This window comes from Nomascus leucogenys, chromosome 2, assembly GCF_006542625.1.
Source record: "Nomascus leucogenys isolate Asia chromosome 2, Asia_NLE_v1, whole genome shotgun sequence".
Lineage (NCBI taxonomy): Eukaryota > Metazoa > Chordata > Mammalia > Primates > Hylobatidae > Nomascus > Nomascus leucogenys.
The window spans coordinates 37,591,835-37,663,923 of NC_044382.1; the positions used below are offsets into that span (position 1 = coordinate 37,591,835).

At 38.9% G+C, this 72,089-nt stretch overlaps 3 protein-coding genes across 3 annotated transcripts; all 3 read right to left on the reverse strand.

The window, feature by feature from the left end:
• Positions 1-573: 573 nt before the first annotated feature.
• Positions 574-7,245, reverse strand: PCDHB4 (protocadherin beta 4). Its single transcript, XM_003266505.4, has one exon. The coding sequence runs from the start codon at positions 4,198-4,200 to the stop codon at positions 1,813-1,815; it is 2,388 nt and encodes a 795-aa protein (XP_003266553.1). The 5' UTR covers positions 4,201-7,245; the 3' UTR covers positions 574-1,812.
• Positions 7,246-21,468: 14,223 nt separating this feature from the next.
• Positions 21,469-25,039, reverse strand: PCDHB3 (protocadherin beta 3). Its single transcript, XM_003266504.4, has one exon. The coding sequence runs from the start codon at positions 24,636-24,638 to the stop codon at positions 22,248-22,250; it is 2,391 nt and encodes a 796-aa protein (XP_003266552.2). The 5' UTR covers positions 24,639-25,039; the 3' UTR covers positions 21,469-22,247.
• A 1,530-nt stretch (positions 25,040-26,569) lies between these two features.
• Positions 26,570-30,807, reverse strand: LOC100584496 (protocadherin beta-2). Its single transcript, XM_003266502.3, has one exon. The coding sequence runs from the start codon at positions 30,465-30,467 to the stop codon at positions 28,074-28,076; it is 2,394 nt and encodes a 797-aa protein (XP_003266550.2). The 5' UTR covers positions 30,468-30,807; the 3' UTR covers positions 26,570-28,073.
• Between the last annotated feature and the right edge of the window lie 41,282 nt (positions 30,808-72,089).

Consider the following 72,089-nt stretch of genomic DNA (forward strand, 5'->3'; position numbering starts at 1 on the left):
TGTAGCTGGGATTACAGGTGTGCACCACCATGCCCAGCTAATTTTTGTGTTTTTTTAAGAGGGAGGGATTTCGCCATTTTGCCCAGGCTGGTCTTGAATTCCTGGCCTCAGGCGATCCGCCTGCCTCCCAAAGTGCTGGGATTATAGGCAGGAGCCACCACGCCCGGCCTCAAAGCTATTTCATTTAAATAGCTAATAATAAATGGAAGAAGACATTAAAGTTGACTACCATATTTATGTCTTACATATTTGTATGTTATATTCTGTTCTCACTTTATATCTTCTTCACTTTGATTTTTAAATTGAATAAACGCTAAAAAATATGTTTCAAGAATAACTTAAGTCAATTTTCCTTTTTATTTCATTACACGTTTAGGAAAAAAGAGTAATTCAAGGAAAAGTGCAAGTAATTTAACTTCAGTAGGATACTTGAGATTTAAAAATAAATGTTAGATTATAAAGCAAGTTCTTCAGTTGCTCATATTCTGCCAAAAGTAAAATAGAGGTGTCCTATAGTTATATCCATACAACTTTACCTAGCTTACTGGGCTTACTGATCACAGCATAAAACAATTTTAATTCAGATAAATTTATTACTGTTCCAGTCTATACAAGGACAAAATAATACTTATTTCATGCAAGTGCAACTTTGGCATAATTGAGAAGTTAAATTAATTCAAAATAACTGAAGGTTACCTTAAAGAACAAATAAAAATAATTAAGCATTTAAAAATTATTTTTGTAAAGACTGTCCATATCTGCAAAGTAATGTACAGTGAAAAACCTGAGATCAACTGATTATCAGATTTAAACAGAATAGCCAAGGTGCAGAAGAAATTTCTTGATTCTTTTGAAAGATGGGGAGAAGCTGTAGGAAAACCAAAAAATATATACATATTAAAGTATACTTGGATTTCTATTTATAGGGAGTGAAAGGGAGCACAAGGAGACCTATGATGATCTCAAGAGTCTTGATTTTGGGGAGAAATTTAGGGCTTATTTCAGATTCTGAGATTTTTTTTTAAAGATGATATCAGGCCGTGATTTAACAGTTTTATTTATTGAAAGGTTATGACAAATTATATGAGATTTTTCTCTTTAAAAATTATTTATAAATAAGTTATTTTTACAAAATTTAATATTAGCATTCATGGAACATTACAATGTGCTAGGTAAGTAGAAACCAAATAAACAAAATAATCACTAGACATGTGGTGGTCACAAGAGGAAAATGACCACAATTTTAGTGTATTACTAATGTAATGAAGTGCATGTTTATATACAATTTGTGAAAAATGAGTATACTAAATTTTACGCTCATGGCTATTTAGAGGGCTTAGCCTAGTATAGTCAACCAGAAAGGACAAGGTAATTCTAAAGTTAAATAGAAAAATTTCAAACACTCTGGCCTTGCAAACATTAAGTTACATGGTAAAGACAGGCACAACAAATATTTAGAAATTCAAGAGTTCATATATTCACTTAAATGTTCCATTAAAAAGATGTTAATTTAAGAATTTCATTAAAATATAATTTGTTTTTATCCTAATTGAGTTATTTATGGTTACAAAAAGATTAATCACCAATAGATCAAATATAGAGAAAATCCATACTCAATATCCAGTATAACTAAAAATGTTAAGTGCAATTAATAACAATAAAAAAGGGACAAATTTAACTTTATCAGGGACATGCGTAGGTTTGAAATTGTGGTATGAATATTTAGATAAGTAGACAATTTTTTTAAATAAAGGCATTGCAATGGGAAGTTTGACAAAACTAATGAGCGGTTCACTAAACTAAATACAACACTTAACTGAATACCAAGCTATTTCTGAACTTGGGGTTTTCCTTAACTTCCCTCCCGGTGTCCTGAACCAAGAGATTAGGAAATATTGGCCTCAGGAACTTGAACTCACCAGTCCCAGAGTCTCCTGTCAGACACACCTCGTACTGGTAGCTCTGGGACAGGGTCCCGGTGCCGCTCACGTCCACTAGATGCCCTGGAAAGGGGACTTCGGTCACCGAGCAGCGACCCACCGAGGCCGCCCTGCTCCTCCTGCACAGCCGCACCGCCACGAACAGGAGCACCGAAAAGAGGAAGAGAGACGACACCGAGGCCAACGCCACCACCAGGTAGACGGTGAGCGAGTCGGCCTGGGCCCGGGCCGGGGCCGCCTCCGGGAGAGGCAGGTAGGGCTGGGAGAAGCCGTCCACCAGGAGCACGTGCAGCGTGGCGGTGGCCGAGCGCGGAGGCTCGCCGTTGTCCTTGACCAGCACCACCAGCCTGTGCTTGGCCACGTCGCGCTCGCTCAGCAGCCTGGTGGTGCGCACCTCGCCATTGTGCGCCCACACACCGAACAGCCCGGGCTCCGTGGCCTTGAGCAGCTGGTACGACAGCCAGGCATTCTGGCCCGAGTCGCCGTCCACCGCCACCACCTTGGTCACCAGGTAGCCCGGCTCGGCCGCCCGGGGCACCAGCTCGGTGCAGGGCGCGGAGCCGTTCTGCAGCGGGTACAGCACGAAGGGCGAGTTGTCGTTGGCGTCCAGCACCAGCACGCGCACCAGCGCCTCGCTGCTCAGCGCCGGGGAGCCGCGGTCTGTGGCGCCCACGCGGAACTCGAACGCCTGCAGGGCCTCGTAGTCCAGCGACCGGAGGGCGAACAGGTGGCCGTTGTCCGCGTTGATGGAGACCAGGGAGGCGAGGGGCAGGTGCGGGTCCTGGGGCGGCAGCAGCGAGTAGGTGACCTGGGCGTTGGTGCCTGAGTCTCTGTCTGTGGCCTTGACACTGCCGATGTGCAGGGCGGGGCTGTTGTTCTCGCGGACGAACAGGGTGTAGGAGGTTTGGGTGAAGGCGGGGGCGTTGTCATTGACGTCGGAGACCTGCACGGTTATGGTCTGCTGGGTTTTCAGCCTGGGTGTCCCCAAATCAGTGACGGTGATGGTGATGTTGTACTCAGCGCTGGTCTCTCTGTCCAGTGGTCTCTCTGTTACCAGGGTGTAAAAATTCTTCAAAGTTGGTTTTAGAATAAACGGTAGATTATCTGGAATAGAGCAAATCATCTTTCCATTTTCTGCGGAATCTCTATCTCGAATTCGGAAGATAGAGACTACCGTCTCAGGAGCATTTTCTGGGATGGAGCTGGTGAGCGAAGATATGATAAGTTCTGGGGGATTGTCGTTCACATCCACCACCTCTATGACTACAGTGCCTTTCCCCGAAAGGCCTCCTCCATCTGTGGCCTCAATTTCTACATGGTAAGATTTAATTTTTTCGAAATCCAATTGTTTTTTCAATAGTATTTCTCCCGTGAATTCATTTATTGAGAAAGTTTGTTTAATTTCATCTGATGCTTGGAATAAGCCATAAGAAACACTCCCGAAGTTTCCAGCATCTACGTCTGTAGCTAAGACCCTAATAATTGGAGAGTCTAGGGGGCTGTTTTCCAGGACCTGCACCCCATATGGAGTGTGCACAAACTCAGGAGCATTGTCATTGATGTCCATGATCAGGATTCGAACCATGACTGTGCCAGACCTAGGTGGAGACCCACCATCCAGCGCCACGAGGGTTAAGCTGAACTCAGGCTGCTCCTCTCGATCCAGTGGTTTGTCCTGCACCAAATCTGGGTATTTCTTGCCCTCACTATGATTTCTAGTGAGAATGTGAAAATGAGAATTGGGGCTGATTGTGTATTTTTGAAGACCATTGCTGCCCACATCCAAATCCTCAGCTATTAGCAACGGAAATAGAGTCCCCGGCTGGCTATTTTCTAGTATTTTCAAGAGCACTTCCCTTTCAGGGAATACTGGAGAGTGATCATTTATGTCCTGGATCAATAATTCTCCTTGAAAAAATTGCACTGGCATTTCCAGGAACACTTGGAAATGCAGTACACACGGTTCAACAGGACCACAGAGCTCTTCCCGGTCTAGTTTCTCCCTCAGAAGCAAATCTCCACTCTGACGATCCAGCTGCAAACGCTGCTTGTCATCATCAGACACCACCCGGGCTGACCGAGCGGCCAGTTCCCCAATTCCCAGGCCCAGATCCTTGGCCAGATGGGCTACAAAGGAGCCGCTCTCTATTTCCTCCAACACAGAATAACGAATAGGCTCGGGGCGAACCTGAGACAAGAACACCATCAAAATAAAGGCCAAAACTTGCCTGTTTGGATGAATTCTCCCTAGCTTCTTCATGTTGGAGTCCAGGTCCTTATATCCAATCCTTTCAGCAACCGCAACGAGACTTGAGACATTCAATTCTAATTTCTTGCTTGGAGGAATCGTCACACAGTTGCTATTAATATTAAATGTGTTTAGTATATCGCTGCCCCAAGCCGTTGGTAAACCTGCACTGCTTGCAACGCTTCTTCCTTGTGTTTTTTATTGCGTCTAGCGACACAAAAGAATACGCGAGCTTTTTAGGACTCTTTATTCACAACTTAGCCTGCAGCGCCACCCTGCGTCTTGATTGAGAAATTAACAACTTCAAGACTGCGTATTTGGGAAGTTTTAAAATGAAAGCCATTTTTAAGAGTATAGAATTTTTACAAACTTTGTTATTACATTAAACTGCATAATTTAAAAGGTTATTTCATTACAGTGCACGAACCAGAATAATCATGAGCACAAATCAAGAAGATATCTCAGTCTCCCCACACGCTTATCAGTGAAACTTCAAAGAACTCCATTTCTTCTTTACATAATCCAACCACAGGAGACAATTTTTTATACACTTTCAATTCAATTCTTAGTAGTTATATATGTTCTTTTCTAAGAATGTGAGGACTTTGTGATGATGCAAAAGTTTAAGATGTTCTCTATACATGGTCTAAAGGGGGACTACCTTTGAAACGAAAGGTTCTATTTTCCTACTTTAATGTGCAAATACTAACACAGGTGAATAAACAGGTATCTTGTTTTGTATCAAGTAATTTACAGTGCGAACCTACATTGAACCTAGGAGTAAGGCAAATAGTATTAGCAACACAGATTCTTAGAACTAAAGAGGAAATAAAAGATAAGGAAACTGAAACTGAAGCTCAGAGGGTGACAGGACTTGATTATTTTATGTGACTATTATGAGGATAATGCCAAGACAAAAGTGAGTAACGGTCACAGAATTTTGTGAAGACAAAGGCTTTAGGCTGAACTTATTTAGCAAGATAGATGTAATCTATATTTTACAATGACTTTGCCTGTTACCACACTCACCTTTTGTATCCCAGATATCATATTCCTTGACCAGCTAATTTTGGGGAAAACAAGAAGCACTGATTTAAAATATTTTATTCTGTGACCAAAGGGTGACTTAGGCTGTCTCTACTCAGATATGGTGAAGTAAAGAGACTTGTGTATAAAATGGATCCCACCACAGCGTGTAGCTACTGTGATTACTCTCAAACAATAAGAAAGAATGGTACCACTGAGACACAGTTAACCAATTTATTGGTTGCAATTAATACATTGAATGGAGCACCACTTATCTTGCCACATATAAGATTTTCTCGCCTTAAATATCTTGATATTTTATTTAATTATCCAATTCATATAAGTAATTATAATTTATAATTCATGTTAAATGAATTCTCTTTAAAGCATGAAATCTGAGATTTCAGATTCTGATAGTGATAGAAAGTATTAGTAAAAATTATTTTTGAAAGATACATGGATTTTATTTAGTAAATACCAGTTGAATTAATAAATTAATCCACTCAAATGATGTTTTTATCTATATAAGCAGATTATTGTCAGATCATATATTCAGCCATGAACATGTCTGAAACTGAATACAGAATTTTGAGAATATAGTACATGCTAAGCATTATATAACTAAACTTACTTTGATTCTATTTCTATTAATTAATTCCTATAAGGGATATCTCAATGGCAGTAATAATAATATTAACATCTTAGAATTTTCTTTCACATTTAAAGTAAATCAGAAAAGATACACTATGCATCACTATTAAATGAAAAACAATGAAAATATATACTGAAAAGAGTAAAAAGAAAGAGTATTATTTTAGACATAACTGGAAAACAAATCTCCTGGGCAAACCAAAGAGAAAATTGTTTCTAATATAATAACCAGGTTTTAGTTAGATTCAAGTTAATGCATTCAGGACAAAATTCAAACCATATTTTGTTTACTTATTCCTACATGCTGACATAGAGTAAGAATTGCATCTTTTCAGTTCCTTTTGCAATCCAAAAGTAAATGAAATCTCAATAACATTAACATATATATCCACTATACACCAGATATTTTTCTAAGCATTTTGCTTATATTGACTCATTTTATCACCCCAACAAGCCCTATGAGGTGGGCAGTCTTATTAGCCACATTTTAAAGACGAAGAATTGTGGCACACAGAGTTTAAATAACCTGTCCAAAGTCATACAGCATGTGAAACGGCAGAGCCAGGATTTAAACTGTTACTATGTGACTCCAGAAACCATTCTTTTATATGCCTAAGCAGAGCTGGAGAGGTGAACAACTTTTCAGATAATTTAGATCCCAACTTCAGCCTAGCCTTGGGTACATGGTTATCATAGGTGAAATATATTTATATTCAAGTTTTCAATTATTATTAGAAACTTAAAAATTACTTGTCTCCCTTTAGAGATAGCTAGTTACCAGTAAAGAGAGATGTTTATACAACTTACACACTGGAAGGAAAACTAATACTCAACATTTTTGTCGAGATCATTAATCAGGTGAAAAAAATGAAGAGTGACATAATGAATTATTCATAGCCTTAAACATTGGATAAAAATATGTATAGATCTTTTGAAAAGTTGTTTAGGTTCTGATAAAGGGTTTAAGGTTACAATCAAGAAGCGTGGCCTAGAAGAATGGCCTAGCATATTATGCCATAGTTTATTTCCCTAAACTGCCATATTTATCAGAAAAAAAGATCTGTTATACCTGAATGGAGGATAAGCTAATGATATAAGATACGCTAATGATATAAAGAATGAGCATCTGAAAACTATTTCATACCAGTCAGAAAAGCTGTATTATCCATTCTGAAGGATTCATACGACTATTTACATAATTGGTTGCCAGATCTGAAGCATGATATTTAATTTTTTTCATTTTAAATATACAAGAAAGATAAAATAGAGGGATACGCAGGAAACTAGTTGCTCTCTGATAAAATATAGGCAAGAACCTTATCACTGAAGAAAGATAAAAATCATTTTAAAGAAATTTGAGGCTGGGCATGGCAGCTCATGCCTGTAATCCCAGCACTTTTGGAGGCCAAGCAGGAGGATCACTTGAGCTCAGGAGTTGGAGACCAGCCTGAGCAACATAGCAAGATCCTGTCTCTACAAAAAAAAAAAAAAAAATTATACAGAGGTGGTGGGATGCACCTGTAGTCCCAGCTACTTGGGAGGCTGAGGTGGGAGGATTGCTTGAGCCTGGGAGTTTGAGGCTTCAGTGAGCCATGATTGTGCCACTGCACTCCGGCCTGGGTGACAGAGTGAGACTCTTTCTCAAAAAAAAAAAAAAAAAAAACAAAAACTACTAAAATAAATAAATGAGTTCAGCAAGGTTGCAGGATACGAGATCACTATACAGAAATCACTTGTATTTCTATACAGTAGCATTGAACAAACCAAAAATGAAATCAAGAAAGCAATGCAATTTATAATACATATCAAAAGGAATAAAATGCTTAGGAATAAATTTAACAAAAGAAGTGGGAGAACTGAACACTGAGCACTACAAAACATCATTGAAAGAAATTAAAGAAGATCTAAGTAAATGAAAAGTGTTCATGGATTGGAAGACTTAAGATTGTTAAAATATTGGTACGCTCCAAATTGCTCTACAGATTTAGTGTAATCCCTATCAAAATTTCAGTTGGCTTTTTTGCAGAAATTGGTAAAGTGACCCTAAAATTCACATGAAAATGCAAGGTACCCAAAATACAATCTTGGGAAAAAAGGAACAAAGTTGAAAAGCCCACACTTTCTGATTTTAAAGATATATTGTAAGTTATATATCACATATTTGAGTATTTTGATATATTAAACTTATAAATACTATTTTTATTCTAGAAAAAATTATTAGAAATCATCTTAGATTCCATCACAAATTTCTCAAGTCAAACTCTAATTATTCAAGTATCTCCTTCCTACATTTACATTTCAGTGAATGTGACTTTAAAAATATCTTACAGGTTTAAGTTTGGAAAGTTAGCTAATGTAAAATTTACTTTGCTTTCACCACTGAGCACTATTGTTTGCTTTACAGCTATTTCATTCAAATGGTCAGCTGATGTATCTATTGTACCTATTTAATAGAACACTCCAGGATATCATTCCTTTTATAAGAATTTCTAATAAATTCCACAAACAATTGATATTAACTATTTATTATTGAGAGCTTAACATTTTGAAATAGTGCTATTGGAAATATAATTTAAAGAAATAATAGTCAAATTTATCTCTTTCTCTCAAAAATTAATGTTTAATTTTCCTCTATTCTCCCCTTTCAAAGTAAGAACAAAACCATCCTCAAGTCATGGTGAAGTTTTCAAAATACTCTTTCATTTTTAAAATAGACTATTCAAAATAGTACGAATTTAACATTTTTAACTTTATATTCAAATCCGTTTTTAAATCTTTTTTTCTTGAGACAAGGTCACACAGGCTGGAGTGCAGTGACACAATCATAGCTCACTGCAGCCTCGAGCTCCTGGGCTCAAGCAATCTTCATGCCTTGGCCTCCTGAGTAGCTGGGATTACAGGTGCAAGCCACCACATTCAGCTAATTAAAAAAAAATTTGTAGAGATGGGGTCTTGTTATGTTGATCATCCTGGTCTTGAACTCCTGGCCTCAAGCATTCCTCTCACCTTGGCCTTCCAAAATGCTGGGATTACAGATATGAACAACTGCAACTGGCTCATTGTTTGATTTTAACATGCCGAACCAACCTTGCATTCCTGAGATAAATCCCACTTGGCCATGGTATGTAATCATTTTTATGTGATACTAGAGTCAGTTTGCTAAAATTTTGTTGAGAATGTTTGCATCTATATCCATAAGAGAAATTGGTATGTATTTTTTCCCTTGTGTTATCACTGTCTGGTTTTGTCATCATGTTAATACTGGCCTCTATAGAATAGAGTTGAGAAGTGGTCCCTGCTCCTCTATTTTTTGAATGAGTATATTAAGTACTGGTGTTAATTCTTCTTTAAACATTTGGTAGAACTGACCAGTGAAGCCATCTGGTCCTGGGCTTTTCTTTGTGGAAAGTTTTTGATTACTGGTTCAATCTCTTATTACAGATCTATTCAGGTTTTTTGTTAGGTTGGTGTAAAAGTAATTGCGTTTTTTGCCATTGAAAGTGATGGCAAAACCACAGCTACTCTTGCACCAACCTAGTATTTCTCCTTAGTCACTTTCGGCAATTACAGGTCTATTCACATTTTCTATTTCTCCTTAGTCAATTTTGGTAGTTTGTGTTTTCCATTTAATCTAGGGTTTTTTTTTCCATTTCGTCTAGGTTTTCTAATTTGTTGGCTTAAAATTGTTTATAGCATTCTCTTAAGACCTGTGAAATGGGTCATACTTTTCCCTCCTTTTTTTTAATTTTAGTAATTTGAGTCCTCTTTTTTCATCATCAGCCTAGCTAAAGCTTTGCCAATTTTATTGATCTTTTCAAAGCACCAACTTTTAGTTTATTTTCTCCATTGTTTTTCTATTCTGTTTTATTTCCACTCTAATAATTTCCTTTCTTCAGCTTGTATTGGCTTTAGTATGCTCTCCTTTTTCTAGCTTCTTAAGGTGGAAGTCTGGGTTGCTGATTTGAGATCTTTTTAAAATATATAGGTATTTCAGCTATTATTTTCCCTCCTAGCACAACTTTTATTGTATCCCATAAGTTTTGGTATGTTGCATTTTCAGTTTTATTCATTTCAGAGTATTTTTTAATGTCCTTTGTTATTTCTTCTTTGATTCATTGTTTTTTTTTAAATGTTTAATTTCCACATATTTGTGAATTTCCCAAATTTTCTTCTGCCACTGCTTTCTAATTTCATTTCATTGTAGCTGGAAAACATACTTTATATGATTTTAACTCTCAAATTCATTAAGACTTGTTTTATGGCCTAAAATATAGTCTATCCTGGAGAATGTTTCATATGCACTTGAAAATAATGTGTATTCTGCTGTTGTTAGATGGAGTGTTCTGTTAAGTACTGTTGGTTTATAAGGTTATTCAAGTCTTCTTTTCTCATGTTGATACTGTTTCATTGTTTTATCATTTATTGAAAATTGTGGTATTAAAGTCTTCAGCTATTATTGTCAAATTGTCTAACTCTTCATCTGTGTCTCTTTTTGCTCCATTTATTTTGGGTTTCCATTATTAGGTGCATATATGTTTATGATTATTATGTTTTCCTAATGGATTGACCCTTTTACTATTATAAAATTCCCCTCTTCAACTTTGTATTTTTAGTAACTTTTGTGTTTGTTTTATAGTATATTTTGCTTGATATTAATGTAGGCATTCTAGCTCTTTTGGTTACTATCTACATAGTATATCTTTTTCCATCTTTTTACTTTCAACGTATGTGTGTCTTTGAATCTAAAGTTTCCCTTGGTAGACAGCCTATAGTTGGATCATTTCTAAAAATCCATTCTGCCAACTTCTGCTTTTTAATTGGAGTGTGTAATTCATTCACATTTAACATAGTTGCTGATAAGGTAGATTTATACTGGCAATTTGCTTTGTTTTCTACGTCTTATTATTTTATTTCCTCATTGTTCTCTTTTGTGTTAAACACATATTTTCTCGGGTACCATTTTAATTGACTTGTCATTTTTTTTTACCTTTTTTAGTTATTTTCTTGGTGGTTTCCCTGATTATTAAAGTGAACATCTTTTACCAATCTAGTTCAGATTAATATCAATTAAATTTGAATAGTACATAGAATTTTGTTTCTATATAGCTATGTTATCTCTCCCCCCCTTTGTGTTACACTGTCATACAAATTACATCTTTACAAATTATATACCTATGAACATAGATTTATTATTATTGCTTTATGCAGTGTTCTTTTCAATAAAAAATTTACAAATAAAAACACACTTATAGTTCCCTACATATATATATGCCTATAAGTTACTTTCCCTTTATGAGGCTTTTATTTTTTCATGTGGATTAAAGTTACTTATTGGTGCCCTTTTATTTTAGCCCAAATGACTACCTTTAATATTTCTTTGTAGAGTGGGTTTGCTACCAATGTAATCAGTCACTTATTGTTTTTTGGTAATGTCTTGATTTCTCTTTCATTTTTGAAAGATACTTTTGGTGGATATAGAATTATTGGTTGATAGTCCCTTTAAGACACATTCAAGGCAGTGTGTAGAGGGAAATTTATAGCACTAAATGCCCACAAGAGAAAGCAGGAAAGATCTAAAATTGACACCCTAACATCACAATTAAAAGAACTAGAGAAGCAAGAGCAAACACATTCAAAAGCTAGCAGAAGGCAAGAAATAACTAAAATCAGAGCAGAACTGAAGGAAGTAGAGACACAAAAAAACCTTCAAAAAATCAATGAATCCAGGAGCTGGTTTTTTGAAAAGATCAACAAAATTGATAGACCGCTAGCAAGACTAACAAAGAAGAAAAGAGAGAAGAATTAAATAGACGCAATAAAAAATGATAAAGGGGATATCACCACCGATCCCACAGAAATACAAACTACCGTCAGAGAATACTATAAACAACTCTACGCGAATAAACTAGAAAATCTAGAAGAAATGGATAAATTCCTCGACACATACACCCCCCCAAGACTAAACCAGGAAGAAGTTGAATCTCTGAATAGATCAATAACAGGCTCTGAAATTGAGGCAATAATTAATACCTTACCAACCAAAAAAAGTCCAGGACCAGATGGATTCACAGCCGAATTCTACCACAGGTACAAGGAGGAGCTGGTACCATTCCTTCTGAAATTATTCCAGTCAACAGAAAAAGAGGGAATCCTCCCTAACTCATTTTATGAGGCCAGCATCATCTTGATACCAAAGCCTGGCAGAGACACAACAAAACAAGAGAATTTTAGACCAATATCCCTGATGAACATCGATGCAAAAATCCTCAATAAAATACTGGCAAACCAAATCCAGCAGCACATCAAAAAGCTTATCCACCATGATCAAGTGGGCTTCATCCCTGGGATGCAAGGCTGGTTCAACATACACCAATCAATAAATGTAATCCAGCATATAAACAGAACCAATGACAAAAACCGTATGATTATCTCAATAGATGTAGAAAAGGCCTTTGACAAAATTCAACAACGCTTCATGCTAAAAACTCTCAATAAATTAGGTATTGATGGGATGTATCTCCAAATAATAAGAGCTATCTATGACAAACCCACAGCCAATATCATACTGATGGGAAAAACTGGAAGCATTCCCTTTGAAAACTGGCACAAGACAGGGATGCCCTTTCTCACCACTCCCATTCAACATAGTGTTGGAAGTTCTGGCCAGGGCAATCAGGCAGGAGAAGGAAATAAAGGGTATTCAATTAAGAAAAGAGGAAGTCAAATTGTCCCTGTTAGCAGATGACATGATTGTATATCTAGAAAACCCCATCATCTCAGCCCAAAATCTCCTTAAGCTGATAGGCAACTTCAGCAAAGTCTCAGGATACAAAATCTATGTGCAAAAATCACAAGCATTCTTATATACCAATAACAGACAAACAGAGAGCCAAATCATGAGTGAATTTCCATTCACAATTGCTTCAAAGAGAATAAAATACTTAGGAATCCAACTTACAAGGGACGTGAAGGACCTCTTCAAGGAGAACTACAAACCACTGCTCAATGAAATAAAAGAGGATATAAACAAATGGAAGAACATTCCATGCTCATGAGTAGAAAAAATCAATATCATGAAAATGGCCATACTGCCCAAGGTAATTTACAGATTCAATGCCATCCCCATCAAGCTACCAATGACTTTCTTCACAGAATTGGAAAAAACTACTTTAAAGTTCATATGGAACCAAAAAAGAGCCCACATTGCCAAGTCAATCCTAAGCAAAAAGAACAAAGCTAGAGGCATCACGCTACCTGACTTCAAACTATGCTACAAGGCTACAGTAACCAAAACAGCATGGTACTGGTACCAAAACAGAGATATAGACCAATGGAACAGAACAGAGCCCTCAGAAATAATGCCACTTAGCTACAACCATCTGATCTTTGACAAACCTGACAAAAACAAGAAATGGGGAAACGATTCCCTATTTAATAAATGGTGCTGGGAAAACTGGCTAGCCATATGTAGAAAGCTGAAACTGGATCCCTTCCTTACACCTTATACAAAAATTAATTCAAGATGGATTAAAGACTTAAATGTTAGACCTAAAACCATAAAAACCCTAGAAGAAAACCTAGGCAATACCATTCAGGACATAGGCATGGGCAAGGACTTCATGTCTAAAACACCAAAAGCAATGGCAACGAAAGCCAAAATTGACAAATGGGATCTAATTAAACTAAAGAGCTTCTGCACAGCAAAAGAAACTTAACTATCAGAGTGAACAGGCAACATACAGAATGGGAGAAAATTTTTGCAGTCTACTCATCTGACAAAGGGCTAATATCCAGAATCTACAAGGTACTCCAACAAATTTACAAGAAAAAAAAACCCATCAAAAAGTGGGTGAAGGATATGAACAGACACTTCTCAAAAGAAGACATTTATACAGCCAAAAGACACATGAAAAAATGCTCATCATCACTGGCCATCAGAGAAATGCAAATCAAAACCACAATGAGATACCATCTTATACCAGTTAGAATGGCGATCATTAAAAAGTCAGGAAACAACAGGTGCTGGAGAGGATGTGGAGAAATAGGAACACTTTTACACTGTTGGTGGGACTGTAAACTAGTTCAACCATTGCGGAAGTCAGTGTGGCGATTCCTCAGGGATCTAGAACTAGAAATACCATTTGACCCAGCCATCCCATTACTGGGTATATACCCAAGGGATTATAAATCATGCTGCTATAAAGACACATGCACACATATGTTTATTGCGGCACTATTCACAATAGCAAACACTTGGAACCAAGCCAAATGTCCAACAATGATAGACTGGATTAAGAAAATGTGGCACATATACACCATGGAATACTATGCAGCCATAAAAAATGATGAAGCTGGAAACCATCATTCTCAGCAAACTATTGCAAGGACAAAAAACCAAACACCGCATGTTCTCACTCATAGGTGGGAATTGAATAATGAGAACACATGGTCACAGGAAGGGGAACATCACACACCAGGGCCTGTTGTGGGGTGGTGGGAGGGGGGAGGGATAGCATAAGGAGATATACCTAATGTTAAATGACGAGTTGCTGGGTTCAGCACACCAACATGGCCCATGTATACATATGTAACTAACCTGCACGTTGTGCACATGTACCCTAAACTTAAAGTATATATATATTTAAAAAAGTCCCTTTTAGCACTTTGAATGTGTCATCCCACTCCCCTTTGGCCTCCATTATTTCTGTAAGAAATCAGTGTTAGTCATATTGAGGATAATATTTTTGAGGATAAGGTATGTGATGAGTTGCTTCTCTCTTGCTGTTTTTGAGGTTCTCTTCTTGTCTTTAGCTTTTGACAGTTTGATCATGATGTGTCAAGGCATGAATCTCTTTGACTTTATCCTGGTTGGAGTTTGCTGGGCTCCTTGAATGTGAAGGTTAATATTTTTCATCAAATTTGAGAAATTTTTGGCCACTATTTCAGCTATTCTTTCTGTTATTTTGTCTCCTTTCTCTCTGTCTGGGACTTCAAGTATGCGTATTTAGTAGGCTTCATGGTGTCCCACAGTAGGCTTCATGGTGTCCACATGGTGTCCCACAGGTTCATTTTCATTTTTAAAAATATTTTTATTCCTAAGACTGGATAATTTCAGTTGATCTATTTTTTTCTTTCTTTCTTTCTTTTTTCTTTCTCTCCCTTCCTTCCTTCCTTCTTTTTCTTTCTGTTTTTTTTTCTTTTTCTTTTCTTTTTTTTTTTTTTGAGATGGAGTCTCCCACTGTCACCCAGGCTGGAGTGCAGTGGCGCAATCTCGGCTCACTGCAAGCTCCGCTTCCCAGGTTCATGCCATTCTCCTGCCTCAGCCTCCCGAGTAGCTGGGACTACAGGCACCCGCCACCACGCCTGGCTAATTTTTTTGTATTTTTAGTAGAGACGGGGTTTCACCATGTTAGCCAGGATGGTGTCGATCTCCTGACCTTGTGATCCGCCCGTCTTGGCCTCCCAAAGTGCTGGGATTACAGGCGTGAGCCACTGCACCCGGCCCTGTTTGTTTGTTTTTTGAGACAGGGTTGTGCTCTGTCACCCAGACTTTTTGTACTAGACAAGCTCTGATTCAGGGCAATTAAAGACAGCCTTGCAAGTGGAGTCCTCCAGGGAGCCACCAAACAGATCAAATAATGACAATTCTTTGTGGTGCTGTTCTGTTCCTTCTGGTGGCTGCCAAGCTGCTAATTTTCATTGTGATAGTAAATTGTTAATTTTAAAGGCTACTAAGAAGCTAGAGAGATGGGGCTGGAAATAGGCCTGTTAAAACACCACAAAAACCACTATTTTTAACCAAGAGTCAGACCTTTTTTCCTAAATAAATTCTCCCTAAGTTGCTGCACATCTTTGTTTAAATTTCAGAACTCTGAAACACTAGATTTTGAAAATTTTTCTCAGTTTCCTCATTGCTTTCCTGGAGAAGAGATTTTTCGGAGGTCCATTCTCTACCATTTTCACTGATGTTCAGAATATATTCTTTTTTAAAATTGCAGTAAAATATACAATACCCTTTTTCGTAATAACAAACATAGGCAATGAAACTTCAACACTGCCAGTTACCTACTTTAAATTAAATAGAATTGAAACATTTGGGATGAAAAAATTCATTTCCTCAGAGATAAAGAAATTTAAACAAAAAAATCTCAGAAAGATACAATTTAGAGGATACAATTTTTTAAAAATAAATCCCACATTGTTGTAGAAATTAAATTTCTTTTAAAAGTCTTTCCTCATAGATAGCTCACATTAATTAGAAACAATTGGCTTCAGAAATTTGATATTTGTTTCTGATATTCCAGAAATGTCTCACACTGAAAGCTCTAGAACTAAATCCCAGTGGTGTTGATACTTCCAAAATGCTCAGGAAGAGGCCTTCTTTTGAGCAGCAATGCACTGAAGTTTCCCAGTTGACCCTCCACATCTGAGTAGCACAGGAACTGAGAGAATTGAAAAAGAAAGAAGCCTGAGTCAAATCAGTGATCAAGAAAATGGAAATCCTTTTATGGGTGGTTAAAGGAATGGAAGAGAAGACTGGGGTAAGTCCTAGACCAGGTGTAGGATGATCATGGCAAATAAAGGTGGCTTCCACTTGTCCTTAATAACAGCACCAGCTTATGCCTGGTTGTGGTTGCCTCTTAGAAGCCTAGATGTGCTTCACATACTCTGTACTTCCAGGTTGTGGGCCTACATGCTAACATCCAGGGCTCTGAGGCCTCGAATCACCAATAAAATAGTCATGAGTTCTAGCCCAAGTCATCACTGGGTTACCACTTTTTTTCTACCTGGACAGCTCAGTACACAATATAGAATTGCTTTATAATCAATTTTCTTTGTTTTCTAGCTATTATAGTTGTGTGTCATCCAGGATCTCCACATCTTGAGGCTCAACTCCAGAAAGCTCCAGACACATTTAGAACTCAAACTCTTCAAGAATCTCAAAAACCAGGGACATCAAAGCACACAGGTTCCATTGTCCATGCTGATGGATACCAAGAGAGGGCTGAGGAATATGTCCTTGGGCAGCTGTGGGAAAGTGACTTAGGTATTAGTCCCTAGATAGTCTCTGTTTTTGGCAGTGATACTATCAGCATTCTGAGTAGGACTTTTTTTTTTTTGTGAACTAATAAGGTACATGAGGTTTGGGTCAGGGAATTATTGACAGTGTTGAAGAACAGTGTGATTATGCTGTGCTGTATTTCTGCATGTTAGATTCCACCCTAGTAAGAGATAGTACAGAGCCCTGACTTCTCTGTTACCAAAATAATTTTATTTTTTGAGATAGAGTCTGTCTGTATTACCCAGGCTAGAGCATGATCATGGCTTGCTGCAGCCTCAACTTCCAGGGCTCAAGGATCCTCCCACCTCATCCTCTTCAGTAGTTAGGACCTCAGGTGCATGCCACCACCCCCAGCCAATTTTTAAAATTTTTTGTAGAGACAGAGTCTCATTATGTTTCCCAGGCTGTTGTTGAACTCCTGTGCTCAAGCAATCCTCCTGTCTCGGCCTCCCTAAGTGCTGGGATTAAAGGCATGAGCCACTGTGCCCAGCCCTAGAACACTAATTTTTGACAAATGGTTTCATGAGGAGATTGTTTTGGAAGGAGCAAGCCCATTTTGCATTATCACCAGAGTCCCAAGCTATTTTCTAACAAAAAAAATAGCAACCACTATTTCAGTGGAATCTTGGATTATGTTATTATCTTTCTGAGCATTACCATGAATGTTGTAACTTGAATCAAGACCATGATGTTTCCCATATAGTCTCCTTGTGTCAATTGCTTCAGTTACAGTTCAGTTTTCCTAAAAATCAACTTGTTTACTCTGAAGATTGAAACATTTTAAATTTCTCCATTAGCTTCCATGTCTATAAATTTCTCCATTAGCTTCCATGTCTATAGCCTTAGCAGAAACCATGACAACCAAGAAGCAGTGACATTCCCTGAGATTTTTGCCTCATTGAGCAAATGCAGAACAATATCACCCAAAAGAGCATGGGTCCCAGCTCAAACATATTTTTAGTGCTTGGTCCAGAACTTTTACCTCGGTGTGGCAAAGTTGAGCTAACCTTTTAAATTAAGGCTTGGGTTTGCAGAGGCCAGGGCTGAAATCACCTTGAGACCCCTCTTCTTCTTCCCTTCCCCAAGGTTGTCAAAACAAGTACTACTGTGAAAGAAGCTTCCAATAAGAGATAAGTTCTCAATAAAATATCACCAAGCAAATGAAGATTAGCACCATGAAAAAGAGACTCAACAAATAAAAGAATTGTTTTATCTACTATAAGAAATAGAAATTCAAAACAATATGGCAAGAACTTAAACGTAAAAGACTCAAACAACAAAGAAGGAAATAGCAATTTAGAAACAAGAGCAAATAGTTGTGAAAACTTGCCAAATGAAACTTTTCAAAAGAAAATTGTAATTTCTCAAAGAAAAAACATGCAGTACGTTATGTGAATCTCAGGTTGGGGCCTACCATATATATCAGAACAGCAAGAATAAATTTAAAAATCTAAAAGAGTAAAGAAGTTTACGGATAAAAAAATGAGAAGTAGACTGACATTTTACTTTTCATCAACGTGTTGAATGCCTAAAGAATAGAAGGAAGATAAGTTTAAAATTTTGAATCTATGATCAAGAAATTATCCATATGCATTGATTAACCATATGCATATTTGACATTAAAATAATTCATAATTAGGGCTAACAGATTTCTGGCTTTAAAAAATCTAACAATTACTTTAAGAAGCAAAAGACATTTCCAGAATAAAGTAGGGGGATATATAGAAAAGCTGGTACTTTTTTTAAACAGTGTCTTCTTTTGTAAGGAAGTAGAATTTATTCATCAAAGATTTATGAAAAGTATGGTGGTATAGTGAGTGGCCTCACTAGTTTTAATGATTGATATTTGAATATAGCTTAGTCTTATAACAACCCCCCACATAAAAATTTAAAATTCATTTGTATCCCTTCGATTTTCAGTGCTAAAAACTAGATTGTGAATGTTCAGGAAATATTTAAGTTATTTCCAAACTAATGTATTTGTAGAGAGAAGAAGGGAGTGTGCACGTGATCAAGAATTATGTTTTGAAAATAAATGAATGATTGGCTATTAAAAAAATTTTTAAGCCTTTGGGATCTTGCATATTTTATTTAATCTTGATATCATTAAGACTAACCCAAGTTCAATAGAAGTACCAATTAGAGGCCAGAGAATTTAAATACCAATTTCAGGAAGTTAATTTGATGTACAAAAAGTCTTATATTTAATTTCTTCTTTGTCCCTGAAATCAAAGATATAAATAAGCTCAATTTGGAACCAACTTGGAGATTAATACATAATTTTACAGTTCTCCAAGTTTCCACAAGTCTCAAGATGCAAAGGGAGACATTAAATAAAAAATTGGCTCTATAGGGAATTATTCTTCATACTCCACCCCTTTCTGAATACAGATCTTTTAAAATTCAATGTGTAGATCAGGCCCAAATAAACAAGTTTGTAAGTCCTTACAACATTATTTTATTTCCCAAATAATTTAAAATTTATTTATTTAACACATATAAACTGAGCATCTACTATGAATGAGGCATTGTGCTATTTGCTGGAAATACCACTATGAATAAACCAGAAACAGACTCTACCTTCAAGTTGCTTAGAGTCTAGTAAGGTCATTTTATATATTCTAGAATGAGGGAAGGGAGTAAAATTTTTCCTTCTCTTACTTTTTGACAATTGGAATATTGGTGAGATCGATTTGTAAATATTTTACAATAATGAATTAGCCTGCCTAGAAGAAAAATTACTAGAAAATTATTAATAATATATAAAGTCATCCCTTTTACCTTGTGCCAGGCTTTTAGTTTGTGGAATTCCAAAACGTGGCAACACTAGTTAGTACTGTACATATGGTACTCTCTCTGTTCTGTATTTAATGAAATATCCAGATGAATATGTTTTTGGAAGTTGTCTTCAAATAAAAGGGTAAAAGGTTTCTAACTGCCCTGAAAGAGAAGCAGCTTTGAACCAAGAGTAAGATGTGATTGTTTCCCATCTTAAAATTTAGTATAGATTATCTTTTCTGGCTTTGCTAAATTCTATTCATTTTCTCAACAATGTGTAAGTCCAGTACATCTAAAAACTAAATTACAAATGGTATCTGTTCTTCTATCTTCAGTGTCTACATGACTCAGCATATTGCCTTTTGAACTTTAGTCTCCAATCATATACCGTATTAGTTCCCAAAAGAACTGCCCTCTATATTTTCCACAGTTGAATACTTCCCTGGCTCTGATACCATCTGGGACTAAGGTAATCAAAGAGAGAGAAATCTTGATCAGAATTCTATGCCTTTTCCTGATATTCATGGAAAACCAGCTACGTATGCAAAGAAGAAAAATATCTGACCAAAACAGCCAGATTCAAACATCTCTATAAAGCACTTGAAGTGAAAGGAAATATTATATTAATTTTCCTCTGACTATTAAAGATTCACACATTTGGCTGGGCATGATGGTTCATACCTGTAATCCTAGCACTTTGGGAAGTGGAGGCAGGAGGATCCCTTGAGCACAGGAGTTCCAGACCAGCCTGGGCCACATGGGGAAATCCTATTTCTACAAATAAATTTTTTTTGTTGTTAAATAGCTGGGTGTGGTGGCACACACCTATGGTCCCAGCTACTCTGGAGGCTGAGGTGGTCAGATCCCTTGAGCCCAGGAGATTGAGACTGCAGTGAGCCATGATTGTACCACTGCACTCCAGCCTGGGCAACAGGGCAAGACCCTATTTCAAAAATGTTTTAAAAAAAGTATTTATGCATTTGATGCTGTTACATAAAATTACACTATTTAAATGTGATAATAACTACACTTTAACATATGTTTGAAAGCATGTCAATCTTAAGCTCTTGCTTTTTGGGGAATTTTTAAAATCTTTGAGAAATTCTCTCTTCTCTAGTCATGAGTATTTAATTCCTAGAAAGTTATATGGATGTTCTGTGGATGAGGAAACGCTTGTAAGAAGAAAATTGATTTTTTCCTAATACATTTCCCTAATTAGGAGCTAAATATTTTGTCGCTTAAAATAAGTTTTTTGATTTTACTCAAGATAACCATAAGATTCGATGTTTTGGTTGCGTCCAGATTTTATTCTTAGTTGTAGCTAGAGTTTCACAATGATATTGCCCTCTCCTTTTTAGAACTTTCTATTCTTGTACATCTTCTTTTAATTACATTGTAGGAGGTAGGATGCTGATATGGATGGACAGTTTCTATCCCAGAAAGACCATATATATTCCTAAATCATGTCAGGTTAAAATCTGAAGGAGGGAACCAAGACAGGAAAAAAATAAAATATCTTTCTCCTATATCACCATACAAGTGGCAAGTAGGTATTAATAATAAAATAGGACTGCATAGGACACCACTTTTACCATGAAGCATTTAGGTATCATATACCCATGTATTTTCTTGAAATTAAAAATTGTCTCTCATATTCATAACACTTACATCTCAGAATTTATGGAACAAATATTTGTCATTCCACCAGACGCCTTACTAAACAACGTTTTTGTGTCAAATGGAAAAGAACAGTCAGTTTTTACAATGGCATAGGTTTAATTTTTTTCCTCAGTCATCATGAACACACTTTAGATAAACCAAAGGGTAATTACCCATATTAGTCTATATTTGTGTCCATATTTTGGCCAATATAAGCACATAAAATATTGAAATATTAATTGCAAATGTCAACACAGAAAATGAACTAAATTACTTTCATTTGAGTACTATATCCCTAAAAAGATGATATATTACTATTTATTAAAGAAAACACATTCCTTTCTATCCTTGAAACTTTGTTAACCATAGACAAAGCTGCTTTGGGCATATTATAAAACACATTATATGAATATATTCAACAAGGGAAATTATAAAATTGGTGGTTTGGAACTCTCTCTACATTGCCTTATAATGTAAAATTTGAAAGGAGTTATTTTAATAAGCTATTTGAAATCACTATTAAAAGATACTGAATTTCTTTTTGCTCCCTATTAGAAAAAAAAAGGCGGAATTAAGACTGCGTTGGCAAGCCAGGATGAAAGGAGAATATGCAAGGATTAACTACAGAAAAAGTAGAATCAATATGTAAACAAAATGTTCTATCGACTAAGGATTCTTGATTGAAATACAAAACATTCAGAGCCAAACAACTACTTTACAGTTCTGTTAATGAAACCTAAGCCATCCCTGGATTTGAAATTTTGCTCTATTCTTCCTACTTGCCTTGAACCAGACCAAAAGAGACCTCCCCAATGAGCAAAGCAGTAAAAAAGGACTTTCCACAGATTAACTAAAACGAGGCTCAGCAGATCCTTATTAACACTTAACTGAATTCAAAGCTCTTCCTGAAACTGGGATTTGCCTCGCTAACTCTCTCTGCACCCTGAGCAACGAAGTTGGGGATAATTGGCTTCAGGAACTTGAACTCATTTGTCTCGGAGCCTCCAGTCAGACACACCTCATACTGGTAGCTCTGGGACAGGGTCCCGGAGCCGCTCACGTCCACCAAATGCCCTGGAAAGGGGCCCTCGGGCACCGAGCAGCGACCCACCGAGGCCGCCCTGCTCCTCCTGCACAGCCGCACCGCCACGAACAGGAGCACCGAGAGGAGGAAGAGCGACGACACCGAGGCCAACGCCACCACCAGGTAGACGGTGAGCGAGTCGGCCTGGGCCTGGGCCGGGGCCGCCTCAGGGAGCGGCAGGTAGGGCTGGGAGAAGCCGTCCACCAGGAGCACGTGCAGCGTGGCGGTGGCCGAGCGCGGAGGCTCGCCGTTGTCCTTGACCAGCACCACCAGCCTGTGCTTGGCCACGTCGCGCTCGCTCAGCAGCCTGGCGGTGCGCACCTCGCCATTGTGCGCCCACACGCCGAACAACCCGGGCTCCGTGGCCTTGAGCAGCTGGTACGACAGCCAGGCGTTCTGGCCCGAGTCGCCGTCCACCGCCACCACCTTGGTCACTAGGTAGCCCGGCTCGGCCGCCCGGGGCACCAGCTCGGTGCAGGGCGCGGAGCCGTTTTGCAGCGGGTACAGCACGAAGGGCGAGTTGTCGTTGGCGTCCAGCACCCGCACGCGCACCAGCGCCTCGCTGCTCAGCGCCGGGGAACCGCGGTCTGTGGCGCCCACTCGGAACTCGAAAGCCTGCAGGGCCTCGTAGTCCAGCGACCTGAGGGCGAACAGGTGGCCATTGTCGGCGTTGATGGAGACCAGGGAGGCGAGGGGCAGGTGCGGGTCCTGGGGCGGCAACAGCGAGTAGGTGACCTGGGCGTTGGTGCCTGAGTCTCTGTCTGTGGCCCTGACGCTGCCGATGTGCAGGGCGGGGCTGTTGTTCTCGCGGACGAACAGGGTGTAGGAGGTTTGGGTGAAGGCGGGGGCGTTGTCATTGACGTCGGAGACAAGCACGGTTATGTTGTACTCGGTTTTCAGCCTGGGTGTCCCCAAGTCAGTGACGGTGATGGTGATGTTGTACTCGGATCTGGTCTCTCTGTCCAGCGCGCCTTCTGACACTAAGGTGTAAAAATTCTCTACAGATGGTTTCAGGACGAAGGGGAGATTGTTCTCAATGGAACACATCACTCTTCCGTTGTCTCCAGAGTCTAGATCAGAAACACTGAAAACAGCCAGTACAGTCTCTCCCGAGTTCTCAGGGATAGGGCTGTTTACGGAAGACAAGGTCAGTTCCGGTGGGTTGTCGTTGACATCAACCACCTGGACTATGACTGTAGACTTTCCGGATAGGCCTCCGCCATCCTTGGCCTCGATGTCGACTTCATAACTATTAATTGCTTCAAAATTCAAATATTTGACTAGTTGCATATCACCAGTAATTGGATTTAGCTGAAAAGTTTTGCGAATTTCTTCAGAAGCATGAAAAAATGCATATGATATTGTCCCAAAACTTCCTGTATCTAAGTCAGAAGCCGAGACAGTGACAATGACAGAGTTAACGGGGGTATTCTCTAGAACTGCAGCCTCATAGAGCGGCTGTGCAAATTCTGGTGCATTATCGTTTATATCTAAGACCTGGATGTTTATCTGGGCTGTCCCAGACCGAGGGGGAGCGCCGCCGTCCAGCGCGGTGAGCGTTAAGCTGAGTTCTGGCTGCTCCTCCCGATCGAGCGCTTTATCCAGTACTAGTTCCGGGTACTTCCTTCCGTCCCTACGACTGCGAGTGAGTACGTGGAAGTGGGAATTCGGAGTGATAGTGTAGTTTTGGAGGCTGTTTCTTCCCACATCCAGGTCCTCAGCATTTCCCAAAGGAATTACTGTTCCTGGAAGAGTGCTTTCTAGGATTTTCAGATGCATTTCATTTTCAAAGAATACCGGAGAATGGTCATTTACATCTATGATATGGAGGTCGTTTGTAACAAACTGCAAAGGATTTTGCAGTAATATCTGAAAATGCAGTATGCATGGTTCTGTGGGGCCGCATAGCTCCTCCCGGTCCAATTTCTCATTCAGGAGCAAATCACCTGTCTGATGACTGAGCTGAAAATGCTGTTTGTTCCCTTTGGACACAACTTGGGCCCCCCTCGCGGCCAGTTCCTCTACCCTTAGCCCTAGATCCTTTGCTAGGTTGGCTATTAAAAAGCCCCTCTCTTTTTCCTCAGCCACAGAATAGCGTCTTGACTCGCACCCAGCCAGAGACCCTCCCAGAAAAACAAAGAGAAGCAGGACTTGCCTTTGTCTAAGAAATCGCTCTCCTCCCGCCTCCATTGCACTTTCCGTCACGCTCTTCCAGGAAATGTCGCCAAGCTGAACCTCAGACAGCGCTGGGAAATAGTCTTTTGCCCCACAACCTTTGCAGACGGCCTAGTGAATAAGCCTTTCCAGAGGCTCAGACTTGCCGGCTCAAAGTCTGCCTGTGCTCTCAACCCCTGGTTTACCACACTGGATCCGTGCGTCACCGAGGATGCACAATGCCTGTGGTTTAATTCGCCTTCTTAGTCAACAGCGCCACCATGCGTTCGCTTGCAGTTTCAAAATCTTGGAGAAGGTGTTTTTATTTTGCTTTATCGATTATTCTTATCAACCCTAGTTGACTCTACTAGAGGAGTTTCTCATGTTATACGAGTTAAATAAATGCAATCTAGGGAAATAAAATGCGCTTTTATCTAAGAGCAGCGATTCTTCCTGGTAGAGTCCTCATTTACATGATTTAACGGAAGTGTACACATACTAGTTTACCCCTCCCCTTTTGTAGTAATTACACATAAACTTCAAAAGATTTTTGCTCTAGATGATAGCATGCTTCACTATCATATTTATTTTTTTTTTGCAAACTTTGTGAAATGAGCCCGAATTGCATATACCAGAAAAATACAAGGAAAAGACACCTCCTGCAAGGTGGTAAAAAAGAAAATATATCATGTCAGAGGTGGATCCAGAGGGCTACAAATGCCTAATTTCTTCCACATTATCACGCTCAAGGAACACTTAAAGTGCTTTCTCTTCTTATTTCAGAGCAAATTTACAATTATTCATTTCATCTGTATTAGTTTATTTCCACAGATAATTGTTCAGTTTGTAGAAGTTAGGCAAGTGGTGGTAACAAGACAATGTCTGTATATCTTATAACAATTTTCCATCTAGTGGGTGTACAGTCTTTAAACAGATGTTTAAACAGTGTGAAAAGTGCTACATAGAAAAGGTACTGAGTGCACTCAAAGTATGCAATACAGGGACCTAACTTAATGGAGGAGTGATTAAGAAAGTTTCCCCCAAGGTGCATCATTTAATCTGAAACATGAAATAGGAGAAGTGTGCCAGGCTAAGACTGTAGAATGTGTGAAGGCTCTGAGAGAGCAAAGCATAGCTATTAAGAGATAATGAATGAAGGACAGTGAATACAAAACTTAATGTCTCAAGAGTAAGTGGAAAGTAAGGCTGAAAGGTAAACCAAGGCCAAATAATGGGTGCTTCGATTTTATTCTAAGAACAAAAGGAAGCCATTGCAAGGTTGTTGGTAGAGAAATAAAACAGTGAAAATATGTATTCAATGTAGCCTCTTTTGTACTTCTACACAATTATCAAGAATGTTTGCTCTTAATACTAGTGATACTAAAAATAACAGCAATTTCACTTTTATGTCTTTATATTGAGTATAACTGCAAGCTATTCAAATACCTGCTATCATTTGGGGTAGAAGAAGAGAAACTTTGTGACTCATCCAAAATCCTACAGGTAATGAGTTGGTTGATCAGGGACTTTTGATACCAACACAGCACTCTACACCACTGCTAATCTCAAAACCAGACCTCAAAGTCGATATTAAAATTTTAATAGGATAGCTCATTCAAATGTATGTAAAAATGACATAAAAATATGTAGACTGAGTAACATTAAGAATTAAGATTTGTTTTAATGTATAGATCAGAAAGTAAACTGCAAGAAATGAAAACAGTTGGATGAGTCATTTAGGGAACTATGGAAGGAAATTTAAGTAATAAAATTAAAAACTATCTGTATTCCTTAAGCCAGTGGACAGGAAAGGAGGCTCAATTTAAGCATTAAGAGAAAAAGGAAAAATATGTTGAAGGAAGCGACAACAGAATGGTAACTGCATGTTTGAACAATGGTAACCAATTCAATTAATACCAAAATTATAATTCATTGTACATCAAAGAGTATTTGATTCCAGCAAAACGTTTTCCTTTAAGTGTTCTAGTTTATTTAAATATCAATATATCACAGGTAAAATACTTTTCTCTCTTTCAATCATTCAAAAATTTTATTAAGAACCTATAATGTTCCAGTGACTGTGTGAATCATGCAATAAATGAGAGAGCTGTTGAGAAACAGAACTCAACCACCTTTATAAAAAGGCATTGAAAAGTCTAGGGAAATGAAAGGCAGAAAAATAGAAGTAGTCAGTGCAAAAAAATACAGTGAGTGGTGCTAGATACATTTTTCTCCCTAAAGGCTTATTTCTAAGCGAATCCTAAATGCTCCAGAAAATTTTAAAAACAGCAATACCAAGCTATATTTGAGGTTTCTAAAGGTCAAGGACAAAGACATGTACTCCCTCAAATTTTTTGGATTTTAATGAAGTGCTCAAAGTTAAAAGTTTATTAATAATTTAAAAAGATTTTAAAGGGGGGGACTGGAATAAGCAGAGGGCTCTTAAAAAACTATTTGAAAGAGAAAGCATGATGAATTAGCATGCCTTTGAAAATTGCTAGACATGTATTATTTATCTACATTTTAGAATATTAATGATTGACTTTTGACAAAAATTTATTACAGCACTTATGATGTTAATGCCTTCTAGAATCTAACAGTTAAAATTCTTACAATCTCTAAAGACTAATACTTTTCATATGTCAACACTTGAAAGAAGTATATCTATTGGGCTGGGGGGGCGGTGGCTCACGCCTGTAATCCCAGCACTTTGGGAGCCTGAGGTGGGCAGATCACCTAAGGTCAGGAGTTCAAGACCAGCCTGACCAATATGGAGAAACCCTGTCTCTACTAAAAATACAAAATTAGCCGGGCATAATGATGCATACCTGTAATCCCAGCTACTTGGGAGGCTGAGGCAGGAGAATCGCTTGAACCCGGGAGGCAGAGGTTGCGGCGAGCCGAGATTGCGCCATTGCACTCCACTACAGCCTGAGCAACAAGTGCAAAACTCCATCTCAAAAAAAAAAGTACATATATTGAAAAACGAGGATGGTGCTTGCTATATGATTCATAAATATACCTATTTAAAGAGCCAATGTGAATTCACAGGATAGAATTTACGCTAGCTTAAGAGGATATGAAAAACACAAATATTCTGGGCTGGAAAATATAACTCATGTAATGATAACAAATATTTTCAAATGTAGGACTTCAAAATTATCTAGGACCATGGACTGTGAGGTCTGGAAAAGATGCTCTAACTTAAAGACTTCTGAAAATACAAAATTTACTTTTACACTTTAAATGCAATTAAATTGCAATGAAACTAACCAACAATTAGAATATAAAGAAAATTTATATTCATTATACCGCAAAAACCTCATACATTTATAAATACCAGTAACATGCATAGAATTGGAGTAAGATGGTTACTTTCTAATAAAAGGAGACACCTCCAATGGGCAAAGCAGTAAAAAAGGACTTTCCACAGATTAACTAAAACGAGGCTCAGTAGATCCTTATTAACACTTAACTGAATTCAAAGCTCTTCCTGAAACTGGGATTTGCCTCGCTAACCCTCTCTGCACCCTGAGCAACGAAGTTGGGAATAATTGGCTTCAGGAACTTGAACTCATTTGTCTCGGAGCCTCCAGTCAGACACACCTCGTACTGGTAGCTCTGGGATAGGGTCCCGGTGCCGCTCACGTCCACCAGATGTCCTGGAAAGGGGCCCTCGGGCACCGAGCAGCGACCCACCGAGGCCGCCCTGCTCCTCCTGCACAGCCGCACCGCCACGAACAGGAGCACCGAGAGGAGGAAGAGCGAAGACACCGAGGCCAACGCCACCACCAGGTAGACGGTGAGCGAGTCGGCCTGGGCCTGGGCTGGGGCCGCCTCAGGGAGCGGCAGGTAGGGCTGGGAGAAGCCGTCCACCAGGAGCACGTGCAGCGTGGCGGTGGCCGAGCGCGGAGGCTCGCCGTTGTCCTTGACCAGCACCACCAGCCTGTGCTTGGCCACGTCGCGCTCGCTCAGCAGCCTGGCGGTGCGCACCTCGCCATTGTGCGCCCACACGCCGAACAACCCGGGCTCCGTGGCCTTGAGCAGCTGGTACGACAGCCATGCGTTCTGGCCCGAGTCGCCGTCCACCGCCACCACCTTGGTCACCAGGTAGCCCGGCTCGGCCGCCCGGGGCACCAGCTCGGTGCAGGGCGCGGAGCTGTTCTGCAGCGGGTACAGCACGAAGGGCGAGTTGTCGTTGGCGTCCAACACCAGCACGCGCACCAGCGCCTCGCTGCTCAGCGCCGGGGAGCCGCGGTCTGTGGCGCCCACAAGGAACTCGAACGCCTGCAGGGCCTCGTAGTCCAGCGACTGGAGAGCGAACAGGTGGCCGTTGTCCGCGTTGATGGAGACCAGGGAGGCGAGGGGCAGGTGCAGGTCCTGGGGCGGCAACAACGAGTAGGTGACCTGGGCGTTGGTGCCTGAGTCTCTGTCTGTGGCCTTGACACTGCCGATGTGCAGGGCGGGGCTGTTGTTCTCGCGGACGAACAGGGTGTAGGAGGTTTGGGTGAAGGCGGGGGCGTTGTCATTGACGTCGGAGACCAGCACGGTTATGTTGTGCTCGATTTTCAGCCTGGGTGTCCCCAAGTCGGTGACGGTGATGGTGATGTTGTATTCGGATCTGGTCTCCCGGTCCAGGGCCGTGCTTATCACCAGAGTGTAAAAGTTCTCAACAGAAGGTTTCAAGAAAAAAGGAAGATCATCTTGAATGGAGCACACCATCCTTCCGTTGTCTCCGGAATCAGGATCTGAAACGCTGAATACAGCAATGAGGGTGTCCTGTAAGTTTTCTGGGATCTGATTGATAAGTGTCGACACAGTCAGTTCCGGAGGATTGTCATTCAAATCCATCACTTGGACAAATACCACACAAGTTCCAGATAGGCCCCCACCATCTGTCGCCTGAATATTTACTGTGTAGGTCTGGATGGATTCGAAATCCAGTTTCTGTCTTAAAAGGAGTTCTCCCGATTTTGCACTTAATCGAAACGTTTTGCGAATGTCTTCAGATGCTTGGGAAAATGCATAAGATATTTCTCCATTAGTTCCAATGTCTAAATCCTTGGCAGAGACGATGGCAACCTGGGATCCAACGGGGCTGTCCTCCGGGATCTGCACCTCATAGAGCAGCTTTGCAAACTCTGGGACGTTGTCATTGATGTCCACAACTTCAATCCGTACCAGGGCCGTGCCGGACCTGGGTGGAGTCCCGCCATCTAGCGCTGTGAGAGTTAACCTGATCTCAGGCTGCTCCTCGCGATCCAGGGCTCTGTTCAGCACCAGCTGTGGTAATATGCCATCGAGACTGTCTTGTAAATTAAGATGGAAGTGAAAATTGGGACTGATTGTGTAATTTTGGAGACTGTTGGTTCCTACATCCAGGTCCTGGGCACGTTCTATTAAGAAAGTAGTTCCAGGAGTGATACTTTCTGGAATTTTCAAAAGTATTTCTTTGTCTAGGAAAACTGGGGAATGATCATTTATGTCCCTAATCCGTAGCTCCGCCTGAAAAAACTGCAAGGGATTTTCTAGTAACACCTGGAAAGGTAGGACACAGGGCTCTGTGGGGCCGCACAGCTCCTCCCGGTCCAATTTCTCATTTAACAACAAATCCCCGGTCTGCCTATCGAACTGCAAATGCATTTTTTTTCCTTTGGAAACGACCCTGGCCCCCCTCACAGCAAGTTCTCCTATCTCCAGCCCCAGGTCTTTTAACAAATTGGCCACAAAGGAGCCACTCTCCGTTTCCTCGGCCACTGAATAGTGCCTAGGCTGGGAACTAGCCTGAGCTATGCCCAGCAAAACAAAGAATATCAGGACTTGCCTTTGTTTCGGAACGCGCTCCTTCCCCTCTCCGGCCTCCATTGCCTTCTGGTCTCGCACCAAACCTGCTCCAGCTGTGGCTCACGTTGTCGCTGATTCTATCTCCCCGTATCTCGCTGATACTGGGATGAGTGGACAATCCTAGGGCCCGGATTTCCCGGAGCGACCGCCTTAGAAAGCCTCCTCTTCCTGCTTGCTGCTTCTTTAGCTGAGTATCTGGGTAAAGGAACGTCGGCTGGGTGCTTTGTTTCTGCTACTTCTAAGGCTGCAGCGCCACCCCGCGTCTCTTCCGAGTATTTATTTTCTCCTAAACTAAAAATCCCAGTGCTTTCTTTCAGGCTGATGGCAATCGAAATTGAGTATTTTCAAGTAGTGTCTCTCAATGTACCGAAGTCTTATTGGCGTTTCGAAAGGCTCTTCATTGCACCCATAGAGCAAGGGCAAGAATAAATAAATCTTCACTTCCCTCACAAATCCAAGCGTTTTTTTTTTTTCAAACTGGAAAAAATAAATTTCAGAACCTGGAAGGGAGTGATCTCAGTCCTAGCATGCTTCAGAAAGAAGGCTTAGACTAAGAAAGTTCTACTTTTATTCAGAGTTTGGGCATGTGTGCAACTCAGTGGTGGTTAGGTTACCATCATCACACTCAAACCCAACTGAAAAACAGAGACCCAGGAAAAGCACAGAATCCAAATAAGAGTATTTTAATGGGCACTGAAATAGTCTCCTTACTCATACTTCTTTCTTCGCACTGCTCCCACTTCACATTTCCCTGAACTTTGATGTGTCTGAGCCTCATGAAACTCTCCAAGAGCAGCCAGATATTTTCTTATTGTAAATGTATCAATATTATTTTCCTTTCTAATGCCTAGGAGAACTTTCAACATAACCTCAATTCAATTACCACATCTAGCAAAGAGCAATTTCATAATATTAAATAGCCAGTAAATATTCCAGTTTCCCCAGTTATCTTTAAAAATGTCTTTTCAGTGATGGTTTCTTCAATCTGCTTCCAAACAAGGTATATATGTCATTGTTCGTTGTTAGGTTTTTTAAATTTTCTGTCTCTTTGTTTTTTTTTTAATGTTAATATAAAGAAATAAGTTATCAAGCCACAGAATGACATGAAGGAAACTTAAATGCATATTTCTTAGTGAAAGAATCCAGTCTGAAAAGGCAATGATACCGTATAATTCAAATTACATGATACTCTGAAAAGGGCCAAATTATAGAGACATTTAAAAGACAAGTGATAGCTAGGAAGAAGAGGGAGGGGGAATGAAGACGTTAAGCATGCGGTACTTTATGATACTACAATGGTAGATACATGACATTATGCCGTCAAAATCTAGAGAACTATACAACACAAATAGTGAACACTAAACTATGAAATTTAGTTAATAATTTACCAGTATTGGCTCATCAATTGTAACAAATGTACCACAGTAATGCAAGATTTTGATAACAGGGAAACTGAGTGGGAGAAAATCGGTATGTGAGGGGAACTGTTTGTACTATTTACTCAATTTTCTGTAAAATCTAAGGCTGCTTTAAAAAATAATTTTACTTTGGGAGGCCGAGGCAGGCAGATCATGTGGTCAAGAGATCAAGACCATCCTGGCCAACCTGGTGAAACCCCATCTCTACTAAAAATACAAAAAAAATTAGCCAGGCATGGTGATGGGTGCCTGTAATCCCGGCTATTTGGGAGGCTGAGGCAGGAGAATCACTTGAACCTGGGAGGTGGAGATTGCAGTGAGCCAAGATCACGCCATTGCACTCCAAGCCTGGTGACAAAGTGAGACTCCATCTCAAAATAATAATAATAATAATAAATATTAGGATGTGTCTCTAAAAGATCCATTGGGTTAAAAAATTGGGGGGATGAAGAAAAAAATTAAATATATAGAACAGTTAAAAGAACTATACATAAACTACAACTCTAACCTCCATCCAAACTTAACAATTGTTTATATTTTACCATATTTGTTCTATCTTATTCTGTACACACACCCACTTTTCTGCTGACTCATATGAAAGTAACTTGCAGACATCATATTTCAACTCTAAATATTTCAGCAGGTATCACATAATTATAATATTATCTCATATAATCATAATGCTACTATCATACCTAAGAAAATTTAAAAAAATTCTACAATGTTATCTAAAATCCAGTCCCAATTAAATTTCACTGTCTTTCCATTATCTTTTCCTCAATTTTGATAAGAATTCACACTCACTCAAGTTCCTTTGACAAATGCACTTACTTTTTTAACTATTTGTTATAAGGAATGTCTTAGACACTTTTTCAACCAACTTTGATAATTGTATTTGGGTGTTAGATCTATTTACTCTAGAATACTCCCCAATCTTTAATGACATTAAATTTCTGAAGTGTCCAGACTAGTTGTTTTGTAGGATGTCCTACATTCCGAATTTGATTGTTTCCTCGTGGTATCATTTAACCTGTTCTTCCATCCCCTGTATTTTCAGAAAACTGGACTGGATGATTTATTAAATGTAACAATAGCATAATGTTTTAAAAAGCTCTCATTTATCTTCTGTAACTGGCTAAAAAAAGGATTATCACAGGTTCCCTTTCTTAACATCTAGAAAACAAATGCCTATCTCTACCTGTTGATATTATTTTTTGCTTTTCATGATTATTTTATATGGATGTTATAATAATTCAAAATATTTTAATTCATTGACATTGAGCATTAAACAAATTCATTGAGGTGAATAATACCCAAGGTCCAAGTCTTTAAAAACAGCTTTTTATATAAGCTGCAAAACCTAATTAGGGTCCGAAATAGATATAGTGAAGATCAGTTATATCATACAGGCAGATTATAGCTGGTAGGTTACTTGAAATTTTACATTTAACCAGGTATATGGCTATTTCCTTTGGACGGGTTTTCTGAACTAAAGCAGTTATGGTTAATTTGGGATAACATAAAGGAGAGGAAAATAGGTAATATGAAGAAAATAACATAATCTCCTCTCACAAGCTGGAGAATAGAAAATTTAATATCTAAGATATTTCAGAGGATACAATAACCAAGAACACATTGGGTTTTATTGTGAAAAAAAATTTAAAACCTCTCATGTTGTCATGTGTCCTCACAATTCAGAAGGTTTTACCCATCTTTCATTTCAATGCTATTAACACACCTAGAAATAAAAGTAAGTTTCTCTTTTTCAAAGATTATATAACCAACACCAATATTTTATATTTGTATATGCGTTTCCAGCTTTAAAGGCATTATATCCGCTATGCTATTTTAAATCATTTATTTTCTTAAACCTTGATGAGAATACACCTTCCTTCTTTACAAATGCTCTTATTTTCTTAATCTCCTTTAATAAGGAATCATATATATTAGATTAGAATTTGTAGCATATTTATAAGTCTGAATGAAATATGTTTACATATAGTAATTATTTATATTGTAATGAGGGAATCTATTGCATAATTTAAAAATTATGTTATTACAGTAGGTTTAATTTCTTAGGTTTTGCTTTACTTTTCATATGCTGCACAAGCAGAGACATTATCCTAGGAGTCACTTTCATAATTTTGAAGATTCATTTCAATAAAATCTAACATATTAAAATGTTACACAAATAATTTTATATACAGAAATAGAAAAATATTTTCAAAAACATACTAAAAAATGAAAGCAAGTCATTACAGTCTTATTACAAAAGTGCAGCCATTCAAAAAATAAATAAGAACACATTGTTCGAGTATCTGTCATAATTAAGCTTGCCTCTCTCTTTTTTGGACTAAAGGGTGATTTGATCTTTTGACTGCCATGAGATGAAAATTACAAGAATTAAGAGAAAGGGTAGTCAAAGGGATTTACATGACCATTTTCCTATCAAAGATAATGCCAAATGATATGGAGATATTATCTCCACTAGTATCCTTCTTTCAATAGAGAGGGATCTTCAGCCTTTCAATGCCTTCTGCCCACAAGCTGGCTTTACTTACTCAGCCATAAGATGGCAGAAGAAGGAGGGGTTTTCAGTGATCTAACACGAAGATTCTGCAGAAAATATGAGAGAAATATTCCAGGATGAGAAGGGAGTGTTCTGGCATAGTTTATTACCCTAATCTAGGGTGAAAATTGGGAGCATATTCAACTAATTTACTTTTAGCTTATTGAGGATACAAATAAGTTTCCCCATAATCTATCAAGACATTTCATGAAGCTCAAGCAAACACGATTTCAAAATAAAGGTCGGCTAGCTGTGGTGGCTCACACCTGTAATCCCAGCACTTTAGGAGTCCAACATGGTTGGATTGCTTGAGTCCAAGAGTTGGAGACCAGCCTGGGCAATGTGGCGAAACCCCATGTCTACCAAAAAAAAAAAAAAAATCAGCCAGGTGTGGTGGCTCACGCCCATAGTCCCAGCTACATGGGGGGCTGGGGTGGTAGCATCACTTGTGCCCTGGAGGCAGAGGTTGCAGTAAGCCGAGATCACACCACGGCACTCCAGCTTGGGTGACAGAGCGACACCTTGTCTCAAACAACAACAACAACAAACAAGCAAATGAAACAAGAAATAAATATAACTCAAAAAGGGGAAATGGTGTTGTTTATTCTCTTCCCACGGTACAAATAAGCAAGAAAGGGTTTTAGAAGTGATACCTGCACAAGAATCTTGCCCAATTTTGTTTAAGGAGAACCATCAGAGTCTATTAAGACAATCTGTCCCCTTGAAAATAAAAATCTTGACCAGGACTGCAGATAAAGCTAGACAGACAGATATAGATGGAAATAGAGATGAGAGAGACAGAGGTATGACCTCTTCCAAAAATCTCAGACTTTTTTTATGATTAAAATAGGCTAAAACTTAAATCAGGTTTAGGTAATCTGGTAGAAGATTGAATTTTCACTAAGATCACTATTGAAATTTTACTTTAAAAGAAAATATGGACTGGGCGCAGTGGCTCATGCCTGTAATCCCAGCACTTTGGGAGGCCAAGGCAGGTGGATCACGAGGTCAGGAGATCGAGACCATCCTAGCTAACACGGTATACAAAAAATTAGCCAGGAGTAGCAGCGGGTGCCTGGAGTCCCAGCTACTCAGGAGGCTGAGGCAGGAGAATGGCATGAACCCGGAAGGCGGAGCTTGCAGTGAGCCGAGATGGTGCCACTGCACTCCAGCCTGGGCGACAGAGCGAGACTTCATCTCAAAAAAAAAAAAAAGAAAATATGGCTAAATACAATATCAAAAATTAGTAAATAATGAAGAAATCCAAAGGTGTAGAGAGGGCAAAGAATATGGGGTGAGGGGAAGAAGCCTGAAACTCTGACTACAAAATACAAAGCATAAATAATCAATTTAGATATGCTAAAGAAATATAAGGAAATACTTGAAAATTATAATGTATATTTTCATATCAGAGTAATTATTTGAACATCTACTGTGAAAAGAAGCAGGCCAACAAGAAAACAAAGGAATACTAAAACCATAGTATATGCTAAGTGAGGAATCTAAGTGACAGACCCCATATTCCTGAGGTCTGTCAAGATGTAGCCAGTAGAGCTGAAAGAAACAGCTGACCAGCAGCAGTTGTTGTCTGAATCTGGAATACATAGGTGGCATCTCAGTGTCCTTGACCATAACCTGAAGTCTATGATTGGCTAGATTACCATCACTCACAAACCTGGTGTGCACACTTCCTAGTATTGGGCTAACATGCTATACAGATGGAGACTCAAGTCTTTGAGTAACTGATAGGACATGAAGACCTTCCAGACCTAGGCTCCTTCTACTGCCACCACCTTGAACATCACGTAATCCGTTCTGCATTAAATATAACACAAAGGAGAATTTCCATTGCCATCAAATATTACCAACCACACCAACACCATGCTGCCAGCTCATTGTAGTAGTGTCTGTTTCTCTCATACCGAACTTGACTCTTATGGGCCTTACAAACAGATTCTTTGTGTCCACTGTCATGGAGTACTTGCACATCCTGGGAAACTAGAAGCAAATAAGTTACTTGGGTGTTTTTCCAAGTCTCTGTCTATGGCAGTGTGCTGCTAAAATGCACACTCTAGGGCTGTGTTTTCATACTTGATAAGTGTAGAGGCAGTTTGGTGAAAATGAAGACCTGGTTATATTGTTTCTTTCGGCTTACAGTAACTCCAGATCTCTGGCAGTGATCATAGAATTGTACTTGTCTTTATTCTACCTCTATTGAAGGCTTTAGGGTGAAGGGAGGGTGGTATTATGAAGCCCAAATATATATTTTTTTCTGTGGTCTGGATCTGAAACACAGGAAACAGCAGATATGATCTAAAAGCAGATATGGCTCCTTGGGACCCAGTTCATAAATGATGACATGATGATTAGGAGTGGACTGTCTTTTACATCAAGAAGTTACATTTTCTAGAGGCTTTAATTATTGATGATCTCAGAATCCACACTGCAGATTAGTATAGCCTTGGAATTTATGGGTTTGAGTGATGGGTTTGCTTTTGGTACTTTTATACCTATGTAAATGCTTTATTAAAGTTTTCATTAAGTCTTCAGTAGCCCGGTAAAACCTTAAAGATAGTTTTCCATTATACCTTATATCCAAATTCCTGATAGAAAAGTGATAGCCAGGGAGGAAAAACTTTTTTTCTGGGATTACCGTACTGAACTACTGTATATTACAGCTGAGTAAAATCACTGACAACCCACAACTTTGGTGAAGACCAATGCAGATTTGGATCTATGTGGTGACCCACCATCCAATATCATGATAGTTAAATTAACCTCAATCCATTTCTTTCCATTGAGAAAACTGCCCATCCTCATTCAGGATATTTCCTGCCACCATTCTCTAAACAAACAGAAGAGAAGACATGGGAATTAGGATTCAAAATATACTTATGAATACTGCTCTGTCTACATGTTCTGCCATCTATATGGTCTCTACAAGATGCTCTCCTTGATTTTTTGCAGCATTCCTAGATCCAGTAATACATACTAGTGAATGGCTATATCTGTGAGTCCAAGGCACCTTTTAAAAATGTAACTCATTTTTCCAAGTTACCTTTCTCAAGGCAAATGAGTAACTCAAATGAGTTACATTTTTCCAAGGTGCTTTGAGACTCACAGATGGATCCAATTTCTATTTAGTACCCACTCCTGAGTCTTTTGATTTGAAAATGCAGTTTTTTTTAATCTATAGAAACATGAATTACCCTCTCACTCCCCATACCTCTCAAGTTCCCCATCCTAAGGCCCAAAATCTCTGCAAAATTAGCAATGAAGGAACCACTCTCCAGCACCTCTGGAACAGAACTTGGCAGTTCAGTATCCTGAATGGTACATGCTTAGTAAAACAGAATCACACTTTGTTTTAGACTGGGCTTTAAGTATTACATTATTCCTTCTTCTAACACCTTCCTGCAAATATGGTCCTACACAAACTCTGATCACCCTCATGTTTCTATTACTTACACCACCAGAATCTTAGGCATCCAATACAACTTTCACAGACAGGGTAATATAATACGAAACATACAGCACTGTATTTGCAATCTGCTTTAACCACCATTTGAGCCTGCAGTGCCATTATAGGACCACCCCCCCTTAGTGTACTAAACTCTCTAGGAAGAAAAAAAGTATTTGAGAAAGGCAAATGAAAACACTAAACACTTTGTATTTATGTAATTATTATCCAGCGTATTGAATAATGTCTGTTTTCATTTTCTCAGCAACTATCATAAATATATTAAATATCAACAAATAGGTCTTATTTGAGGCATATTCTGTTGTATCTTCCTTAATTTTTCTAAACCATACAGGAGAGTATTAAACACTGACATGAAGAAAAAAAAGATAAGATTGTTTTGTCAGTCTATTTTACATGACATTTAATGTACTGGATATGCTATGATATTAATTGCCAAAAATTAATCATTTTGATGTTTAATAAGAAAACTTAGTAAAAATTAACAAACACAAATTTAACATTGACATAAATAAGCTACACAGCAACTCAGTTGATTTATGTCTTAAATAATGAAAAAGACATTTATTTCTACAGTTTTTTTTCTTGTAGTTGTACATCTGCATTTGATTTCGTGGTCATCAATATCACCAAAATCATCAAATGACTATTTCAAATAAAAAGTTAAAACCATATATTAATAATAGTAATCAAGTAAATAGTTACTTAAACTAAGTAAATGGAGACCAGTCCTGCTGAAAAGTAGACTATCACAACTTGTCAGCCATCATTTACGAAATATCAAGAAACGCAAAAGATGACTTTAAAATAAATAGCTTGACCTTCTTTGAGAAATTATGAAGACTATCATTTTATGGATTGAAGTGGGATGAGTTTCCTTGTCAAGCTTCAGAATATCTGCTAGGACAGTCTACTCAAAGTTTTAAGGGTAATTTACCTTTGAGAAAGATCAAAGGACATTAGGCATGAGCAGAAAAAAATGCGTTCCTTTTCTGTGCTTAACAATAAAGAGGAACTACACTACTAGCTTCTAAATAGACCTTTGTGAGATAGATAAAAATAGCTAAGCCATCAATACCTGTTAACTGTTAATGAACAATTAGCCATGCTTCAGGAAAAAAACACGATGGAAATTAGAGCCATAAAATAACCAAAACATTCAGAACGGTGCTGTTATTCCTCTACCTTTTATCCAGAATCCAAAAGGAAGAACGCCAAGGATGATAGCTGTCTCTACCTACTGTCTTGTTTTGAGCTTCCTGGAACCTAATTTCATTGGAAATAAAGTGACGTTGCGTGTAGCTCTCTTTTCTGGCATGCATTATTAGGTTGTCAGATTATGGAATATTTTAAATATCCAATGAAAAGAACTCTGGTAGGAAGGATCAAGGCTTTTGTTTTGTTTTGTTTTTGTTGTTGTTGTTTTTTTATCTCAGGGTGCTGAGATTATGGTTCTTAAACAGATGAAGTCTTTCCAGAAGTGCTCCAGGATGAGGCAGATAAGTGTCAACATGACCAATTCTATGTAATCGTCATTCAATGGCATTGTCTTCCACCGCCCTTCACATGAAGAAACAATTTCTGAAACTATTTCTGCTTTTAATTGCCTGAGTATTTGCCACGTGGCACTGAAATTTCCGGGTAATTATCTTGCAGTGGATGCTTATGATGCATGGGGTGTCAGTGGTATTTAAAATGTTCTGCTAGCATTTAAAATGCTCTCCAGAGGTTGCAGAATTCAGTGAGCCTGGAGAATTCTGAGCGTCGATTCATAATTATTTACTCAGACTAAATCTTCAGCCGGTTGCTGTGAGACCTGAATCTCAAAGATTGTCATTGATTGTCATGACTTGGACCTAGGAGGTCTCAGATATCTACCATTCTTCTCTGGGAGAGTTAAACTTACCTTGGGTTGTGGTTCGTCCAGAGATTTTTTTCACACGTATGGACAAATTACTTACCCCGATATTGCACAGCACATTATTGTGAACATGGAAATTGAAAATGAGTGTGTAGTTTCCAATGACGGAAAATTTACCCAAACCTCATACATGTTCCTGGTGCACATTCTGGAACATTCAGAAGAATTTTCAAAGGAGGAAACGGTTACATCTCAGACACAGATTTTTCTCTAAAGACAAAAAAAAAATTTTTTTTTATACAGGTAATACTTGGAAATGCAAGGCTCCCATAGGTCCGATTTTCTACTTGAGAGCAAGGGCTCTTCTGTGGGTCGATCTAAAATGTTATTTGGTCTCTTTGGAAACTATCCTGCTCCAGTCTGTCCTCCCGCCGCTCCCCTTTCCGCCGCCAGCGCCCATCTCCAGAAACCCTGACCGTAAAAAAGCCGTTTTCCTTTTCCTGGGCCGCCTGCACTACGCCCGGGAAGAAAATGAAAACCCACCACCTGCCTTTTCTGCCAGATTTTTTTCTCGCACAATTTCCTGTATATCCTCTGAGTGCATTGCCTTTAGTAAATGAAGTATTCGGAAGTCCTGTAAGACTTCCAAACATTTGTGTAGTCCCCATTCGTTTGAAGAAAGCTCTAAAATCTGAGCTCGCAGCGGACGTTTTCCAACTCGTATCTGTTCCCAGCACCTTTCAGATTTTGTCTTTTCTAAGATGGAGTCTGCAGGCAAATGCAGGGCTCCTCCTCCTACTACTTTTTAGCCTGTAGTGCCACCAGGCGTCCGAACTGAAAACCTGGGCTGTACCGCGCTTTCCTGCAGAAACTGTCAAAATCTGTACGTATTCACATCTAGTGGCAGAATTCTCACCTCTTGAGTTTTAATTACTTCTCCAATATTTAGTTTACTTAATGTGAACAAAAACAATGGTTGTTTATTATCATAATATCAGCTGTGAGATTTCCTTTGAGAGGAACCGAATTGGATTTCTTTCATTTCAATCAAGCCAGTCATTTGGCCATGAATTCATTGAACTGATTAATTCTTCGCAGGTATTTTTTACACACAGATTATATTCAAGCACTGTAAAAGACGTTGGGGATATAAAGTTGAGTAAAGTCTGGTGCCTACACCGCAGAATATTAAAAAGGTGACTCAGGGTGATTTGCATAGGCACTACCAGGTACTAAAAAGGGATATTTAAGTAAGAACAGAAGTGAGGTATCAGGAAGAGTTTCAGAGGAGGTGAGGTTTGAGCTAAGTTTAATTATGGTACCAACTTAAACACAAACCCACTGAAATGATTTTCTACTGCAGATGAAGTATTTCTGATTTTGCAGGAAATAAGATTTTTCTCAAATGATGTGAATGAACATCATGGCCCATGGGGGGGTTGCAGTCTTTCAGTCAGTCAGTCAACATCACAGAGCCCTGTATGAAGTGTCAAGGGATGACAACTAAAAGACTAGGGATAGGGCCGGGCGTGGTGGCTCACGCTTGTAATCCCAGCACTTTGGGAGGCCAAGGCGGACAGATCACTTGAGGTAAGGAGTTCGAAACCAGCCTGGCCCACATGGTGAAATCCCATCTCTACTAAAAACACAAAACAGCCGCGTATGGTGGCGCATGCTTGTAGTCCCAGCTACTTGGGAGGCTGAGGAAGGAGAACTGCTTGAACCCAGGAGGTGGAGGTTGCAGTGAGCTGAGATCACGCCACTGCACTCCAGCCTGGCCGACACAGCAAGACTCCATCTCAAAAAAAAAAAAAAGGATAGGGACAAGCCTCTTTTTTCTATTTGAACTTGGCTCACATCCTCAGTTTAAAGGAAAATCCTGCAGCTTGAATTAGCAATATCTTAAGGAAATATTTAAAGTGATGATTAAGACTTTATGATGTTGGCTGGGCACACTGTCTCACGCCTGTAATCTCAGCACTTTAGGAGGCCAAGGTGGGCGGATCACCTGAGATCAGGAGTTCGAGACCAGCTTGGCCAACATGGTGAAACCCCGTCTCTACTAAAAATACAAAAATTAGCAAAGTGTGGTGCCATGCACCTGTAACCCCAGCTACCCAGGAGGCTGAGGCAGGAGAATCGCTGGAACCCAGGAGGCAGAAGGCTTCAGTGAGCTGAGATCGCGCCACTGCACTTCAGCCTGGGGAACAGAGCAAGACTCTGTCTCAAAAAAAAAAAAAAAAGACTTTATGATGTTAAGATTCATATTCAAGTCCTGGCTCTGCTTCTTCACATACATTAAATTAGGAAAAGTATTTAATCTCTCCAAACTTCTGCTTTCTCATCTGAAAAAAATTATGGATATAATGGTGTTATCTCCTTCATGAAGTCATGACAATTAAATGAAACAGTGCAGGCCAGGCGCGGTGGCTCACATCTGTAATCCCAGCACTTTGGGAGGCTGAAGTGGGCAGATCATGAGATCAGGAGATTCAGACCGTCCTGGCCAACATGGTGAAACCGTCTCTACTAAAATACAAAAAATTAGCCAGGTGTGGTGGTGCGCACCTGTAGTCCCAGCTACTCAGGAGGCTGAGGCAGGGGGGAATCACTTGAACCCAGGAGGCCGAGATTGCAGTGAGCTGAGATCGCGCCACTGCACTCCAGCCTGGCGGCAGAGCGAGATTCCATCGCAAAAAAAAAAAAAAAAAAAAAAAAGAAAAGAAAAAGAAACAGCGCTTATGAAATGCTCAGCTCAGAGCATGGAACATCATGGTACTTCATAAATGTTTACTGTTATTAGTGTAATACTACGAAAGCGAGAACTTCTCTACATTGTCTGGTTTACTCCTACAAACAAATATAAGTCTAAATGACTCCTACACTACACTCTATTATCTTTCTCCCTTACCTCAGTGGAACATGCAGCACTTTCTTATTTATGCAAAAATCTAGAACCTTTAAGCATATCATAAGTTATGAGAATTTCACTCACAGTTTCACCCTTGTTGAATATGAATTATTTTCATTCCTACATATTCAAACTCTCTCTTTTCAATAAATTATTTGATCTTACCATCCAACTTAAAAATCTTGCCAGAAGCTGGGCATGGTGGCTCACGCCTGTAATCCCAGCACTTTGGGAGGCTTAGGTGGGCGAACTGCCTAAGCTCAAGAGTTCAAAACTTGCCTGGGCAACAAGGTGAAACCCTGTCTCTACTAAAAATACAAAAAATCAGCTGGGCGTGGTGGCGCACCTGTAATCCCGGCTACTCGGAAGGCTGAGGCATGAGAATTGCTTGAACCCAGGAGGCAGAGGTTGCAGTTAGCTGAGATCACACCACTGCACTCCAGCCTGGGCAGCAGAGTGAGGCTGTCTCAAAAAAAACAAAACAAAAGGAAACGAAACAAAAACAGACTTACCAGGGTCCCACACTTCTTTTCAGCTACCATCTCATTTCTATGAATTTCTTAAATATTCAAGCTTCTTGAAAAGATTTTATACACGTACTGACAATACTTCCTCAATTCTTCAGTCTCTCCTTAAACTTTTACAATTTGACACTGAAAGTGTTCATTAATTCACTTCCATAATGCCAAATTCAGTAGATACTTTCATTCTCTTCTCATTTGAACTTTCGGTAACTCATTTTCAACCTATTTAGGTTTTGCAGTAATCTATACTCATAGTCTCTGGTCTCCCTGTAGAAATTTCAGTGTTTACTAACATCCATTTATTTAACAAAATTGTATTGAGGGTCTACTCCAAGAAACTGAGATCATCTCTGAGGAATACAAACTGTAAGTAAAACCAAACACTATCCTTACCCTCAGGAAGCATGATCTGATGGGGAAAAAATACTTTAATCAAATAATCCCACAAATGGATGAAAGACTGAAATTTGGCTACATACTACAAATAAGTGATCTGGTGGCTCTATGAGAGCCTATAAAAGTCTATAATAATAGATTTTTATCCAGTCAGAGCAGTCAAAAAAGGCTTCCCTGAATAAATGGCAAGGATAGATAGGCAAAGAAGGAGCGAAACAGCAATTCATGCAGACAGAACAGCATGTGCAATATAGTGGATTTCTCTAAACACTGAAGTCTTTTTTTTTTTTTTTTTTTTTTTTTTGAGTCAGAGTCTCACTTTGCCACCCAGGCTAGAGTGCAGTGGTGTGATCTCAGCTCACTGCAACCTCCGCTCCCCGAGTTCAAGCGATTCTCCTGCCTTAATTTCCCAAGTAGTTGGGATTACAGGCACCTGCCACCGCGCCCAGCTAATTTTTGTATTTTTAGTAGAGGCAGGGTTTCACCATCTTGGCCAGGCTGGTCTTGAACTCCTGACCTCATGTTCCATCCGCCTCCGCCTTCCAAAGTGCTGGGATTACAGGCGTGAGCCACTGCGCCCAGCCAACACTGAAGTCTTAATATATACATTCCCCATCCAGATTTTCAGTGAGGACCAAATTTGTTCCTAACTTCCTAAAGGGGGAAATAGTACTTGGGGCCAGAAGAGGGAAGTAGCTCCTTGCAATGTGAATTTTCTACGCTAGTAGGAAAAGAGCTTTTTTGAGTCACCTTCAAATTAAAGGAAGAAATACAGTGCTAGCATGTATTAAATTCATAAAGGTTTTTATTCTCATTTTAGAGTTGCTGCAACTAATGGCAATCAAGAAGCCTGGAGGCCGGGCGCGGTGGCTCACGCCTGTAATCTCAGCATTTTGGGAGGCCGAAGCGGGTGGATCACCTGAGGTCGGGAGTTCGAGACCAGCCTGACCAACATGGTGAAACCCCGTCTCTACTAAAAATACAAAAATTAGCCGGTCCGTGGTGGCGGGCGCCTTTAATCTCAGCTACTCGGGAGGCTGAGGCAGAAGAATCGCTTGAACCCAGGAGGCGGAGGCTGCAGGGAGCCGAGATCGTGCCACTGCACTCCAGCCTGGACGACAGAGCGAGACCCTGTCCCAAACAAACAAAAAAAACAAAAAAACACTGGCTGTCACCCTCGTCCGCACAGTTAGACATCTGTTGGAACCGACGCGTAATTTCGGAGGCTGTAAGAATTCCCATCTCCTAAATTATACATCCAGGAGACAAAACCGGTTCTATAACGAGTGACTCCAGGAATCCTGAGCAGTCTACTGGCCTCACTTCCTCTTCCTTCTGGTAGGACCGCTTTTAGGGCCGGTACCGGAAGTGCTAGCCACAGCGACTTCCGGTAGTCTCGGTCTTCGCGGAGTCAGCGGAGTTTCTTGTCTTCCTGCGTACTGCACTAACTGAGCGGCCAGTTGATAGTTAAGTTTAGCTGATCTTTTTATTGAATTAATTAAAACTTTTGAAATCCATTCTGTAAGAACCTGAGAAAAATTGCGGCTACAGAAGCTGTTTTGAAATGCGCTTGGCTTCCGACTTCCGCAAGGGAAGGCAGCTGTTTCTTGTGTAAGCAAAGTCGAACTGAAAGAGGATGAAAAGGAGGGAAAGGGATTTGTAAAGATTTTATTAGGATTTTTCCCGTCTTTAGGCTGGAACATTTCTTCTAATTCTTCTTTTCTTTCTTTTTTTTTTTGTTTTTTGAGATGGAGTCTTGCGAGCTCTGTCGCCAGGCTGGAGTGCAGTGGCGCGATCTCGGCTCACTGCATCCCCCGCCTCCTGGGTTCAAATGATTCTCCTGTTTCCGCCTCCCGAGTAGCTGTAGCTGGGACTACCTACAGGCGGGCGCCACCACGCCCAGCTAATTTTTGTATTTTTAGTAGAGACAGGGTTTCACCATGTTGGCCAGAATGATCTCTATCTCTTGACCTTGTGATCCGCCCGCCTCGGCCTGCCAAAGTGCTGGGATTACAGGCACGAGCACCGCGCCGGGCTGGAACATTTCTTTACTATTTCTGGCACATTCAGGGGATGGGATAGCTGCGACTGTTTTGCAGTGCATTCATCAGCTGATCTGAATGCTCTTTGGCTTGCTGGAATCACAGCGTTTTGATCATGTTAAGAAAAAAAAAAGGCATGAATAGGGATTAAACTTCAGATGGCATAAAGATCGTTTTAAAATGCATACATTTGAAAATAGAGCCCTCCTTCCATATATAAAGTGTAATTTGAGGCAGTTTTCTGAATGGAATTAAAATACTGCGAGTTAGGAAATTACACAACCCAGTTAATTTATTTCTGTAGGTTACTTTGCAAGGGTAGGTTAGTAACTATACGTGGACTGATTGTGCTAGTTACATCTGAAAGTATATTAATTCTGGCTTCTGAAGTGGAAGTATTACGTGTGTTTCATGTGATATGGAGCAGCAAGGTAAAAAACCAGATGTTGAGAACTGGTGCGTTTGTCTGCATAGGCAAAGGTTGGGGAAAAAAGTAAGAGTAAATCTGGGGAGGTTGAACAGACAGGCTGGAGCGTCTAGAAAGAATTATCTGACAGGGTTCAGATTTGGTCAAGTAAAATACGTTTCAGGTTCTCCAGATACTAGCATAATACTTGGTGTGTATTGATTACTTAAATGTAAATTCACAGAAGAGAATCCAGGTATATTTGGACAAAAACAGCACTTTTAATTAAGCATGTTGACATTTTGTTCAGTATAATTTCTTCTTCTGTTCCTTTATTCTGTTACTTATTCAAATTCTATTGCTGTTTTCCCTTGTATAAAGACACACATACTGAATATGCGAATATATAGAGAAAAAATTCAAGCCACCTTGTCAAGTCACAATTTAAGATTGACAAATATTCAATTGAAGATCAGTTGAATTTTTTCCTTCATATCTTGTTATGTGAGATGAATAAAGGTTTTATTTGGAAGCAAAATAGAGGTTTTTAAGATTTTGCAGGGGTTATGAAGCATAATCTAATTAAACAGATTTGTGACTGTGTGCCTTTTGAGTATTCTGGGGTTTTCTATTACCATTTAGTTGTTCCAAAAAAATTTTTTTATTAATTTGAGACATAGTCTCGCTCTGTTCCCCAACTCCTGCTCTCAAGGGATCCACCCACCTAGGCCTCCCAAACTGCTGGGATTACAGGCTGAGCCACCCCATTGGCCTTAAAGTATTATGAGGCTTTTTTGTGTTTGTAAAAATACCATCTTGAAATTCACAATAGTGGTATTTTTTTATGATTTTTCTAGGAAAAAAAGGGGGGTGAATGGAAGCCCAATTTAGAAATGTTGAGAGGTCAATGAAAGTCCAATTGACTAATACGTTAAGAGGTTTTATATTGAGTTCTCTGAGAGCTCATTTGATTAAAAAAGAAGTCTGCTTATTTACTAAGGGAGCAATGAATTCTAATTAAGTTTGATGTTTAGGAACAGGCTTTTCTCATTCTCCTAAGGCCAAGGGATATTTCACTCTGAAACTATTTTGAGGTCAAAGAAGTGCAGTGTTAACTGAAATGTCAGGAAGAAGGGAAACTCCAATTTGTATACGCACTAGAGAAAATGTGTTTTTACGGTGTTCACTGGTAGTGCAAAGGCTTCAACCAAAAGTCACTGAAGTCCTGGTACTTCATCGAGTTCAAATTTGGATGTTTTGCAAGGCATTTTTTCTCTATTTTTATTAAATTTTATTTTTCTATTTGTTTATATAAATAGCAAGTTCAGGGAAAGTTAATTTTAGAGGGAAGTTAGAAGTTCCTTTATGGTTCCTCATGTATTTAGTGACTGTTTAGAGGTGGGAATGTATATTTGTGGATTTTATTTTCAAGACTAAATTTTCAAATTCCTTTCAAATTTATGTATAATTAGATCAATCAAATCTCTATGGCAATTAGGATCAAATTCACACAAAATTTTGTCCTGAAAGCATATTGCATTTACATATAGATCAGTGAATCCTACACATTAACACTATGGCATGTTTTACAAGTAATATTTAATACTTAAAACTCAGATCCTGGGTGACTTTTAAATGATGTAAATTGCATTTTGCAACTTAAAGATGTCAATGTGTTTATGTAGTTTACTGTGAATTCAGTGGATTTATTGATAGACTGCTGGATTTATGTATTTTTTTCTATGTGGGCCTTTGGAAGAAAATATACAATTATTTCCTAAGACCTGTGTGTGAAATTTAAGGAATGAATTAGCCTTTGATAGGATTTCTTCTTTCTCCTGTCCGGTAATCCCAGAGAGTTCATTGAAATTAGTGAAATGTGAGCAAGTTCACTTAGTGTGTACTTTAAATTGAAATGATAAGATTTAGCAAATGGACGAATTCCCTAATAACTCATGATCAGTATATTCAAAGAGATGCAGTTAAATTCAGATCAATCAGTATAATTTCAGTTTGAGGTTAATAGGTGACATCAGTACATTTATTTAACCCTGGAGAGGAATTCTCAGTGAATACCTGAAAAGGTTCCCTAGATCCAATATAGTATAGATGAGTTCTAGGGTTTATTATAGTTTTAAAATTAAATTATTTTGCTTATAAGGTGGATTTTAAAACTTTGCATTTTTGATGTAATTTTTGATTTAATTAAAATTGAGTGAGGAGTGAGTCACTCTATGATCAATTCACATTAACGCAGAAAGCCATAGTTCCTACAATGGTTGCTCTGTTGGCCATGCATAAAAGGTTCTATGCATAAATCACTTAAAGTTACTCAATTTAAAAGTTTCCAACTTAAATTTGTTTTATTTTAAAGTACTTTTTTTTTTTAACAGGCAAGCATTTTGACTAAGAGATCTGGCTGTTGGGAAACCTGTAGGCAATGTCAAAAAACCTGTTTATTTCAGTCAAGTCAAGAAAATGTCCGTAAAACTGATTATTTGTTGGTAGAGTTTTTTTAAAAAAATATAAAATACATAGAGAAAATAATATAACAATGACTAGCCTGACCACTGTTCAGCTTTATGAAATTTTAATGTCTGCTTTACTTGTTCCAGGTCTTTTAGAAAATAAAATGTTGATGTATTCAAGGCTCCTGAAAATATATTATTACTCCCTTTACAAAGAGTTAAAAAAATATATATGTATTTTGAGACCAGGTCTCACTCTTGCCCAGGCTGGAGTGCAGCAATGCAATCATAGCTCACTGCAGCCTGGACCTCTTGGGCTCAAGCAATCCTCCCACCTCAGACTCCTAAGTAGCTAGGACTACAGGCATGAACTGCTATGCCTGGATTTTCCCTCCCTCCCTCCGTCCCTCCCTCCCTCCCTCCCTTCTTTCCTTCCTTTCTTTTCTTTTCTTCTCCTTCTCTCTTTTTTCTTTTCTCTCTTTCTCCCTCTTTTTCTCCTTCCCTCCCTCCTTCCTTCCTTCCTTCTTTCCTTCCTTCCTTCCTTCTTTCCTTCCTTCCTTCCTTCTTTCCTTCCTTCCTTCCCTCCCTCCCTCCCTCCCTCCCTCCCCTCCCTCCCCTCCCTCCCTCCCCTCCCTCCCCTCCCTCCCTCCCCTCCCTCCCCTCCCTCCCCTCCCTCCCTCCCTCTTTCCTTCCCTGCCTCCCTCCTTCCTTCCCTCCCTCCCTTTCTTTTCTTTCTGACAGGGTCTTCCTATATTGCCCAGGGTGGTTTTGAACTCCTGGCCTCAAGCAATCCTCCTGCCTTGTCATCCCACAGTGTTTATAGGCGTGAGCCACTGCACCTGGCTCAGATATCCTTATATATTTCATCTTGTTGACATCTACTCAGTTTCAGAGGTGCTCCATCTAGAAGTTTAATTACAGTATTATATCTGCATTTCTTCTTCTTGATGAGATGAAGCCAGACTGTGTTCCTGTGTTTTTATTTTTGTTTTCAGCTAGTTTACACTTAAAACTAGCAGTGCATGAGAGCTGCTTTTGTTTCATGTGCTCCGTAACCCTTGTTATTTTAATAGTTGCCAATCCAGGTGTGTAGTTCGTGTTGGTTAAAATATGCATTTTCCTGTTACTAAAGAATTTGAGACCTTTCATATGTTTATCAACCACACCACTTGGATTTCCTCTTTAAGACTTTTGACGCTTTTTATTAGGTTGTGTGCCTTTTTATTATTAATTTGTAGATACCATTTATAGGCTTCGAATACTAGAACTTTGTGGTTTATACATGGTACAAATAACATTTTCCAAACTGAGACTTTTCTTTTCACTCTTTTTATGGTGTTCTGTGATGACTAGTTTTTACTTTTGTGATAGTGAAATTTATCAGCCTTTTCCTTGGTTTGTGCTTTTGTGTCCTGTTTAAAACATTCTTCCCCAAAGTCATGAATAGATGTCCAATATTATCTTCTAAGTGTTTGCATTTTGTTTCCCACTTTCAGATTTCTAAATAGCCTAAAATTGATTCTTTCGTATGGTATGAATTAGGGACCCAAATTTTATTTTTTATATAGATACTTAATTGTCCCAGCACCCATTTAAGGGAATGCTGTCTTTTCCCCATAGCTGTGCTCTCTGTCCATATGTATGTTAGTTTATTTTAGGGGCTCTAAATTAGTTCATTTTTCTATTCCTCCACCAGTACCACACTGTATTAATTACTGCAGCTTTATTTAAATAAACTTTTATATTTGGAATGGCAAGTCCTCTCACTTTGTTCTTCATATTCAAGGGTGCCTTGGCTATTGGTCCTTTGCATTTCCAAGTATTTAGTGTAATTTAGTCTTGTTGAACATGACAACATGTGACCACCACCAACAACAACAACAAAAATACCTGTTGGGATTTGACTGGGACAGCACAGAATCTATAGATAAATTCAGGGAGAATTGATATCAAGTCTTTAATCCTTACATGTCTTATATGTCTCAACTTATTCAAGAATTTTAAATTTTCTTTAAAAAGTTTTACATTTTTATTTTTGGAAGCCACACACATATTTTACTAGTATTATTCCCAGGATCCTTCATATTTTGAATACTATTGTAAATGATACAATTTTAAAATAAAGTTTTACATTTTTATTTTTGGAGGCCACACATCTTTTACTAGTGTTATTCCCAGGATCCTTTGTATTTTGAATACTATTATAAATGATACAACTTTTATTTTTATTATTATTATTATTATTTTTTTGAGAAGGTGTCTTACTCTGTTGCCCAGGCTGGAGTGCAGTGGTGCGATCTTGGCTCACTGCAACCTCCACCTCCCAGGTTCAAGTGATTCTCGTGCTTCAGCCTCCTGAGTAGCTGGGATTACAGGTGCACACCTTCGTACCTGGCTAATTTTTGTATTTTTAGTAGAGACAAGGTTACATCATGTTGGCCAGGCTGGTCTTGAACTCCTGACCTCAGGTGATCTGCCCTCCTCTGCCTCCCAAAATGCTGAGATTACAGGCGTGAGCCACCGTGCCTAGCCAATATAACTTTTATTTATTTATTTAATTTTATTTTTTTGAGACAGAATTTTGCTCTTGTTGCCCAGGCTGGAGTGCAGTGGCACAATTTTGGCTCTGCCTCTTGGGTTCAAGTGATTCTCCTGCCTCAGCCTCCCGAGTAGCTGGGATTACAGGCATGTGCTACCATGCCTGGCTAATTTTGTATTTTTAGTAGAGATGGGTTTCTCCATGTTGGTCAGGCTGGTCTTAAACTCCCGACCTCAGGTGATCTGCCCGCCTCGGCCTCCCAAAATGCTGGGATTACAGGCATGAGCCACAGCGCCCAGCCAACTTTTAAAAATACATTTTCTTATTATTTGGTTGCCTAGTCCAACGTGATTTTTTTTTCTTTTCTTTTAAATTTAGGTTCAGGAGTACATGTGCAGATTTGTTGTATAGGTAAGTTGTGTGTTACTGAGGTTTGGTGTACGGAATCTTTTGTTACCCAGGTAATAATCAAAGTACCAGTAAGTAGCTTTTTTATCCTCCTCCTCCTCACACTCTCCACCCTCAAGTAGGCCCTAGTATCTATTGTTCAATTCTTTGTGCCCATGTGTACTCATTGTTTAACTCCAACCTATAAGTGAGAACGTGCAGTATTTGGTTTTCTGTTCCTGAGTTAGTTCACTTAGGATAATGGCCTCTTGCTCCATCCATGTTGCTACAAAGGACATGATTTTGTTCTTTTTATGGCTGTGTAGCATTCCATGGTATGTATATACCACATTTTCTTTTCCAGTCTACCACTGATAGGCATTTAGGTTGATTTCCATGTCTTTCTGACAGCATGATTTTTTATATTGATTTTGATGGGATCTACTTCTACTCATGCATATAGTATGAAGATTATTTTAAACTGAAGATATTTGAGAATTCAAGAGATGCAGAAAGAGGCCTGTTTGGAGCTTTCCTTATCTGATTAAAGGCCAAGCCTTCTGAGAATGAAGCTGGTCATAAATTACTGCTTCTGGGAAGCTTCATTCAGAAAGGAGACAAAGTGAGGCTGCCATAAATCCCCTCTCTGGGGTAATTTTGCAGCCAAGAAGGAGAAAGACCACTTACACCTGCATAAATAAACATTATCACAAACTATCATACCTACCATTTGTTCCTCTGAAAGCCAATTTTTCTTTCAAAAAAAGAAAAGCTCATTTTTTCTTCCTATAGAAGTCTTTTCTCCCCATTCCCTTTCTGTTATTAAGTTGGTATATAAACCCTTATCTCTAGCTATTCAGTGGGCCTCTTCATCTAAACATGCCTGCACATATGTAAATAAGTTTTCCTCCTGTTAATCTGTATGTCAGTTAATTTGCAGGTTTTCAAACTCAGATCTAAACTTGTATAGGATCCTTCATCTACGTCCTTTTTAATGTATCTACTTTTCTCCTGTCCCTGCCCCTGCTTAGTGCCTGGCTACCTCTAATCAGTTCTAGATTTCTATGGTTTTGTCACTTCAAGAATGTTATTGTCTTCCCATTTCGTGTTGCTATAAAGGAATACCAGAGACTGAATAATTTATGAGAAAAAGAGGTTTATTTGCCACATGGTTCTGCAGGCTCTACAAGAAGCATGGCACTAGTATCTGCTTCTGATAAAGACCTCAGGAAGCTTCCAATCATGGTGAGAGGCAAAGGAGAAGCAGGCATGTCACTTGATGAGGGAGGGAGGGAGCAAGAGAGAGAGAGGGGAGAAAGGTGCCAAGCTCTTTTTAATTAGATTTAGTGGGAACCAATAGAGCAAGAACTCAGTCATTACCACCAGGACTGCATTGAACGATTCATGAAGGATCCACTCCCATGACCCAAACATCTCCCACTAGGCCCCACAGCCAACACTGGGGATGAAGTTTCAACATGGGATTTGGAGGGGACAAAAATCATATCCAAATATATGTTATTACTGATATAAGTTATATATGATTCTGCTTATATAGTGCATAGTATATAACTCCCAAAAGTTATATATACTATATGATTCCACTTATATGCTATATGTCTGTATATAGATATAGTATATAACTTTTTGGGGTCAGCTTTTTTCAATTAGCATAATTCTCTGGAGATTCTTCCACAGATTCTTCCACAATGTATGTCTCAGTAAATGGTTCCTGTTTATTGCTAGGTAGTATTCCATGGTATGGATCATTGTTTCTAGTTTGGGGATATTATGAATCAAGCCAATATAAACATTTGTAAACATTTATGTGGAGGTTTTTGTATGAACGTAAGTCTTCATTTCTCTGGGATAAATGCCCAGGAGTGCAATTGCCGGGACATATGGTAGTTGTGTGTTTTGTTTTGTAATAAACTGCCAAACTGTTTTCCAGAGTGATGTGCCATTTTTTATTTCTACCAGTAGTATGTGACAATTAACAGTTTCTCCACTTTCTTCTCAGGCTTTGGTGTGGTCTCTATTTTTTGTTTAATTTTAGCCATTCAGATAAGTGTGTAGTCATATCTCATAGTGGTTCTTCAGAGTAATGTGCCATTTTATTTTCCACTAGTAATATATGACTGACATAGTTTCTTCAATCCTCTCAAGCATTTGATTTTATCTATTTTTAAAATGTTTAGCCATTTGTATAGGTGTGTAGTGATATCTCATTGTAGTTTTAATTTGCATTTCTCTAATGTTTAATGAAGTTGCACTTCTTGTGTATTTATTTGCCATCTGTACAGCTTCTTTGGTGAAATGTCTCTTCATGTTTTTTGTCAATGTTCCAATGTATTGTTTACTTTTTTACTGTTGATTTTATATGTGTCTGTGTGTGGTATACTATGAATATGTGTACATATATGTATAAAATAAAATATGTATTCTATATCCCAGTTCTATGTTGGATATATAGCTTACAAATATTTCCTCCCATTCTGTAGTTTGTCTTTTCATCCTCTTAACAGGGTCTTTGGCAGAGCAAAATTTTTTAATAGTCTGGTTTATCAATTTTTACATTTATGGATTATGCTTTTGCTGTCAAGCCTAAGAAATCTTTGCCTAGACCTACATCCCCCAAATTTTATCATATATATGTATATATTTAAGTATAATAGTTTTACATTTTAAAGTTAAGTCCATAATCTATTTTATTTTCATATAAAGTATGAGACATAGACTGGGGCTCAATTTTTTGCCTGTGGATATCCAATTACTCCTGCACTCATTGTTTAAAAAGTATTTTTCCTCCATTGGATTGCTTTTTCACCTTCGTTTAAAAAAAAACAGTTGTGTATATTTGTGTAGGTCTATTTCTGGGTCCTCTGTTCAGTTCCAGTGATCTCTGTTTGTATACCTCCACCAATACCATGCAGTCTTGATGACTATAGCTATATAATAAGTCTTGAAGTGGATCGACTTGTTATGCCCATTGTATTCTTTCAAAATTGTTTTACATCTAGTTCCCTTGTATTCACATGTACATTTTAGATTAATCTTTTCTATATCTACAGAAACATTTTGGTAGGATTTTAATAGGAAAAATACCCATTTAAGGAGAATTGACATGTTGAATTTTCCAATCCATGAACAACAGCATGTTTCTCCATTTATTTAGATCTTCTTTGGTTTCTTTAATCAATATTGTGTAGTTTTCAGCATACAAGTCCTGTACATCTTTTGTTAGATTTACACCTAAGTACTGCATTATCTTTTTAGTAATTGAAAATGGTATTATCTTTTTAATTACAATGTCTATGTGTTTAATACTAGTACATAGAAAGAAATACAGTTGATTTTTATGTATTGTATCGTGACCTTGGTGTACTTGCTTATTCTAAGAGTGTTACTACAAATTCCTTGTGATTTTCTATTTGCACAATTATATCATCTGTAAATGGAGGTAATTTTCCCACTTCCTTTCTGATCTGTATGCCTTTTTTTTTTTTAGATGGAGTTTCGCTCTTGTTGCCCAGGCTGGAGTACAATGGCACGATCTTGGCTCACTGCAACCTGTGCCTCCCGGGTTCAAGCAATACTCCTGCTTCAGCCTTCTGAGCAGTGGGGATTACAGGTGCCCACCACCACGCCCAGCTAATTTTTTTATATTTTTAGTAGAGATGGGGTTTCACCATGTTGGCCAGGCTGGTCTCGAATTCCTGACCTCAGGCGATCCCCCTGCCTTGGCCTCCCAAAGTGCTGAGATTACAGGGATGAGCCACTACACCCAGTCTCTGTATGCCTTTTATTTAACTTTTCTTGCCTTATTGCACTGGCTACAATTTCCAGCACTTTCTTGAAGAAGAATGATGAGGACAGATATACTTGCCTTGTTCCAAATATCACAGGAAATCATTCAGTCTTTCTTTTTTTTTTTTGAGACAGAGTTTTGCTCTTGTTACCCAAGCTGGAGTGCAATGGTGCAATCTCAACTCACTGCAATCTTTGCCTCCCAGGTTAAGCGATTCTCCTGCCTCAGTCTCCTGAGTAGCTGGGATTACAGGTGCCCGCCACCATGCCCAGCTAATTTTTGTATTTTTTGTTTTTTTGTTTGAGGTGGAGTTTGGCTTTTGTTGCCCAGACTGGAGAGCAATGGTGCAATCTCGGCTCACTGCAACCTTCACCTCCCGGGTTCAAGCAATTCTCCTGCCTCAGCCTCCCAAGTAGCTGGGATTGCAGATGCCTGCCACCACACCCAGCTAATTTTTGTATTTTTAGTAGAGATGGGGTTTCAGCATGTTGGCCAGGCTGGTCTTGAACTCTTGACCTCAGGTGATCCACCTGCCTCGGCCTCCCAAAATGCTGGGATTACAGGCATGAGCCACCATGCCCAACCAAAATCATTCAGTCTTATGCCATTAAGTATAATGTTAGCTGTAAGATTTTTATAGGTATTCCTTGTCAAATTAGAAATTTTGCCTATATTCCTATTTTTCTGAGAGTTTTAAATCATGGATGGGAGATAATGCTTCTTCTGTATCAATTGATATGTTCATGTGTCTTTTCTTCATTAGCCTGATAATATGGTAGATTATATTGATTAATTTTCTAATATTGAACCAGCCTTTCATCCCAGGAATGAGCCCCACTTGTTGTATACTTTTTATATATTGCTTGATTTTATTTCCTGTTATTTTGTTAAACATTTCTGTGTCTATGTTCATAAGGATTATTGATCTGTTCCTGATATCCAGTAACCATTAGGCATCTAGGCCTGGATATTTTTTTTTGAGACGGAGTCTCGCTCTGTCGCCCAGGCTGGAGTGCAGCGGCGCAATCTCGGCTCACTGCAAGCTCCGCCTCCCGGGTTCACGCCATTCTCCTGCCTCAGCCTTTCTGAGTAGCTGGGACTACAGGCGCCCGCCACCACGCCCGGCTAATTTTTTTGTATTTTTAGTAGAGACGGGGTTTCACTGTGGTCTCGATCTCCTGACCTCGTGATCCACCCGCCTCGGCCTCCCAAAGTGCTGGGATTACAAGCGTGAGCCACCGGATATTTTTAAGAAGTTTTAAAATTACAGATTCAGTTTTCTTAATAGTTATAGGGCTACTCAAATTACCTATTTCATATTGGGTGAGTTATGGTAGTTTGTATTTGTTGAGGAAGTAGTTCATTTTATCTAAGTTGTCAAATCCATGGGTATAGACTTGTTTATAGTATTTCCTTATAAAACTTTTGACAGCTCCAGAGTCTTTAGTGATATCCTGTTTTATTTCTGGTATTAGTACTTCAAGTCTTGTCTTTCTTTGATCAACGAACAAGTTCGTTGTTTGATTGTCTCTATATTTTTTGTTGTTGTTTGTTTTGAATTTTATTGATTTTTGCTCTTTATTTTTTCCTTCTTCTGGCTTTGGGTTTATTTTGTTTTTCTTCTAGGTTCTTGAATGGGAGCTTAGATTATTGATTTGAGACCTTTTCTCCATCTTAATTCATTTATTACTATAAATTTTCCTCCTACCGTTGTTATAGCTGTATCCCACAAATTTTGATATGTTGTATATTAATTTTCATACAATTCAGTGCATTTAAAATTTTTTCTTTGGGACTTCCTCTTTAATCTGTGAATTATTTAGACATGTGTTGTTTAATTTCCAAGTGTTTGGAGATTTCATATCATCTTTCTATTATTGATTTCTAGTTTGTTTCCATTGTAGTTAGATAATACCTTCTGTATCATTTTAATTTTTTAAAATTTGTTGAGATTTGTTTTATGGCCCAGGATATGATCTGTGTTAGTGTACGTTCTGTGAATACTTAAAAAAGAAATGTAATTCTGTTCTTGCTGGGTGGACCATCCTATAAATATCAGTTAGATCCTGTTGATTGATAGTATTGTTGGGTCCTTGCTGAGCCCTGCCTAGATGTTCTACTAATTGTTGACAAAGGAATGTTGAAGTCGCCAAACTATAGTTGTGGATTTGTCTATTTCTTTTTTCAGTTCTATTAATTTTTGCTTCACATATTTTGCAGATCTGTTGTTTTGTGCATACACATTTAGCATTCTATGTCTTCTTGGTGAATTAACTTTTTAAGTCACTGTATAATGTCCCTTTTTGTCTCTGGTAGACTTTTTTCTCTAAAATCTACTTCACCTGATATTAATATGGCTACGCCTGCTTTCTTTTGGTTAATGCCTGCATTATATGTTTTTCTCATCCTTTTACATTAACCTTGCCTGTATTGTTACATTTGAAGAGTTTTTCTGTAGACAATATACATTTGAGTAATATTTTTAACTCATTCTGCCAATCTGTCTTTTAACTGGTGTGTTTTTAATATAATTACTCGTATATCAGGATCTTAGTCTGCCGTTTTATTTTTTGCTTTCTGTTAGTTTTCTTTGTTTTTTGTTTATGCTTTTTTTTTTTGCCTTCCTGTAGCTTACTTGAACAGTTTTTAGAGTATGATTTTGATGTGTCTATAACATTTTTGAGAATATCATCTTATATGGCTTTTTTAGTGGCTATTCGAGGTTATCACATTATATATAGATAATTTATCACATTCTGTTTATGTCATCATTTCACCCAGCTGAGTGTAGTATAGCAACATCACCTCTTTTTTTCCCTTTACTTCCCCATGTATAATTGTCTTAATTATTCCCTCTACATATATTTGGAACCATGTTAGGCAGTGTTACAATTTTTGCTTCAGCATAATTAGAAAAGTCAAGAGGAGAATAAAGCCTATGTATTCCCCTATTTTTTTGCTTACTGTGTTCTTTCTTCTTTCATAATGTTCCTGTATTCCTTTTTAAATGACATCCTTTCTGTTTAGATAACTTCCTTTTTAGCCATTCTTTTAGAGAAGGTCAGCTGATAACAAATTCTCTTAGTTTTCCCTCATCTGATAATGTCTTGATTTCATTTATTCTTGAAGAATATTTTCAGAGATTCTTCATTGACAGTCCTATTTTTTCAGCCCCTAAAAAATTGAGTTACTTCCTTTGGCCTCCATGGTTTCTGACAAGAAGTCTTCTGCCATTCAAATTGTTTTCCCCCTAGAAGTAATGTGTTACTTTTCTCTGGCTGCTTTCAAGAGTTTGCTTTGTCTTAATTTTCAGAAGTTTGACTACAGTGTGTCTTGGTGTGGATTTATTAGGATTATCCTGTTTGAGATTTGCTCAGCTCCTTGAACATCCAAGTTTGTCTTTTCCTAAATTTAGGGGGATTTTTCACTTATTATTTGTTTGAGTACTTTTCAGCCCCATCTTCGTTATACTTTCCTTCTCTAATTCTGGTAACACAAATAGTAGATCTTAAATTATTATGCCACAAATCCCTGATGCTCTGTTCATTATTTTTCAGTCTGTTATTTTTTTGTTCAGATTGAGTTGTTTCTTTTGTTCTATCTCTGGTTAACTAATTCTTTCTTCTGTCCCCTTTATTCTACTGTTGAACATATCAAGCCTTTCATTTTTGGTTATAGTGTATTTCAGTTCTTTTATTTCTTTGCTGAGACCTTTTTTTTTTTTTTTTGCCTAGATATTACTGACCAAGAGAGACTTTCTATTCTTTTTTTTTTTTGAGATGGAGTCTCGCTCTGTCGCCCAGGCTGGAGTGCAGTGGTGCGACCTCGGCTCACTGCAAGCTCCGCCTCCCGGGTTCATGCCATTCTCCTGCCTCAGCCTCCCGAGTAGCTGGGACTACAGGGGCGCCTGCCACTGTGCCTGACTAATTTTTTGTATTTTTAGTACAGATGGGGTTTCACCGTGTTAGCCAGGATGGTCTCGATCTCCTGACCTTGTGATCCGCCCAGAGACTTTCTATTCTTTATTGAGGCTTTCTAGTTTTTCATTTGTTTCAAACATGTTTGCAATTGCTTACTAAAGCATTTTTATGGTGGCATCTTTAACATTCTTGTCAGATAATTTTAATATTTCTTTCATCTTAGTGTTGGCATCTCTCAATTGTCTTTTTTTCATTCACGTTGAGATCTTCCTAGTTCTTAGGATGACCAGTGATTTTTTTAATTGAAACCTGGACTTTTTCAGATTATGTTTTGAGACTCACGATCTTATTTAAACCTTCTACTTTAGTTGGATTTTTTCTGACACTGCTCTACCCATGCTAGTCATTTTCTGCACAACAGGGATGTTACTTTTTCTAGTATCTGGGACAGATGATCTAAGATAAAAAAAATTTTGTTCCTTTAATATAAATAAAAACTTTTTTTTGAGAGAGAGAGACAGAGCCACATGTCACACTCTGTCACATAGGCTGGAGTGCAGTGGAATAATCATGGCTCACTGCAACTTCAAACTTTTGGGGTCAAGCAATCCTCTGGTCTCAGCCTCCCTAGTGGCTAGGACTACAGGTGTGCACCACCATACCTGGCTAATTAAAAACAATTTTTATGTAGAGATAGGGAGTCTCGCTGTGCAGCCCAGGCAAGTCTTGAACTCCTAACCTCAAGCAATCCTCCCACCTTGGCCTCCCAAAGTGCTGGGATTACAGGGTGAGCTACCACACCTTGCTGGAGAAATGTTTTGAGGCCAGTTATGGTGGCTCATGCCTGTAATCCCAGCACTTTGGGAGGCTGAGGCAGGTGGATCACTTGAGTTCAAGACCAGCCTGGCCAACATGGTGAAACCCTGTCTCTACTAAAAATACAAAAAAAATTAGCCAGGCCTGGTGGCATGTGCCTGTAATCCCAGCTACTCGGGAGGCTGAGGCAGGAGAATTGTTTGAACCCAGGAGGCGGAGGTTGCGGTGAGCCGAGATGGCACCACTGCCTCCAGCCTGGACAAGAGAGTGAGACTGTGTCTTTAAAAAAAAAAAAAAAAAAAAAAAAAAAAAAAAAAAAAAAAAAAAAAAAAAAAAGGAACCTTTTGGGCCCACTCTCCTCCCTGGAAATGTGTGTGGTACATACTTAACTACTGATTCAGTTATTTTAACTGGATTAAGTCTATTCAATTTTACTATTTTTCTTCAACCAGTTTTTCCAGGGTATTCATTCTCATAGAGTTGTTCATAGGTTTTTCTTTTGAATGTTAATCTCTGCTATATCTTTTTTTTTTTTTTTTTTTTTTTTTTTTTGAGAGACAGAGTTTCACTCTTGTTAACCAGGCTGGAGTGCAATGGCACCATCTCAGCTCACTACAACCTCTGTCTTCTGGTTTCAAGTGATTTTCCTGCCTCAGCCTCCTGAGTAGCTGGGATTACAGGCGCACACCACCACCACCACGCCCAGCTAATTTTTGTACTTTTAATAGAAATGAGGTTTCACCATGTTGGCCAGGCTGGTCTCGAACTCCTGACCTCATGATCCGCCTGCCTCAGCCTCCCAAAGTGCTGGGATTAAAGGCATGAGCCACCGTGCCCAGCCCAATCTCTGCTATATCTTTAGTTTTGTCTGTGCCAAATATTATTTACTTATGCCTTTTTTTCTTTTCTCAATCAGATAATTATCCTTTTTTTTTTTTTTTTTTTGAGGCAGGTTCTCCCTTTGTCACCTAGTCTGGAGTGCAATGGCATGATCACAGCTTGCTGCAGCCTTAACCTCCTGGACTCACTCCATCCTCCCACCTTAGCCTCCAGAATAGCTGGTACTATAGATATGCACCACCATGCCTGGATAATTTTCATACCTTTTATAGAGCCAGAGTTTTGCCGTGTTGTTCAGGCTAGTGTCGAACTCCTGGGCTCAAGCCATCTGCCCTCCTCAGCCTCCCAAAGTGTTGGAATCACAGGCATAAGCCCTGCTTCAGCCATGATTACATATATAAAGATTCCTTTATAATATAAGCATTTAACAGTATGTATTTCCAAGTAGCACTTTAGTTGCATCTTCCAAGTTTTGGTATGTAGCATTTTCATTATTACTCAGGAAATATTTTCAGATTTTCATTATAAACTATTTTCTTCAAGTTTAAGCTTTAAAACTTTACATGGGGGGTTTATGATTTTTAATTATTTATTTCTAATTTAATTAAATTGAGGTCAAAAGATGTTACCTTGGCTGGGTGTGGTGGCTCACATCTGTAATCCCAACACTTTGGAAGGCGGAGGCAGGTGGATCACTTGAGGTCAGGAGTTCGAGACCAGCCTGGCCAACATGGTGAAACCCCGTCTCTACTAAAAATAGCCGGGTGTCCTGGCGCATGCCTGTAATCCCAGCTACTTGAGGGGCTGAGGCAGGAGAATCGCTTGAACCCAGGAAGTGGAGGTTGCAGTGAGCTAAGATCACGCCACTGAACTCCAGCCTGGGCGACAGAGTGAGGCTTTGTCTCAAAAAAAAAAAAAAAAAGAAGAAGAAGAAAGAAAGAAAGAAAAAAGATGTTGTCTTTATAATATAAATTATTGGTGTCTGTTAGATTTATTTTGTGATCTAATATGTTGTCATCTTATTTAAAAATTTTATGTGTAGTTTAAAATAATGGGGATATTTAAACTGTAGAACATAGGGTTCTATCCCTATATGTATGTTTTAGATCAAGCCCATTCCTTGAATTCTTCAAATCCAAATTTGGATTTCCTAGCTATTTTCTATTTGGTTGATCTATCAAATACAGGAACAGGTATGTTTAAAACCCCACATATGACTATGGACTCACCAATTTTTATTTTAAATCTGTTTGCTAGGTGCAGTGGCTCACACCTATAATCCCAGCATTTTGGCAGGCTGAGATGGATGGATCACCTGTGGTCAGGAGTTCTTGACCAGCCTGACTAACATGGCAAAACCCCATCTCTACTAAAAATACAAAAATTAGCCAGGTGTGGTGGCGAGCGCCTGTAATCCCAGCTACTCAGGAGGCTGAGGCAGGAGAATCCCTTGAACCTGGGAGGCGGAGGTTGCAGTGAGCCAAGATGGCCCCACTGCACTCCAGCCTGGGCAACAGAGCAAGACAGCGTCTCAAAAAAAAAAAATTCTGTTTGCTTATAAATTTTGAGGTTATATTAGATACATTCAGTTGCAGAATTGTCCTATAATGCTTTTTGCCATTAGGACTTTTTTTCTGATATTAGTACAGGTTTTCAGATACTGATATTCTGATAACTGATATTCATATTTAGTATTGTACACGTATGTTTTCCATGTCTTTACTTTCATTTTACTGGGTGATGGGCAGAATAATAGCCCTCAAAGATGTCTACATCCTAATCCTTGGACCTTGTGAATGTTATGTTACATGGCAAAGGGAATTAAGGTTGTACATGGAATTAAGGTTACTAATCAACTGACCTTAAAATAGGGAGATTTTCCTAAATTGTCCTGCTAGGTGCAGTGGAATCCCAAGGGTCATTAAGATTGGAAGAGCGGCTAGAGGGGAGAGAGACAGAGTGAGGTAGATATGTGAATATGAAAGAAAGGCCTAGAGAGATGCAACATTGGTGGCTTTGAAGATGAAGGAAGGAGGTCACCAGAAGCTGGAAAAGCAAGAAAAGAGACTTTTCTAAAACCTCCAGAAAGGAATGTAGTATTGCAGACACGTTGTTTTTAGCCCTGGGAGACTTGTGTCAGACTTCTGACCTACATAACTGTAAGATAATACATATGTGGTGTTTTAAGCTACTACATTTGTAGTAATTTGTTAAAACAGTAAGCAGAAAACTGATAAACAGTGTTTTAAAGTTTTAGTTATGTCATTTGTAAAAAGCATTTAGCTGTATTATTTTTAATCCAATGTGATGTTTTTGTCTTTTCATAAATGAACTTGGGAGACTGAGTATTGCTTGAGGCCAGGAGTTCAAGACCAGCTTGGGGAACATAGAAAGACCCTTTCTGTATACATACATACATACATACGTACATATGTGAAACAAACTGTTTGTCCTTATTGTGATTACTGATACATTTGGATTTATTTTTCTAATATTGTTTTGTACTTTCAATCTTCTGGGGCTTTTCCTCTACTTTCCTGCTTTTTACTGGATTAAGTTTTCTTTCTTTTTTATTCCACTTGTTTGGAAGTAACACATTCTTTTTCTTTTTAATCCCAGGTGCAGATGGTTGATTGTATTTCTTAGTTTAGAGTACATTATCAACTTTGGTCTGTGCAGGAATCCCCTTATTTTATTACTTCATTTTCCCCTAACTTTCAGCACTCCTGTTTCTCTATTTACATACTTAGCCTATATGTTTAATATATGTCTTTAAATGTATGTTTATGCTTACAAAATACTGTTTTGTTGTTTTGTCCCTGTAAAATATGTTCAATATCCAGGTATGCATTTTAAGTTTCTTATTCCATTTCTAGCTTTTTAAAAAACTCGAATTGTGTTTTTGAGATATAGTCACGTTGTTTTTGAACATCAGGTTTTTTGCGTATGACCTCTGTGTGACGTTCAATAGTGTACATTACCATTACCATTTTATTCTTTATTTTTCCTATTATTGGACAACTACATTTAACTCAGTACCCAGCTATTACAAACAAGGCCATGATGGACTCATTGTATATGTTTCCTTACAAATCAGTGTAAGAAGTTCTGTGATATATTTATACAGAATCTGGATAAATACATACATTCATTTTCATTAAATACTTCTAGAATGCTTTCCAAAGTTACTGTACTAGTAGCCATTTCCTTCAGATGTGTATAAGTTGTCATTACCTCACATCCTTGCCAACACTTGATATTTTCTAGCTTTGTATTTCTTTTTCATTTTGCTGAATATAAAAGTGATTTTATTTTTAATTTGTATGTATGTGATTACTCATGAGTTTGGGCATTTCTTTTCTATTTTCTGTAGCATTGACTATCTTTTAAATATTTATTTGCATGGGTTCTTTGTGAGTTCTAAATGTCAATCTTTTGTTGGTTTTAGACATTGGAAATATTTTCTGCATTATGCCATCTGCCTCTTTTTTTATTATGCCCATCTTTGAGCAGAAATCATAAATATTGAAGTAAATATATAAATCTTTTTGCTTTATAATATGTACTTTTTGTCTGTTGTTTAATCATTTCCTACCCTTACAGCACAAAAATATTATCCTAAATTTTTTTTCTTTTCTTTTTTTCTTTTGAGATGGAGTCTCCCTCTGTCACCCAGGCTGGAGTGCAGTGGCACGATCCCAGCCCACTGCGACCTCCACCTCCCGGGTTCAAGCGATTCTCCTGCCTCAGCCTCCCAAGTAGCGGGGACTACAGGTGAGCACCACCACGCACAGCTAATTTTTGTATTTTTAGTAGAGACAGAGTTTGACTATGTTGGCCAGGCTGGTCTTGAACTCCTGACCTCAAGTGACCCACCCGCCTTGGCCTCCCAAAGTGCTGGGATTACAGGCATGAGCCACCATGCCTGGCCGAGAGGTTACTGTTTTTTGTTGTTTATTTATTTTGTTGAGACAGTCTTGCTCTGTTGCCCAGGCTGGAGTGCAGTGGCGCGATCTTGGTTCACTGCAACCTCCACCTCCCAGGTTCAAGTTATTCTCGTGCCTCAGCCTCCCAAGTAGCTGAGATTACAGGTGCCCACTACCATGCCCAGCTAATGTTTTGTATTTTTAGTAGAGATGGGGTTTTGCCATGTTGGCCAGGCTGGTCTCAAACTGCTGGCCTCAAGTGATCTGCCGTCCTCGGCCTCCCAAGTGCTGGGATTACAGGCATGAGCCACTGCGCCTGGCCAATTTTTTCTATTAGTTTTATTGTTTACCATTTACATCTAGATCTTTAATCAATGTGAAGTCCAACTTTATGTGGTATAAGCATGTATCCAGGTTATTATTTTCCATTTATGAGGCAAATTTTCCCAACATAATCTGCTAAACAGTCTGCCCTTTACTTATTGTTTTTGGTGCAAACTTTATCATTTCTCAAGTTCCTATATGAATATATGTATTTTTAAGCTCCTTGTGTTATTCTGTTGGTTGATTTATGTGATCTTGTGTTAGTTTTCTTATTATTTTAACTTTGTAGCCTATCTTTGTATTTGACAGGACAAGCTCATCTCATGCCTTTTATTGTAAAAGATAAATTAGCTATTTATGAAAATATATTGTTTTATACTGATATTAGAATGAGTTACGTTCCTCAAAAATCTACCTGGAATTTTAATAAGATTTTATGAATTTGTAGAACTCAATAGAGAGAGTAGGCTACTTCTGTTAAGTCATTCCATACATAAATGTGGTATATTTCTCCATTTGTTCAAGTAGTTTTATATCCTTTAATAGCATTAAAATTTTTCTCCATAATGGTCCTGTGAATATTTTATTGAATTTAATCTGATTCTTTATAGATTTTGTTGTTATTGCAGGACATATTTTACTTTAGATAGTATTTTCTACTTGGTTATTACTGGTATGGAGGAACACTTTTTCCCCCTTGGTTGATACTGTATGTAGGACCTTTGATAAAGTCTTCAGAAAGATGACTTTAGCAAAGGTGCTAGATTCTAGTGATTTTTCTTCATAGATGATTATTTCATCTGCAAATACCAATACTTTTATCTCATCTCTTCCACACCTTATACTGCTTAAGCCTTTTTCAAGTTTTGTAGTAGTGGCCAGCATCTGTTTACTCTGCCAAGAAGTAGTGGTTCTGGTAGGTATTCCTTTCTTCATCCTAATCTTACTGAGACTTTCTAAGGTTTCCTCATTAAGTATAATGTTTACAGTAGACTTTTGATATATAGTCTTTTTAAAGATAAATGTTTCCATATATATCTATTATATGTAAGTATTCAACTTTATTTTTTTCTATTACTATTAACAGTTTATTGTAAGTTTGATAAACTATAAAACCATCCAGAATAGTTCTTTTTTAGGGGGTGTCAGGTCTGTGATTACCATTTCAGTTATTTTAACAATTATTATCTATTCAAAAATTTTATGACATTTGTACCAATTTGTCATTTCTATTTTCCTATAAATTTATCTAAGCACTTAGTTTTTCACTCATTTATTTACTATAGTCTTTATACTTACTTCTTTTTTATTCTGTGTTTTAAGTTGTTGTACCTTTTCCTTTTTTGGACAGCCTTCCTCTAATTTTTCTGTTTTATATATACATATATAATTATATATATGTATATGTATATATAATTATATATGTATATATAATTATATATGTATATATAATTATATATGTATATATAATTATATATGTATATATAATTATATATGTATATATAATTATACATATATAATCTATTTTATATATATGTAATAGAATATATATTACATTTGAAATATATATACATATTTCAAAATAACTTCATTTGTTTTGGCTAATTTCTATTCTTTTTTTTGAGACGGAGTCTTGCTCTGTCCCCCAGGCTGGAGTGCAGTGGCGCGATCTCAGCTCACTGCAACCTCTCCTCCTGGGTTCACGCCATTCTCCTGCCTCAGCCTCCCGAGTAGCTGGGACTACAGGCACCCGCCACCACGCCCGGCTAATTTTTTTGGTATGCTTAGTAGAGACGGGGTTTCACCGTGTTAGCCGGGATGGTCTTGATCTCCTGACCTCGTGATCCGCCCGCCTTGGCCTCCCAAAGTGCTGGGATTACAGGCGTGAGCCACCGTGCCCGGCCACTCTTTTCTTTATTTATACTTTAATTGATTTCTGCCCTTATCTTTATTACATCCTCTTTCCTCTTTGTGTTTGCTTATTGCTTTTTTAAAATGTTTGAACTCATTTGCTTTAAATATTTCTTTTTTTTTCTGACACATGCATTTAAAACAAAAAACGTCCATCTAAATTCTACTTTTTCTCTGCCCCACAAATGTGGCCCCGTTATATTTTCACTGTTGTTAAGTTCCAAGAACATTGTACTTTTCTTTAAGATTTCCTCTTTAACTCAAATGTTACTTAATAATTGCTATTTAGTTTTCAGTAAAATAAGATTTGTTTAAAGAAATTTTTTGGTAATAATTTAAAAATATTTTTGCAGTTTGATAGATATATCTGCTTTGATTTACCTAGATTTCTTGACCGTTTCTTTCTAGAGTAGTATTCAGCCTTTTTTTTTTTTTTTTTTTTTTTTTTTTTTTTTTTTTTTGAGATGGAGTCTCTGTCGCCCAGGCTGGAGTGCAGTGGCGCAATCTTGGCTCACTGCAAGCTCCGCCTCCCGGGTTCACGCCATTCTCCTGCCTCAGCCTCTCCGAGTAGCTGGGACTACAGGTGCCTGCCACCACGCCCGGCTAATTTTTGTATTCAGCCATTTTTTAAGATCATTCTATTGTGTGCTCAAAAATAATGTATTTTTTGTTCTTGTGATGAATTGTTTCTTAATATATTGTTGCACATCAATTGTGATTTTCAAATATTCCTTATTTTTACTTATCTTTGAGTGATGTTTCTCAACGTAGTATATTAAAAACTCCATCTTAGTTGCTGATTGTCTATTTCTTTCAGTATTTTTTGGTTTTTCCTTTATGTATCTTGAGGCTCCATTATTGAGTGTATATATTTTCTTTTTTTTTTTTCCCACATTAACTCTTTAGTTGCTGCTTTTGGGGGTGATCCAGATCTAGGGGAGGGGCAGGACAGCAGGAGCCCTCCAGGGGCAACAGCCGTTTCTACTCTGTAGAGAAGTATTTCCGGGTTTTTTTGTTTTTTGTTTTTTGTTGTTTTTGAGACAGAGTCTCGCTCTGTCATCCAGGATGGAGTGCAGTGGTGCGATCTCGGCTCACTGCAGCCTCCACCTCCAGGTTCAAGCGATTCTCCTGCCTCAGTCTCCCGAGTACCTGGGATTACAGGTGTGTGCCACCATACTCGGCTAATTTTCGTAATTTTAGTAGAGACGGGGTTTCACCATGTTGGCCAGGCTGGCGTCAAACTCCTGACCTCGTGATCCACCCACCTCGGCCCCCAAAGTGCTGGGACTACAGGTGTGAGCCACCACGCCTGGCCGTATTTCAGTATTTTATTTGTTTTTTTTAATTCCCATTTAACAGATGAATGTTTTATAGTATTTTACTGACTGGTAGAGGTGTGTCAACTCTGGACCCACACTGCTATGAATCTGGGTATGTGCGTTGAGGACAAGTGACAGGAGAGAATCTAATTAACCTCCCAATATAGAGTATTTCAGGCTGGGCGTGCCAATATAGAGTATACCCAATATAGAGTATTTCACGCCTATAATACCAGCACCCTGGGAGGCCGAGGTGGGTGGATCACCTGAGGTCAGGAGTTCGAGACCAGCCTTGCCAACACGGTGAAACGCCTTCTCTACCAAAAACACAAAAAATTTGCCAGGTGTGGTGTTGGGCGCCTGTAATCCCAGACACTTGGGAGGCTGAGGCAGGAGAATTGCCCGAACCCAGGAGGTGGAGGTTGCAGGGAGCCGAGACCACGCCACTGTACCATTCCAGCCTGGGCAACAAGAGCGAAACTCAGTCAGCCGAAGGAAGATCAGCAGGGGCCGGACTCTTGGCCCAGCTTTCAGCGTGGCTGTTCCTGAATCGCTCACTGTGTTAAATTGATTGTCTCCATAATAGATGCCATCAAAGCCCCTGGTTCCCTCCTCCGGGGCCTCCTGGGTGAAGATCCAGGGCGGGTTGGTGGCGTAGAGGGAGGTGCTGGGGGTCGTGGTGTGCTTCTTCCCGAAGAGTTTGCTGAAGGTGCCCTGCACTGTCTGGTTCTTTTTCATGCTGCCGCAGCCTGCACGGGCGCCAGGGAAGGACCTTCCCTCCCTCGCCCTGCCCTGCCCCGGACTGAACTCAGAACGGTCTCCCCAGGGGACTCTGTCTATGGTGGAATTTCCTAAATGCCAGGGAATTCCAGTTAATCACTGCTGTCTCATAGCCCCCTAATCAAACTATTCTTCAGGTTTGGATTTCACCTTCCATTCACCTTTTTCCAGAAAAAAGCATTACATGAAGGAGTTACTATAAATTATAATTCACCAACAATGGGATTTGAGGTGAGGGGAAGGGGAGGGTGAATGTCCAAGGCTAGTCAGTATACAGTTAATTAATATAAATTTTGACCCAAGCAGATTTTTTAAATTGCCTTGACTTTTACCCCTGATGACAACTATACCCACAATCTGAACTGTTGCCACTTACTTCCAGTGAGAAGGCAGGAAATCACTGTCCAAAGGTGGGAATAGGAGATTTATTTTAAATATATCATACCACAAACATGACGGCTTACCCTCCTCCCCAGGCTGCAGCCACCACTAAGCCTTAAAACACCAGTATAAAACAGACTCCATCCTCCTCAAAAGCTTCTTAGGGTTTTTTCATTATTTCCTAAGTTCCTAAGTTCTCTGTCTCTCTCTTTTTTTTGAAACAGAGTCTTGCTCTGTCACCTACACTGGAATGCAGTGGCACAGTCTCAGGTCAGCTCACTGCAACCTCCGCCTCCTGGGTTCAAGTGATTCTCATGCCTCAGCCTCCTGAGTAGCTGGGATTACAGGTATGTACCACCACACCTGGCTAATTTTTGTATTTTTAGTAGAGATGAGATTTTGCCACGTTGGCCAGGCTGGTCTCGAACTCCTGGCCTCATGTGATCCACCCGCCTCAGCCTCCCAGAGTGCTAGAATTACAGGCATAAGCTGCGGTGCCCAACCTCCTAAGTTCTATAATGTTTCAATGTATGGTTCCTCCATGACTGGTCTTGTAATATCTGTAACCCATGCTAATCTGCCGTCTTGGCAAGAACCAGAATCAATATATTTCTCTTCTCTGCCATTTCCTCCATTCTTCTTCTGGAATATCTCTGGGACTTATATTAGAGTTTTTCCGTCTATCTTCCATGTCTCCTGTGGCAGCTTTAAAACCTTTTCCCCAAATTCTTTACCACTCCTTTATTCAAGAGGTAGCACATATGTCCCCTCATCTTGAATTTGGTCTCTGTGACTGCTTGACCAATGGAAAGCACGGTGAAAGTGATACTTGCTGTTGTAACCCAGCTACCATGTTTTAAAGAAGCCCAGGCCACATAGACAGGACACATGCAGGTATTATGGTTCACTGCCAGCATCAATCATGGAAGAGAGGTCACCTCCAAATGATACTAGCTCGCTGCCACTATGTCACTCCTAGCCTTTGAGCCTTTCTTACCTGAGGCCTCAGGCATCATAGAGCAGAGACAATTCATCTCCATTGGGTCTTGTCTGAATCCCTGACCCATGGAGTCCATGAGCATAATATGTCTGTTCTACACCTTTAAGTTTCAGTGTGGTTTATCACAGTAGATAACATCTTTAAATGCTCTTTCATAATTTTTATCTTTTCTGTTATTGGGCAGATCTTAAAAATCTTCCTTTATCTCAAATAAAAGGGTTTACTGAACAACAAAATAAATGATAGAATTGAATTATAACCTAAATAATAAATACCCATGTGTCCATATATAATTCCATAGTTACATACCAATTTACTAATTTAGTCTTCATTAGCTTCCAGACTAAAGTTTATACTATCTATTGAGGTTTTATTACAATGAATAAGTTTCATTTCTAAAATTTCTGGTTGGCTGTATTTATATGGATCCATTCTTACTTTATTTCAGTCTTTTTTTATTTCGTAATTTACTATCTTTTGTGGGTGTAACTTCTAAGTTTATCTCTGCAAGCATCTTAAACAGTTTTATTTTGAATGACACTTTTTGAAAATATCTCCCTTTTCATTCCTCTCTCTACTTATGTTCATTTCCTAGACCCTGGACATGGTCTAGAATCAGGTTGTAGAGTAATGATTTGGGCTTCTGACCCAACATGATACTGGAAATAGTACAGATGACTACATTAAGTCTGTTGGCTGCAGAGCCCAGTACATATTCTGGATGTTGTTTCTGTGTCCTCCAGCCTTCATAGGCCTGCAACATACCGTAATGTATAGCTTCAGGAATTTTTTGGCAATGGCTTTTCAACCTACCTTGACCCACCCTACCTCTTGGCTCTAACCAATGACACTGGCTTTTATTCTCCATTTTTCACAGTGAACATTTTGTTCCTGAGAGCCCATAAGAGCCAAACTAATGGTAGCCATTGCCAACTTCCCATCCTGATAGCTTGGAAATCCAAGGATTTTATCCCTGCTCACCATTTTACATCTGTTCCATTTCTGGTTTTCCTTTTTTTTTTTTTTTGAGATGGAGTCTCGCTCTGTCACCCAGGCTGGAGTGCAGTGGCATGATCTCAGCTCACTGCAACCTCTGCCTCCTGGCTTCAAGCAATTGTCATGCCTCAGCCTCCTGAGTAGGTGGGATTACAGGTGCATGCCACTACGCCCAGCTAATTTTTATATTTTTAGTAGAGACAGGGTTTCGCCATGTTGGCCAAGCTGGTCTCAAACTCCTGACCTTGGCCACCCGCCTCAGCTTCCCAAAGTGCTGGGATTACAGGCATGAGCCACCGTGCCTGGCCTTGCATTTTTTTTTTTTTTTGGCGGGGGGCAGGGGTAGTGGGGGAGACGGAGTTTAGCTCTTGTTGCCCAGGCTAGGGTGCAATGGCCTGATCTCGGCCCACTGCAACGTCCACCTCCTGGGTTCAAGTGATTCTCCTTTATCAGCCTCCCAAGTAGCTGGGATTACAGGTGCATGCCACCATGCCTGGCTAATTTTTGTATTTTTAGTAGAGACAGGGTTTCATCATATTGGTCAGTCTGGTCTCAAACTCCTGACTTCAGGTGATCCACCTGCCTTGGCCTTCTGGGATTACAGGCACGAGCCACCATGC

Excerpts from the sequence above, each read along its gene's own strand:
- PCDHB4 (XM_003266505.4), bottom strand. The coding sequence starts at position 4,200 with ATGAAGAAGCTAGGGAGAATTCATCCAAACAGGCAAGTTTTGGCCTTT.
- PCDHB3 (XM_003266504.4), bottom strand. The coding sequence starts at position 24,638 with ATGGAGGCGGGAGGAGAGCGATTTCTTAGACAAAGGCAAGTCCTGCTT.
- LOC100584496 (XM_003266502.3), bottom strand. The coding sequence starts at position 30,467 with ATGGAGGCCGGAGAGGGGAAGGAGCGCGTTCCGAAACAAAGGCAAGTC.